Source organism: Bos grunniens, chromosome X, assembly GCF_055505025.1.
Source record: "Bos grunniens cultivar Pamir isolate PY7600 chromosome X, Bosgru_T2T1.0, whole genome shotgun sequence".
In the NCBI taxonomy this organism is placed as follows: Eukaryota; Metazoa; Chordata; class Mammalia; order Artiodactyla; family Bovidae; genus Bos; species Bos grunniens.
This window is the reverse complement of record NC_141194.1, coordinates 93,351,687-93,423,073: the sequence shown is the minus strand read 5'-3', so window position 1 is coordinate 93,423,073 and position 71,387 is coordinate 93,351,687. Positions and strand designations below refer to the sequence as shown.

Sequence of the window (71,387 nt, the reverse complement as noted above, 5' to 3'; positions counted from 1 at the left end):
CTTAATATCATCAGTCAGATGCTTAATCTGACTGATACTTAAGTATAAGTATTAAGTATACTGATACTTAAGTATCATCATCAGATACTTAATATCATCATTGCTGCTGCTGCTAAGTCGCTTCAGTCGTGTCTGACTCTGTGCTACCCCATAGATGGCAGCCCATCAGTCTCCACCGCCCCTGGGATTCTCCAGGCAAGAACACTGGAGTGGGTTGCCATTTCATTCTCTAATGCATGAAAGTGAAAAGTGAAAGTGAAGTCACTCAGTAGTGTCCAACTCTTCTCGACCCCATAGACTGCAGCCTACCAGGCTCCTCCGTCCATGGGATTTTCCAGGCAAGAGCACTGGAGTGGGTTGCCATTGCCTTCTCCGATCATCAGTCATTAGGAAAATACAAATTAAAACCACAGTGAAATGCCACTTTGTGCTCACTAGAATGAGTGTAAGACAGACAATGCCACATGTTGGTGAAAATATGGAGAAACAGGAACAGTCACTGGATGTTGATGGGGATATAAAATGGAACAGCCACTTTGGAAACAGTTTGCAGTTCATCAAAATGTTAGACATAAAATCACCATACAACCCAGTAATTCCACTTCCAGGTAGAATTCAAGAGAAATAGAAACATATGTCCACACAGAGACTTCCATGGAAATGTTCCCAGCAGCATTAGTCATAATTGCCAAAAAGTAGAAGCAATCTAAATGTCCAGCAACTGGCAAATGGATAGACAAATATGGTATATCCATACAATGGAATCTGCATGCATGCTAAGTTGCTTCAGTGGTGTCTGAATATTTGTGACCTTATGGACTGTAGCCCACCAGGCTCCTCAGTTTATGGGATTCTCCAGGCAAGAGTACTGAAGCGTGTTGTCGTGTCCTCCCCCAGGGGATCTTCCCGACCCAGGGATCGAACCCACGTCTCTTGAGTCTCCTGCATTGGCTGGCAGATTCTTTACCTCTGCACCACCTGGGAAGTGTTTAGTGCTTCAGTTCAGTATCTCAGTCGTGTCCGACTCTGTGCAACCCCATGAATCGCAGCACACCAGGCCTCCCTGTCCATCACCAACTCCTGGAGTTCACTCAGACTCACGTCCATCGAGTCAGTGATGCCATCCAGCCATCTCATCCTCTGTTGTCCCCTTCTTCTCCTGCCCCCAATCCCTCCCAGCATCAAAGCCTTTTCCAATGAGTCAACTCTTCGCACGAGGTGGCCAAAATAGTGGAGTTTCAGCTTTAGCATCATTCCTTCCAAAGAAATCCCAGGGCTGATCTCCTTCAGAATGGACTGGTTGGATCTCCTTGCAGTCCAAGGGACTCTCGAGAGTCTTCTCCAACACCACAGTGCAAAAGCATCAATTCTTCGGTGCTCAGCCTTCTTCACAGTCCAACTCTCACATCCATACATGACCACAGGGAAAACCATAGCCTTGACTAGACGGACCTTTGTTGGCAAAGTAATGTCTCTGCTTTTGAATATGCTATCTAGGTTGGACATAACTTTCCTTCCTAGGAGTAAGCATCTTTTAATTTCATGGGTGCAGTCACCATCTGCAGTGATTTTGGAGCCCCAAAAAATAAAGTCTGGCACTGTTTCCACTGTTTCCCATCTATTTCCCATGAAGTGATGGGACCGGATGCCATGATCTTTGTTTTCTGAATGTCAAGCTTTAAGCCAACTTTTTCACTCTCCACTTTCACTTTCATCAAGAGGCTTTTTAGTTCCTCTTCACTTTCTGCCATAAGGGTGGTTTCATCTGCATATCTGAGGTTATTGATATTTCTCCCAGCAATCTTGATTCCAGCTTGTGCTTCTTCCAGCCCAGAGTTTCTCATGATGTACTCTGCACATAAGTTAAATAAGCAGGGTGACAATATACAGCCTTGACGTACTCCTTTTCCTATTTGGAACCAGTCTGTTGTTCCATGTCCAGTCTTAACTGTTGCTTCCTGACCAGATTTCTCAAGAGGCAGGTCAGGTGCTTAGCATGTAGCAATTCATTTAATTCTCATAACAGCCCTATGCAGTAAGTAATATTATTTATCCCTTTTTTATAAGTTAGGAAACTGAGGCACAGAGAGATTAAGTGACTTGCCAAAGAACATGCAGCCAGTTATTAGTATAGTTGGGGATCCAAGCCATAAGTCTGGCTCCACAATCTGTGGTCTTAACCATGGCTTCCATTTGTTGGGGAGAAATGAAATAATATAAGATATACTTGTACACGGCAGGCAATATATGGAAGGAATCAGAAGGAACTTTTACCAGTAATTGCCTCTGGGAAGTGGAAATGAGGGTGGGCAGAAAAGGGAGACAAATTTATTACTTTATACCACTTTAAACTCTGACTTTTTATACATTTTATAATTCATGTACAGTATTCAGTTTGTGGATAAGAAACATCTATTTTTAAATCAAAACATTGGTTATCTTTGTCAGATTTTTACATTTTTCTTTTTCCCTAAACTTTTTGATATTTTCTGAATTCTTCTGGGTACGTCTCCAAGCCAAGTTCTTGAATAATTACCGTGACATGCTTTTTGATAGGTTTCCTTCTGCCAGTATCAGAGACCAGGATGGGGTGAAGGCCAAGAAGGGTCGGGGTGGGGGCTGAGAAAGACCATGAAGAAGGGCCTGTGTTGCTCCCCTGCTTGGGTCAGACTGTGATTGGGCTAGATTCAAGGCTGCAGAGAGCTGTGGTGTGAGTTCTGAACTCCCTAGATGCCCTGAGGCACACCATGGGGGCTGTGACTCTTGGAAGTTGCTGTAGTCCAACAGGGGGATAGATATCTGTGTGTATGTGCAAACCAGCCCATCAGTCCATTTAGAGAAAGCACAGTTTGGATTTCTGCCTACAGAATGAGACTGATTCTGGCTCCAGCATGTATGTGACTGTGTATCAGAGGTTTGGGTTTTGGAGGGGGGTGGGGGGTGCAGGGGGGGTCCATTTAATGTTTAAAGATAGTCAAAAAAGAATATGTTATGAAAGCAGCTGAGTGTTGTGAAGTATCTTTACCAACATAGGAAATATTAGCTTATGAACTTTAGGAAGCCTTTGCCCGAGTAACGAGAAGCTTAAAAGAAAATGGGATGGGTTAATGTTTAGATTGTGGTTAACTCTTCATAGTCATTTCTTTGGTTCAATAACATGGAGGCAGGGAGTAAAAATAGATGTATTTGCTTTTAATATGTACTTATTGCATGGTAACGCTCTACAAGAGCATATTGTGAGAAAATAGGATACTTATTTTCATGAAATCTTTTTAAAGATTACGTATTCAGTAAAAACTGATTAAAAGATATTTGAGTGAGTGAAGTGAGTGAGTGAAGTCGCTCAGTCGTGTCCGACTCTTTTCAACCCCGTGGACTGTAGCCCACCAGGCTCCTCCGTCCATGGGATTCTCCAGGCAAGAACACTGGAGTGGGGTGCCATTTCCTTCTCCAGGGGATCTTCCCAACCCAGGGGTCGAACCCAGGTCTCTCGCATTGCAGGCAGACACTTTAACCTCTGAGTCACCAGGGAAGCCTTTTTAGAGGAGAATTGTGCTTTTTTTTTTTTACTCCTGTTCTCTGGCCATGGACCAGCACCACATAAGCCCCAGAGCCTTTTTGTTATTACCATGCAGTAAAAATCACTGAAAGAAACATGGGCTTCAGGGTCTGATAGATTTAAGTTCAAATCCTAGACCTGCCACTCACAAGCTGTGTGACCTTGCACAAGTTATTTAACCTAATTTTCAGCTTTTTTGTGTTTTTTTATGGAAAAATGGGGATAGTTCTGACTCCCTGCACAAGGTAGTTGATTGAAGCACCTTACACATGTTGGGCAACTAGTAAGTACGCAGTAAACATTAATTCTCTTACCTTTGCCAGGAAGGGAGAAAGAAGAAACTGAGTAGGAAAAAAAATTCTTTGCAAAGTATCTAACCTTTGTTTAGTCAAACTGAATTGTGTCTGACTCTTCTGTGATCCCATGGATTGTAGCCCCCCAGGCTCCTCTGTCCATGGGATTTCCCAGGCAAGAATACTGGAGTGGGTTCCCATTTCCTTCTCCAGGGGAATCTTCCTAACCCAAGGATAGAACCCATGTCTCCTGAATTGGCAGGTGGATTCCTTACCACTGAGCCACCAAGACCCTGATGCTGGGAAAGATTGAAGGCAAAAGAAGAAGGTGGCAGAGAATGAGATGGTTAGAGAGCATCACCTACTCCAAGGACATGAATTTGAGGAAACTCCAAGAGACAGTGGAGGACAGAGGAGCCTGGTGTGCTGCAGTCCATGGGGTTGCAAAGAGTCCAACTGAACAACAGTTAGGGACTGAACAACAACATCTTCTCTTTGATGCCATTTTCCTGCTAAGGAAGGTCATGACATGCATTTGGAGTGAAAATGTATGGATGCCATCCCTCATCTCTCAAAATCTACTGTACCCCAGGTGTGTTACCCTGTGTCCAAACCTTTCCAGTATGATTCTGAGTAGTTGTATTACCTACTTAGACACTGTGTACACTTATTCGTGGATTGTCTATATTCAGGGATGTACCATGCCAGTTTGATCTGCTTTGAGGATATTCATATTGGGATTGTCTTTCCCCAGCAATGGTAGTGAAAAACTTGTTGGAAGAGAGAAATCTTTACAAATCACTAATTTTTTAATAAAAGCTTTGAGGTCATGGTAATGAGAGCACCACCAGATCAAGTATGACAGTCTTACCCAAAGAACTCATGTTCATCTGATGAATGCATGTAGCAGAGCCAATGATGCACTTTCAGAGCAATTGGACCGTCTTCCCTGCTTCCCAAAAACTGTTATTCCTGGTGAAGGAACCAGTTCAGTCAACATCAAATGTGCCTACTACGCATGGACTACATGTTACAGGAGGGGTTTTTGAATCTTTAAGTGTTCAGAGTGATACAGTTTGGGGTGCTGGGGACAGAGAGGGAAACAAGCAAGTCACAATTACCAACACACAACTGAAGCGTAATCTACATTCAGTTCCTCCAAGGTTGGCATAACCTAAGAGCAGAAAGCCAAATGCAAGCCTCAGGGGGAAAGCCACACTTGAAAAGTAGGAGGAAATTAAAACAGTAAAGTAAACTAGAAAGAGCAGTAAAAGGGAAGAAAAGCAGGATATTACAAGGTCAAAACAAAAACCAAGAATCTTCAGTGGCATCGCATGTAGCAAGGACTTCAAAAGAGAAGCAGCAAAAAGTGATTTGACAGGGAGGAAGTTAGCAGAGAGGTTTCCGAGGTTAAGTGGTTTCTGACTGGGCAGGGGGTTTCTATTAGATAAACAGTGGCTTATATGGAATGAGATATTTAGATCAAAGACTTATGTAACAGAACATTAAGAAACCATTATAATTAGATTGGCTCCTTTATTTATTTCATTAGCATTTGCAGTGCTCTTACAAGTGCCCAAGTCTACTAAGCTCCATAGGATAGGGATACATAATAGAAAAGTCGTAATTAAACCATAATGGTTTTCTTTCACAAGAAATCTGAAGTTTTAGACCCATGACTTAAAAAGTCTCATTTCCCCAAAACTGTTTCAGTTTATGTATTCTTTTCTGATATATTAGACTTCTGTTTTCCTTTCTGAATTAAAAAAGTTTGGTTGCCCACATCACAGGCAAAGGTGTCAACCTTGAAGGGCAACAAATTTTAAAAATAACAAATCTCAATGTATCTTACGTATGCTGTGAGGAATAGTAGTTACAGCTTGTGTTAGACTTTTTCCTACAAATATAAACAAAAGCCCATACAGAACAGTCCAAAGAAATCAAAGCTTTCTCAACTTCACACACACAAAAATGTGTACATTGCTTAGCTCCTAATAATTTAATCAGTTTGGCTGGCCAGCATCACTGTTAAAGTACCAACTTGGATTCTGACAGGAGATTAAAAGCACAGTCTCAAAGAATCCTGTGTGAGCTGAGGAAAAACAGAAATGGCATTTATACCTTATATTAGGGACTTATTTTCTGTAAAATTTTGATGCCTACAACGTAAACCCAACCCCTCATAGGAATAGGCCAAAGCTGCCAAGCTTTCCACACTTTCAGAAAAGTGTGCTTCTCAAAGTGGAGTTCAGAGCTGCCTTGCAGTGGGCAACCTGGTGCCTGGAAGTGAGACAACCCACAGGATACCTTTGGCACATTACAAAGGTGGGGGTGGACTTTATAGTCCACGTACAGACGCACACCTCAGCTAGAAGGGGCTTTTACCTAGCCATCCAAAATAAATCCATCTTGAAAACAAACACACCAACCCACCTTAAGGGCAAGGCAGCGTGTTTTTTCTACTTTTCACATGTGCTGGGGTTTTTTTTTTTTTTTTTTAATAACAAGGAAAAATGTCTATAAAATACTAAAGAAAACTTCAAAAGGTTATCCTAGGCCACCCTAGTGAAAAAATAGCTATTTGAAAATTGCTACAATTATCCTTTAAAGAAGTTTGATTATCCTTTAAATCCTTATTTAGCATCAGATTTCAATAACTGATTCACTACATTTGGAAAGCCACTAATTTTTTTCAATTGTTTTATCCCTATACCTTATGTCGTCACCCATCGAATGTTTTAATGGAGAATACCCTTTCTCTGCAGTAACTTCAAGTACTTTCAAATAGGTACTGCCAAACTCATCATTAACTTTAGTAGTTTTCATCCACTTTCTGTACTGTGGTTGACTCCCCCTTACCATTAAATTTGGGCTTCCCTTGTAGCTCAGTCAGTAAAGATCTGCCTGCAGTGTAGGAGACCAGAGTTTGATCCCTGGGTTGGGAAGATCCCCTGGAGAAGGAAATGGCAACCCAACTCCAGTATCCTTGCCTGGAAAATCTCATGGACAGATGAGCCTGGTGGGCTGCAGTCCCGGGGGGTTGCAAAGAGTTGGGCACGACTGAGCAACTAACACTTACTTACTTACCATTAAATTCAAGGACTGTGAATATGTGGCAGTCAGAGATGAGCTTGGTTCTTCTAATGGATAAAGAGGGTTTTCCTGGTAGCTCAGATGGTAAAGAATCTGCTTGCAATACAAGAGACCTGAGTTCGATCCCTGGGTCAGGAAGATCCACTGGAGAAAGCAATGGCAACCCACTCCAGTATTCTTGCCTGGAGAATGCCATGGACAGAGGAGCCTCAAGGGCTAGTCAGGAGAATCAGACTCGAACACAACTGAGTAACTAACACACACAGTGAATAAAGAAACTCAAAACCAAAGAAAGAATTCCCCTATTCCAACTCCAACTTTAATGATTAATTTCCTTATTACCCTGAAGGTACAGGTTATCTCTCTCCCCATCCAACTTCTTAAACTATACAATAAAAATGTCTAATCTCTAGGAGAATGATAAGCATTATGCTCTTTCATAGCAAGGAATGTGTTTCTTTCACAGGGAATAGTTTTTGTAAACAGGAACTTTTAAAAAATGTGTCCAGATCTCAGGTTTACATTTCATATCCAGAACTATATTCACATTTCATATCCAGAACTATATTCACCAAGTAGAAATGTGGGGCTTAGCTTTCTCAGCGGAAAACCACCATCCCAGAAGATTTTCCAAAAGTTAAACACAATGATTTTAGAGAAAAACACTATTTATTGTGTAAAAGATTTATATTTATTAACCAAAGGCACAAAACTATTAAAAGTTAACCTTAGTATTGACAATTAAGTCATATGAACCTGGCAAGGAAATTCCAGCTAAAGCTAATGAAGATCTTTTGCTTTAAATTCCCAAAGAGAATACAATAACTCTGGCACCAGTAATAATCAGAACCTTTCAAACAATAATGGAAACAAACATGTTAGTGTAAATATCTTAATTCAGAGGCAGAGAAACATAAAGTGTTAAGGTGTTGCAACCTGATGTATCACAGAGCATGTGTAGTGCCTTTTACAGTCTTGAGTGCCTTAGAAGTCAGACCATTACCACCAATTGGCAACTCTGATGATGGGTGTTATCCAACTACTGGCTGGAATTAAATTACAGTGTGACTAATGAAAACATTTTAATTTCTTGAAGCAAAGTATACAATCACACCAGATAACTCTGGCTGGGAAAAGGGCAAGTTTGGAAGGGTCAGTTTTCGATCTTACTACATGAACAGCAAACTCATTGTCTATCAAAAGCCCCATACCAAGACAAAAAAGTCAAGAGGAACAGTTTTGCTTCATTTACAATTTATTAAGCTCTTCCAGTGTTTCAGAGTGATACGGAGATTTCAATGATGTAACATGAATGGGACAAAAGGTGGACTTCGAACGTATCAAACAACTGTCTTGATCGAATCAGACTATTGATGTAGTTTTTCAATCTATCTGTAACAAATGTAGGTCTTCCATCCAGGTGATCTTGTAATTCACAAGGTTGGGGATAGGGATGTTAATATCCTAAATTAAAGGAAAAATAGTTAATTTCCTTGTAACCCAAACTTCAATATCTGTATTCATTTGCACGCATTTTAATCTAGTCTGCTAATGAAGATCTCCACGTGTTCCCAGTGAGTGACTCAAATCAAATGTGAAGGGAACCCTAGGGATTAATTCAGCCAGCTATAGTTCTCACATTTTATCATTCAAATTCTGAAGTTATTGAAACACATGTTTCTCCAAAATCTAGTTAAGCTAGATGAGTTCATGGCTCTAGTAATACCAGAAGACTGCAGTAAATGAGAATTGGGTAAAAGACCAGGGGAAAATGCTGGTATTGATCAAGAGCCAGAGTGTACTTGCCAGGGACACTTACAAGTAAGGTCACTATTAGGATTCTTCATTTCTCTTCATTAGGTTCAAATCTGTTAGAAATGGGACCACGAAGGATCTTTAGGCTGACATGTAGGTAAACCCAGAGAGGCCCATCTGTCCTTTTACTGCCATGATATTTTTGCGAGACTAGTGCTTATACATGGCTGTGCTGTGCCAAGTCACTTCAGTTGTGTCCCGCTGCTAACACAATGCTGATAATATTTGAATGCACTGCTGGACATGATCTTCTTTGCAAACTCAGTCCCATCCATCACATGTATAGGCAGAAGTAAACACTGACAGTGCTGAGGATCAAAATGAACATACCTTAAAGTTGGAGAGTAATAGGCCCGTGTTATGTTGGTTACACTATCTCATACTGGTTATTTGTAATGGCACGAGAGAGGCAGTAAGCTAGAAAGATTCCAATCAGCTGGAAATAAAATATAAGCAAAACTAAACATACACATACACATAAAGCTTAAATACCTGAAGATACAGGTCCTTTCACTTCCAATTCACTACTTATTTCCTTAAGTTTTTTCTATAATAAGCTTATACATGATGTCTTAACTACAACTGTGATCTGGAATTTCACAACCATCCCTGACATAAATCAGTCTGGGAAAATCCTGAAGTTTGGGGAAACTTTTCTTATTCTTCCTCTCAGTTATCAGAGCAAAAAGGATATGGCTTAGAATTAGCATCTCATCAAGTAAAATCTCCATCTATGAGGCAGTACTGTGATAATGAAAATGCTGTCCAGCATGGCAGCAATTAGCCACATATGGTTTTCAAGCACTTCAAATGGAAGCCTAAGGAGCTAAAATTTTAATTTCATAGTTATAACTTTTGAAAGGTGGCTATTTTATTAGAGAGTACAGATTCAGAGAGACCTAAGAGGGCAGGTCTCACAGAACTCTGGCTTTGTGGAAAACAGCATGGTAAAACAGGATCCAAGACAACTGAAAACTGGAATGGAAAGGGCAAAACTACTATGTTTCTACTGAGATGATCGACTGAGTTTTGTGAAAATGTGACTTCTCTAAAAAATGTCCTTGCTATACAGGGCCCAGAAGCAAAAACTCAAAGCCTTCAAAGTGGAAATCTTGTAGCCTACACCTACAAAAGTGATGAAACATTTCCTAACTACAAGGACTTACTTGGAAGCAAGCAACTCCAAAAGAAATTCCAGCAACAACTCCCATTTCTGACTCTATAATGGTCATCACCATTATAAAACAACCCTAATGGAAGAGAAATTAAAAAAAAAAAAAAACAGTAAGTACAGTCCAAGCAATAATACTTTGATCACACATCTCTGCAAAAGATGATCTTTGTTCTTTTATTCAAATTATTCTTTCATAACAAATCCTATCTCCTTTGAGGGACATAAGATTCATTTTTTGGATTATGCATTTAAGTGTCACTTAATCACAAGTCACAAATTTTCTGAGCTTCAGTTTTCTGTGCTATTGCAGATTATGTGTATTGTGAGTGAAAATTAAATTCTTTTTTTACTCCTTACTTCATTGTTTACTTTATCTGCATCTCTCTGAGGAGAACAATCTTCAAGTTTACAGCAGCTTTCAGGAAATCCTTTTTCCGAGTAATAATTAGTATCCTTCCAATCTCTATAGTTGGTGACACCACAACAATGCAACTGAAAAAAATCCAACAAAAGCATTTAGAGTTCATATTACAACTATGTAGTCAAACAATTACACCAGCATCTAAGATTATACTCAGTGATCTCTATCCTATGACATTGGCATTAAAATTCATGAGATAAACATTTTGGAACTGGTCTGACTTTCACTGCTATACTGCAAGTGGACAACATATGATAGGCAGGGGCCTATCATCTTCTCTGAGGGAATAGCGAATGTGTTTCCTTCTTGAGAAACCACCAGCTATGACCACTTACCATGCTTTGGATCTTGTCTACTGCATCACTTCTATAATCTCCCGTAGCGTTATACTGCTTTAAAGCTTTCTCATAATTATTCTTAAGGCTGTTCTTAATCTACAGCAAAGAAACACAAGGCTGGTAAACAAAGATTCTAGAATGTTCTTTTGATCTCCAGGTCAAATAGGAAATTGCAGCAACATATAATTAATATCTATGGTCCAATTCTATCTTCTAAGTGATATGGTTTTGCTAAGGGGACTCCTAAGCAAAACATTCCAGGAAAAGATGATAACTATGAGAAGTTCACAGTACAATGGGAACCTAAATTTATTCAAGTGGCAGCTTTGTACTGCTGTATCGCCCACCCTCACTACCACTTTGTTAAACACTCTCCTGGATGAGGCCTCAGTACTCACTGAATGATTTCCTAACCCCAGATTTAACAAAGTGGAATTCCAATTTCTAATTTGTTTTTAAAGTTTTGACAAGTGGAGAAGGTATCAATTCTGTGTTACCAGTTTTGTGCTAGTGAAAGCACTAGTGAAAGCTGTCTTTTAACTCTATTACTTAAATTTATCCAGTTTTATCTCTTAGAGGATAAATTTTCACATATTCAGGTTCCCAAAGGCAAGCTTACCTCATGTCTGAAAACAAATCCTATGATAGCAGCGACCAGTTCAACCAAAAAAATGAGAGTCAGAAACATTGCATACTGTGGGATAAAAAGAAAGTCCAAGTCAGCATAAATAAGATACATGACAGCTGCAAAGCGAGTCAATGTTCAGCACATTGTTACTGAAAAGGGCAGGGAAAACACAACAGAAGTGGGAATTGGCAGCTATACTGTTACTTGCTAAGTTTTCATAAGGAAGAGGAAAAATCAGAAAGGGGCCATGCCTAGTTCCAAGAAACAAAGCCTACAACATATTAGCCTTTTCAAAAACCAACAACCAATTTTAAGAAAACAAGGACTCACCAGTTTCAGCATCCATGCAGAAGCTCGGCAGGTAGCAAAACAGCCAAAGGTGCCCAAAAGAATAATGACAGTGCCAGTGCCAATGAGCACAAAGGGGACATTGGTGGCCTTCTCATTTAAAAGGGAAAAATAATTCTCTAGGCTCACCTTGCCCCAAATGCCAACGGCAAGAAGGATAACACCAGTGATCTATGTGGGAAATCAGAGAATAGAGAGTTATACACTGTATACAGTAACATCTTCAAACCACACACCACTAGATGTTTAAGAAACAATAGGTGTGAGAATTGACGTAGCACTCTGTGGCCACAGAACTGTGGCTGGGATATGGCAGACAAGGGGGGACTGTACAGAGGGTTAGGAAGGGGAGCTGCACACAAGAACAGGTCTTGATAAACCCACACGCTGGATAGCTGTAGCCAGGACAAAACCAGGGGGCAGCTAGGCATCTTGACAAAATTCTTAAACTTGATGTTTTTTTTTTACCCTAGGGTTCAAAACTTCCTTAACCCATTTACTCCCGCTTTAGGAAGAAAACCTTCCCGCAGGTAGGGGGAGAGGGAGTGTTTGTAAGTGTTCCAGAAACAAATGTGCACAGCGTACAAAAGAATGGTTCACAAAGCAAGCCTAAGGATAGACTGGCGGGAGCGGAGCCATTATCATACTTACCTGCGAAATACTCCGCTCTTATGAAGCAGTGAAAAGAAAGAGACTATTATGCAAGCGAGCCCTCACCGGGCCCGGGCAAGCCTTGCTTCTCAGGGGACACTCTCTGCTTGCTTTGGGGGCGGGGGGGGGGGGCGGTCACTCCATTCCAGGCGCCCCGCATCGAATTCGAACGCTAGGCACTTCTGGTCCTGGTTCAGCCTCTCGGCTGCCCAAGACCCCGACCCGAGCGGGCGAGATGCCCGAACCCGAGGTGGAGTCCCAGCGCCGAGGTCCCAGCAGCGACCGCCGCCCCAACCCCACTCGCGCCTCCCTTCCCACTTCGGATCCGAGCTCCCTCGGCTCGGGGTCACACACCCCCTCCCCGACTCCAGCCTGGGATCCCCTCCAGTCCCCGGAGTCTCCGTCTCTCACCCAGAAGATGAATGTGTAGATCAACAGGACGCTCTTGAAACAAGTGATGACCGGTTTGGTCTGCAGCCTCCGAGAAGGGGACGCCATGACTCGCCAGAGACCCTGCCCGCTGCGCCAGGCGATCGGAACAGCTAGCGAGGCGCGGAGCCCCCGAGTCTTCCCGGAAACTGCCGAAAAGTTACGAGCGCCCGCAACTGAGAAGAGCCGGAAACACTGTACAGTTTTCTAGAGGGTAAAGTCTGGGAGGCTGTCCGGAAAGTGACGACAATTTCCGAGCGCCCTCTGCCGAAGGTTGCCGAAAACGCTACACAAAAGGTTCTAGTGTCGGAAATTTCTTAGATCTTCAGAGTGCAGGTTGCTTCATTTTTTCGCTTATGGAATATTTCCTGCCCCCCACCCCTCTCCATGCCCTTATAAGTGCATCATATTGTTTCTAACACCAGCAACGCCAGCAGCACTCTTGAGATACGGCCTCGCCGGCCCCTAATGCCCTAAAAGTGGGGGGGGGGGGCGGGGAGGATGAAAAGAGGTTAAAAGTAACCTAAGAAAAAGTAACCTAAGAGTATCTTATTACGTAGCAAAATACTCTCAAGACATGGACCTATATTTCCAAAGAGAAGCAAAAGCAGTTCTCAGAGCGATCCATCCAGTCACATGTTTTTAGACAAAAACCTAAAGGAAAAGTGCAATTTACGTGAGTGGTGGAATTAGGATGATTTTTTTTTTTTTGTCTCTTGTGTTTTTTCGATTTTTGAACACTGTTTTAGGAGGTGGGGAAGGGGCACAAGAATAATAAATAACCACTTATTGAAAGAATTCCAAAGGTAGATAGGAAAGTAATGAATTTTAGAATTTCTCTACAAGAATTTGCCAAAAATTCTTGCCTTTATCCCTCTCCCTCCTTATCATCTAAATTACTGGAGATTAAGGAAAAGTGCTTTAAAGTAATTACTCCTGAAATGTAAGTTCAGCTATTAGCTACAAACTTTCAAAAGGGAAGGCGCTACAGAGAATACCCGGTAAATGTGACTCTCTTTTAAATGTTAAGACTGAAAGGCACTGTATATTCCAGCCCTCTGTATTTTCAGATCAAGAACAGCTGATCATAAAGAGGCTGAAATCTTGGGTCACACAACTAACAGCAAAGGCAAAACTAGAGATAACTGTGCTTTTTCAATCCTCTCCTCTATTATATAAGCTGTATATGGTATTTGGTGCCTACTCATCCCAAAGAAATTCTACCAGTTGCTTAGATCTTCCTAGAACTTGAGACTATGTGTTCCTAAGGACTTAATCTGCTTCCAGGATGGGAATGAATCACCAGAAAGTTTCCTGTCCCTTATGTCCACAGGCAGACCTGAGTCAAACTCTAGGGTAAAGTGGAATTTTAAAACACACACACACACACACACACACGCACAACAGCCCTCTTCACAATCTCCTAAATACTAGAGACCTCAGGATAGATAGGGATTTTTTTTTTTCATCTGTTAAGGTCCGGTTTAACAAAAGTATAAGCTCTTTAAGGGAAGAAACTGTCAAATGTGTGTGTCAGGGGGAGATGTTTCTAGGGGGATGGGATTAAAAGACAGTATTCCGTTTCCTAACCAACCAATTACATCATCAGTGACACAAGCTTAACATCACAAATGGGTATTCATTGTATTGCCACAGCAATAAGCCCTGCATTGGTGAAGAAGAGGTGACTGCCTAAACTTTTTTGCTCTAAATCTTGCTTTAAACACATACCACAGAACCAGAAAACAGGAAAGTTCCATTAACTTGGTCACACAGAGCTTCCTTGTGCTTCAAATATTGACCTAGGACCAGCTCCTATAGCATCATGCCAGATGTCTGAGGTCCAAGAGAGCAACTGCTGGAGAATTATTGCACTGCCATGCTTTATACTAAAGCATGAAAAGCCTAGCACATAAATACATGGAGAGAACAGGTAAATGATACATGTATACACTTCGTAAACACTAAGGTCATCAGGAAATAAGGCAGACATCAAATTTTAAAACACCATATATGCCACAGCCACAGGAAATGAAGTTGAGGGGGCTCTCAGTATATGCAAAGTGGTCTCCCTAAACTAAAGAGCACACATCTGAGGGGTTCTCATATTAAAACAAAAAAGTATCAAGGGAAATCTTGCTAAATTCTTGTCATCTTAAATGAAGTTTCCTCTAAAGCTTAGGTTTGTACCATGTCCTGAAAGGGATTTTCATTGTGAGCCTGAGAGCAAATAAATATTTCTGTGGCTGAAGAAAAAACAAAATAGCCAAGCAAAAGCTGCATCTTATTTCCAAGAATGTGTTGATTTTCCTCCCCTCCCTTCCTCTGCTACTCACAACACTGCTTTGTTTGAATAACAGTCAGTGCCAAATTAAACCAAAACCTGACATGGAATTTAATATTCCTATGGCCACAACACCTTGAACAGTGCCTCCCACCCTGCTAACCCCACTCCCACCATTGCCATGCCACCAAGCCTAGAAGTTCAGTTTAGTTCAAATTTAGGTCTGGGTCTGGGTTGAAACCCAGACAAAGAGGCATCTAATCCCATCTAGGCAATGTAAGAAGTAAGTCTCTAGGCTATAAAATAAATTTATTCCTTAAATTATTAATAAATGCTGTACTGAGCATTGACTATGTACCAACCACCATTGCTAAGCAACCAACAAGTGTTACCTCATCCTTACATCACAAAAGTCCTTATTGTGAGGCCGCGACTACCATTGCTCATGTTTTACAGATGAGGAGACAGGTTCAAAGAAGCTAAGTAACTTGCCTAGGACTAAACCCTGGCAACTTCCATTTCTCTCATCAGAAACAGAGCCCACTCTGTGATGAGATATGGCTGCAATTGTACATTTAACCATAAACAAGGGCTTTTTGGAGCCCCTGAAGCACAAGAACCTCAATGGTTTCCCCAATTCTGCCTTGTACTTGTGGGTTTTGTTGAATTTTACTTTTGCCTTCACTCAATTAGCCCAACCACCTAGGAGGTAACCCTGCCCATCCCAGAGTGGTAAAGGGAGTTCAATAGCTTTTTTGGTTCAACCTCTTAATTTCTCCCTCTTTTCTGATCACAAAAAAACATTTGATGTTGAAAATGTAGGGGGAAAAAGGAAGATACTTTCCTTAAATATTGTTACTGCTTGTTTTACAGTCAACATTTAGTGTAGATTTGGTCCCTTCTCTATTAACTTCCTGTAACCTTTAAGATTAAAGTGTTTTTCTTTGACATTTAAATGATGCCTCCTCCAGCACATCAGCTTATTTCCTATAGCTTTTCCAAAGTGAATTTTCTGTTCCATAATAAGCCAGTACGATTATCTCCCCAATAAATAAGATCTGTTCCCTACTTCCCAATCTCTAAACTCAAAATACCTGCCCCACAACTTAAGGTTCAGCTCAAACCCAACCCAATGAGAACAACCTCCCCCAACTCTCCAGCCTGGCCAACACATATACTTCTTTCTTTAACATCAGTCCTTATACTCTGATCATTCACATTAACTCATACCCTTAATCAATTACTATAGTACCTGCTTTCAGTATCTGCTTCTTCTCTACTTACCTGTCTTACGTCTGGTTGTCTACATGTTCAGAAACTACTTGAAGAGCCAGTTTGGCTGGGCTCCTGCACCCGCTTTTATACTCTCCAGGACCCTAGGACACAATGCTCAATTGATGAGGTCATTTGGTGCTTGGCCAATCCCTGTTCAGCTCATTGGTCATAGCTGGCCTCTGAGGCTAACCACTTAGTAGTCACTCAAGGCTTGATTAATTAAATGAAATTAATAACTAAATGTCTAAGCCATCCCAGTATCACACTGACATAAAACGGAAAAATTAAGTTGAGCTGTTAGATAACGTCTTGGGACATTACTTCGCTCAGTCATGTCTGACTCTTTGTGACCCCATGGACTGTATAGTCCATGGAATTCTCTAGGCCAAAATACTGGAGTGGGTAGCCTTTCCCTTTGCCAGGGGATCTTCCCAACCCGGGATCAAACCCAGGTTTCCCGCACTGTGGGCGGATTCTTTACCAGCTGAGCTACAAGGGAAGCCCGCTGCTTGTCTTATTTTCATTTTCTAATACCTTTTCTAGAATCCCTCCAATTACCTTCGGCTAAGTACCTATTGTAAAATTTAAAAGCACCTTCTACTTATTAAAGTCTCATATTTTACATTATAGTCATCAGATAACCATCATTTAAACAGATAATTTAAACATCATAATTTTGACAGATAACTCATAGGTATAGTTTTACAAGCTACCTTCCTAAATAAGAATATCTTTTTATCCCTCTTGTCTCTTGTGCGTTCTCACTGTTCCTTCTCTGCAATTGTCTTTTTCATTCACCCTTTCCCATCTACTCCTTTCACATTCTCTGTGAACCCTTTCTTCCTTTTCCAGTCCTTATCTTGCCTTTTCCAAAAAGACTCATAATATACAATTTGGGACACATGGAAATGAGAAATACTCCTAAATGGTATTAAAATTTACATTTACATTATCAATTTGTCCTAGTCCGCTTTCTAAGAATGATTTCAAATGTAGGCTTGCTGAGCTTTGCTGATATTTCAACTAGTCAGTTTCCATATCTAGTATTTCTTAAAACAATATCTTGTTGACTCTGAGGTGCTTCTTATTAAAAGTTTTGATACTGAACTTTAACAACCTTAAAAAATTCATATTTGTATGTATGAATGTTGCCAGTCTCTGTCTTTTCTTGTCTTCCCAACCAAGTCATAGGAAAATGTGTTTTATTTAACTTTATATCCCCACAGTGTCTAATATAGTGTTACCCCCACGTAGTAGTGCTGAAGAAATGTTGGTTTTTTAAATTAACCCTACCTGTTTGTTGTAAGGTCTTCATATTACCCATCCAAGTGCTTCATAGGAATGCTGCCCCTCTTGTCTCACTTATCCCCTTACCTTGATCTCCCTATGATTTCTATAATCTTCTCCTTCATTTTCTTCTTTAATCTCTCACTGCCACCCCTCTGCCCTGCTCCTTCCAGCCCTGAGTGGGACACAAGGCCTATGCAGCATCTTCATCTTAGCATGTTCTGGGCTCTGTGTTTGGTGCTGGGGGAATGAAGAAGACTAAGCCATGGTCCCACTCACAGTCTAGTAAGGGACAGAGATGAGTCTGAGTTGAAAAGACTAGTTAGAGTAGGGAACAGAGACTATCATAGATCAATAGTGGCAATAAATGTGATAAATCCTATAATTGAGACATGAGACATGTACAAAGTGATATGATAGAAAAGGAAGGTGAAGTAAACCAGCTCTGGCTGGGATGGGCTGAGAGAAGCTTCTCAACAGGCCAGGAAAGAAGGGAAAGGGTTACAGAGTGGAGTAAACATATCTGTCCCAAGCCACAACAGTGAGAAAGGAAGAGCAAGTTTAGTGTTTCCAGAATGAGGAGTCATGGAGTGAATGTTTAAACCAGGCTGAGGACATAGGGGGATTTGCTTGTGTAGGGTACAGTGTGTCCTGCTAAGAGCTGGGACTATATTCTTTGCCACAAGGGAGTCAGTGAAGGGATTTTTAGAAAGAAAACAACCCTGGTAGAATTTATCCCTCTGCTCACTCACTCGCTGTCAATCTCTCTCTTTTGCTCTTTCTCTCACGCTCTCTGTCACACACACATTTATTTAATAAATTCACTATTTTCTAACACATAAGTTTAATGTAAACGCCTATATCTGATTTCAACGGCCCATAATTTCAAGAGCCCTACAGTATTTATTCAACTTTATCTCCTACTGCTCCTCTGAACCCTCATACCAGTTAACCCATCCCCTGCTTTGACTTAACAATGAGCTCTTGTTTATGTCATTTCCCTTGCCTGAGAGCAGACCACGGCCTATGTTTTCCCACAGAGTCTTCACAGTGTATTCCATACCTTTTGGAAATTTATAGGGTCTTGTACAATTTTCTAATTGTGTCTTCCTTCTCTCCCCTAATAAACACAAACCCTGTGGGAGCTGCAGAGTAAGCTTCATAAGATCAAGGATCACACAATTTTTAATCATCACTGTCCCTTGGTTCTTAGCTTAGTTGAAGCCCAATGAAGATTGATCAGCTCAATACACAAAATTGTAATTAACATCTTTGTTAAATGTCTGTTTCCTCCAATCCATAAGGGCAAGGGTGTCTCTCAAGCACCTCGAACAGTGTGTGGTACATAATAGATGCTCAATAAATATTTGTTGAGTTAATTATGTATTAGGATGTGAGGAATTTTGTCCTCCATCTTTAACACAGTAAATGCTTGATAAATTTATTGAATGAATGAGGCCAAGACCATGCTTTTAGCTACTTTATAAAATGATCACACTGTAAACACTCCGTACATAGTCATGATCAGTGGATGAAAAATGAAACAGGCTTGCTACTGAACTTTGTATTATTTTAAGTACAATTCTTCTCTTCATAACTGAGAAGGGGTTACCAATTTGCTTACATACACAAGGAATAAATTCTTTCTACAGCATCTAAAACAATTTCTTCCAGGACCACTGCATTTCGAAGTTGGAAATGCAACTCTGAGGGGAGGGAAAGTACCAGGAGCAGATATGTCCCATGGTAGAACAGTCTCATTATCAGACACTAAAATGAAGAAAGCTTGCTTGATGAGGAGAAACATGGCCCTCCATCAGAGATCTGTGAGAAACAGCTTAGCAATGGCTTTAACCTTGCCATGCACAGAGAGATCATTTCAATTCATGTAAACAACCTCCCCCTAAAGCATCTGTGAGTATGCTTTCTCTCTGCTCTTATTACAGGAAGTCAGTTTGATCCTGAAGGCTGGAAGCACATGGTATATTTTGTCAACAACACAATCTTATCAGAAACTGAAGTCCATTGGAATTAGGTCATCAGAGATAATTTCAAAGTGGGTCTGACCCTGTGCATATGGATGGCAGGGCAACTTGGGGATGGTGAGTACTAAGGAATTACAGGCGAAATCTCCAGGGAATTTCAAAATCAGCTCCACTCCTCCCCTCTCCTGAGAGTTTGTGGAATTCGTTTTCATTCAATCCTGATGTCATAAAAAAAAAAAAAAATGTTCTTCACTGCGCCACATCTCTGGAGGCCCTTTAGCCAGCCTGTTAGTCATTACTATACTCATGGGCTTGAGGCCAGCGCCACTCACACTCTCCTCTGCTCAGCAGCAGACGGGCTGAGCTCCTCTTATCCTTGCATTCCTTCTCCTCCATTTCTCTAAAATCTTTCTCTGAGGGAGGAACAGCTATAGCTTTGGGGCTACTATAGCTTTAAGGAAACTTTTGGCAGATGCCAATGTCCTAACATCTGGGCAGTGTTAACAGAATCCTGGAGGCCCGGACAGACCAGGAGCCACTCATTCTAGGAATGTTAAAAAGTAGTTTTTCCGACTGATGAGAGGAGCAGAGAGGAAGGAGAAAGAGAAGAGAGAGTACAAAAAACCCGTACATCAGGTAAGATCTGCTGCTTCACCCCTCCACTCCATACCATACCACCCCATCTCTCAACCCGAGGGAGTAACGAGACCCAGGACTTAGGCAACATGGCTCGGGGATTGGGGGGTGCGGGAAGAAGTTCTTTTATGAAATTGGACCATATGCTGCTTTCCATTTGAGCTGTGACCTGGCTGCAGACACAGGTTCCCACTACTTTCCCTGCCCACAGCAGAGGGATGGCCGACCCCATGACTGAGTCAAGTTTTCAGTTTGAGATTGGCGAGAAAGGTGGGTAGGGAAGGGGTCACAGACTCAGAGCACTGGGTCTGCAAAGGAAAGCTCCTGCTCCCAAACCAAGGAACTGGATGGAGGCTGCATGTGGGAGAGGGGGTTGATGATTAGTGCATCTCTCTTTAATCTCCTCTCTCTCGTCTGTTCATTCCCTCTTTCTGCTTTCATCTCTTGTCTTCAGCTCTGGCAGATTATCTTTTCTTGCTGAGATTCCTTCCCACATGTTTCCACTTTCCTTGCCTCCCCTGCTTGCTCTCACTTGTTCTGTATTCTGCTTCCTTGCCACTCTCAAGACAGAATCTGAAGCTAGGTAGCAATGAATTGGAAAATGAATTTCTGCCATTCTTGGACTTCTTGTATCCCTTAGGGATGCTGGTCAGAATCTGCCATCTTTTTGTTCCTCCATTTCTGGGACTGACCCTCCCCTGAGCATGGTGTTTCATTGAAAGCCTGTGGGTGAATGGGTTCTTGCTGAGAAATCCAGCGGCCAGTTTACAGCAATGGGCAGCAAGTTTTAATACTGTCGTTTATGAAGTATTTGCCTACTGGAAGCCACAAAACTCTCATCCCATTAGAGTCCCATTAGAGAGTCCCTCACTCATTAGAGTGAGGACAGGATGGGAAGTGAGAGGGCAGTGGGAGGTTGCTTACCCTCTCCTCACGTACCTTAGTATGTTCTTTCCACCCTTACTGACTTCCTGCTGGCTCAGCAGGATAAAACTAGAAAGTTAGGCTGGACTTGAAAGCCGGAAGCCACTACCAAACCGCTAAGCCTCGAAATCCAAAGCTAAGAACTGAGCCAGGGTATAGTCACTGCCTGAGAGACTAGAGAAAGAAGACATCCAGTCCTGTTCAAGATGGAATTGGTAATATAGTATCTAATATATATGGATTGCTTCCCTATGTGTCAGGCAATAATCCACACTATAATGTAAATTCTATTTTTGTGCCCATTTTATAGATAAGGAAACTGAGGCTAAGAGAAGGTAAGGAATTTGTCCAAAGCTCCATAACTAATAGGGACAGAAATGGATACATATCCAGATCTATGTAACTCCAGAGTTCAAGTTCTTAGTCTGTATATGCTAACACTTTCTCAGATTCGTGGTTAGGAAGCACTAGTTCAGTGAATGAAACCATCACCTGGGACATTTAGATTGCAGGTTTCTCTCTTGGTTCTATATGATTTAATGTTGGCCCTTTCCTCGTCTTGAGATCTCAATGTCCCTCTCTGTAATTTAGGCCATGGAACACTGGCATCAGATATCACCAGGATCAATTGAGAATTGGTTGTTTTCTGTCCTCTTCCTCCTGAGAGGAAAAGACCAGAATTCACAAATAGAGTCTTATTATCCTAAAAGTGGGAGATCCTTCCAAAGGGGACAATATAACAGGTATTTGTTAATTTAAAAATCTCTCTTCTTCCTCGTAGATCCTGCATTTCTGCTTCCTCTCACTTTTGGAAGTTCATTGATGCCTGATTTCTGAAAGTCATCCTCCTTTGCCTTGGTGCTTCTGGCCACATACCTCTATTCTTGTCTCCCTAACCTCCCTTCCCATCCCTCCCCACCACCTTTTCAAGGATGGCCATTCAACTAACTCGAAGAGGAGCTCTCTCTCTGCTGCTCTTCCTCACTCCAGCAGTGATGCCAACATGGTATGCAGGTATGTCATAGGAACTGTAGCCCATTATTTCCAGGAAGGGCAGGGCTTAGACCAAGTCTTAGAGAAGGGAAGGTTAGACTGAAATAGGAGGCACTTAGATACAGAGAAGAACTATCCTCAATAAAGAAGATGATTAAACATTGAGGCAGGCTACGGAGGGAGGCTTTTGAGGCAAACTAATAGATTTTTGAAAACAGGCTGCACCAGCATAAAAGTGAGTTTGGTCAATATATTCTTGTAGTTTATTTGCACAACACAGGGAATATAGCAAATATTTTATAATCACTAAAAATGGAGTATAATCTTTAAAAATTGTGAACCACTATATCGTGCACTAGTAATTTATGTAATACTATATACATGAACTATACTATACATGCTGCAGTCCAGGGGGTCGCAAAGAGTTGGACACGACTGAGTGAACAACAACAGCCACATACTTGAACTATACTTCATAAATATAAATAAATATTAAAAATGTGGCTTGTTAACATGGCTTTTGAGGCCATTATCTTACCTGCTTTTCCATTTTCTCTCTCTTTCTCTCTCCCCTCCCAGACATTATTTATAGGATGAGATTTTTATAACTCCTTTCTGATAAAGATTGCTAATGATAATTCAGACCACATTCTCTTGAACAGGAATCCCTCAGTTTCTTCTGGCTTGTTTCTTACTTTGGAAAGGATGGGGATTTCTAGATCCCTGAATGTGTTTCATCCTTTGCCTCTGGGGAGATATAGGGCGCTCAAGAGAACTCATTCAGCGAGGAGGGAAAGGAAGGGGAGGAATGAAGGAAGGATAATGAGGTGCCAGACAGGAGTTTTTGATGGGGCCCAGCTGGCATTCCAAGTGCTAATAATATTCTGTGGTCAGCACTGTCTGCCTTCATGGGGGCTGGGGGGAGCAGGGGAAGGAGACAGGCCCAACTAATGGAGTTAGAAAAACATCCAGAGATGAGTAAATAACAAACTGCTTCCATCACAGCTGCAGTCATCGTAGCTAAAATTTTCCACATGCCCTTAGCTCCTGGTGGAAGCCTCTGGCAGAAGCTCTGTTTGGAACAGCTGCATCAAGTTTTCAAACAAATATGCGAACTTCTTCCCCTGTTTGGCTTAACTTGGCTTTGTAGGGGGTGAAGCATGAGGGCTGACACTGAGGCAAAGATGTTCAAATCAAGCCCTTGGCAGAGCACACACTGTTTGGGGTTAAAGGAGCCCAAGTCTCCAGAATATATGTGCAGCTATCGTCCCCAAACTCTCCCTAGCTTCAGTTCAAGTACATGAGACCAAAATCCAGCCAAAGACCATGAGTGTAGGCTAGATGAGTGAAGCCTGATTCTGAATCACTATAAGAAACCCCAGAGCGCACTGAGGCCTTTACCTTCCCCAGGGTGGAAGCCTGAGCTTTTGGAGTCTTGAGGACAATGCAGTTTTTTAAGACTTGGATTCATTTGAAAGTCTCAAAAGGCCATTTGCAAAGGTGACCATTCCCCACTTTCTATAAGAGTCACCATGCTCATCACTCCTTCTTGGGAGCCCTGGCTAGTGAAGTCTTTGACAGTCCTGCCAACCCGTTCATTCTGTCCTGTTCTTTTCTTAGAAGGCTATGTGATGAGAGATACTTGGGAATTTCCCAATAATCTTTCCCTACATCACTAGCTCAACTGTCTGAGTTTGCTCTGTTCATGTGTTCATTTCTTCACTCAGTAGATATTTAGTGACCACTGTATGCATTCAGGACTGTTTTGTTCATGGCTGTAACCTTGTCCTCCAGTGGGAGTAGTACAAGGAAAGCAGCCATGTATGGATTCTGGGCTAATCAGAAATAGGATCCAGGAATAATCAGCAGGGTGTAGGAAGGGTTAAAAATATAAATCAAGCCAGCAGTGGGTTACAAGTGTGTATTGGCATATCTGTGCAGTTCAGGAAGTCAGACAGCATTTCTTATCATAATCCAAGCATTAGTGTGGATCTTAAAATAGTCATCAACTATCAGTTACATTTCCAACCACACCTTTGTAAAGTGTAGTGCTTTAGAGGGTCTGTTCTATGGATATTGGAGGAACCCAGTAACAGACCACATGGTAACCACCAATCAGCCTATGGGACCAAGGAATGATGCCAAAGCTTCTCCCCACCAGGGCTGAAGAGGGACAGACAGATAGAACAAGGTGGGGAGAGGGGTCCTCTAGTTTCATGTATCACATCTCAGTATCTTAATATTTTCCAAAAATTATCCAAAGACAGGCAAAGATGAGAAATGGAAAGGCTTAAAGCGGTAAGGTGGCCCTGAATTATTCCTGTCACAAAGCAGACTTGGCACTGGGCCAGCCAGCTTTGTACCCTGGTGAAGACTGTAATTATCTGACTGAGTCTTCACCTCAGCTTTTCCACATCCCTTGTAATTCTGGAATGATATGAAATGTTTGGTGGCCTTCGATCCCACACACACAGAGTTTAAAAAGCTGAATTGCAATAAAGATTTTGGATTTTTATTTCTGTTGGATGCTGTCCAAAACTTTCCCCTACAACCATCTTTAGTGGAGTGTCTGAGTTTGGCATCAAGGGGATCAAACTACCCTGGGCTGGAATGCCCACTCTGCCCCTTACTTGCCGGGAAACCTCGAGCTAGTTCCTGAACTCCTCTGAGCCTGTTACCTCATCTGTATTTGAAAGCAATAAGGGTGTCTACCTCACTGAGATGTCAGGGTGATCTAATGAGATGACACATGTAATGGGCTAAACCCAGAGTAGGTGCTGAGTGATGTTAAGAGTCATTGTTGTTATTGTGGTGGTCGTTATCCAGTCATAGGCCTTGGACACTCCTGTCTGCTCTTTTGGTAAACAGAGGCTTGCTCCCATGCTGGGAATTTGTTCACAGGCAAGCTCTGAAACAGGAGTATGGGGACCAAATCCTTTAGAAAATCACACATATCTGGCCTCCTGTTTATAGGCATTGTAAGGCTTTGATACTAAACTGAAACAGCTGACAAGAATTCTGTCCACCCTGCCACCTCCCTCCACCACAAAGAAACCACCCAGGTGGGAAGAGGGAGCAAGGGAGAGGAGGCCTAAGGAGAAATAAAGGAAAGCCAGGAGAGAACTGAAAAGGGAAACCAGAAAAAAATAAAGGGAAGGAGAAAATATGAACTCTTTCCTCTGGAATGAGGGCAAACCAATTAGGCCATGATTTCATAAGACAAACTTTCAATTTGATTCATTCCCTTGTTCATCAAGTTGGACTAGTTTCCCAACACCCACCCCTCACCCCCAGTCTAGGCCCGTGGGGAACGGAGGAGCCTCATCATCTACCCTCTGCTCCACCCATTAGTGCAGGGGGCCCCGTGTCTCTGCCCAGAGAGGAGACAGGGTAAGCTTGTGGTCAGAGTGTTTACACAGGCCAAAGGGCTCCGGTGCTAAAACCCAGCCTTGTCCCAGAAGCACACTCTCTCCTGGAAATGAAGAATTGTCTCTGACTCCAGCATGGCTGGCTGCTCTATTAATGTGTGTGCTTTAGGCACACAGTGAGGCTGGAAAGAGAGTTTCCGGAAACTTCCCTCCAGAAAGGACCAAGTTGTATTCCAATTAGTATGCATGACCCATTTCCTGCTGTCTGGTGGAACACACTGTTTAGTCTCCCAGACAGCCGCAGACTGGCCTCCACAGGGACTGGACCACTTAACAGAACGGGGGTGGACCCAGAATGTTCTCTAGTTCAGCACCTCCCTACTAAGGCTCCTGCTGATCACAGTGACTGAATATTTCTGCAAACCAGGGCAAACTGTTCAGGCAGTGAAACTCCCCTTGCCTCTTAAGCCCTCCCTCTTTGCCCTGGCATGCCACCCCTGGCCCTGGCAATCAATTTAAATTGAAATTGTAAGATTTCCTATCACCATATGGCTCTATGTGTGTTTTTTTTTTTTAAAGCTTCCTGCATAGAATTATCCTTAATACACAGTTGATCCAAAAAAAAAAAAAAAACAAGTGAAATTCGCTCAGTCATGTCCAACTCTTTGCAACCCCATGGACTATATAGCAAAAGGCTGGTGCCCTGTGGGCTGGTGGGAGCTTGAGGAATTGTTTCCCTCTGATGACTGTAAGAAGGCCCATCATTAATGGAAAGACCCTTGCTAAGGTTCTGTATTTTTGCCTCCTATCTGGGACAACAGTCCATCCTCAGAACTCAGTCATCAGTGTCTCACCAAGACTCCTGTGTTGCATCAGGGAAATGGATCATTTCTAGTCCAAATGGGCAGGATGGGTGGATGGTCAAGAAGGTTGATTTTTTTTTTTTAATGGAGTCTTCTAATGCTACCAGTAGCCACCTGACCCCCTGGACTATAGCCCACCAGGCTCCTCCATCCATGGGATTGTCCAGACAAAAATACTGGAGTGGGTTGCCATTCCCTTCTCCAGTGGATCTTCCTAATCCAGGGATCAAACCCGGGTCTTCTGCACTGCAAGCAAATTCTTTACCGCTTGAGCCACCAAGGAAGCCCAGTAAGCTGCCCACCCCTCCCCCACCATTAGCTCACCATCTATGCACCTGAGGTGTGGAGGTTTGCCCACATTAGTTGTGCTGCTTCACAGCATAGGATTTTTCCCACTAAATAGCCACCTCATTCTCCACCCATGGAGTGTCACGCCCTCATAAAGGGACCAAGCTGGAAAGCAGAAAAGGTTGGAAAGGACTTGCATCAGAGACCAATATGTTATCTTGATATTTTCTTCATTCTAGGCTCAGGCTACTACCCAGATGAAAGCTACAATGAAGTCTATGCTGAAGAGGTCCCACAGACTCCCATCCTAGACTACAAAGGTAATCCTCACTGCTTCTCAGGCTTAGGAAAGGCCTTTTCTGTCCTAATTCCTAGGCCCTGTCTGATGCATCCTCACCCAGCTTGGCTCATTTGTATCAAAGCTGCAGTTCAGGGAATCAAGGGCTGTGGTTTCCATCCATGAATCTTGTTACTGACTTGCTGCATGATCCAACCTCTCTAGCATTAAGATTGCCCTTCTATCACTAAGTATGGACTGAGTACCTACAGTATGCCTAATTCTGTGTAAGGAAAGCCTTGGGTGCTACAAAGGTAAAGTTTTGTCCCCCTCAAGAAGCTTACATTCTCCTAAGGGATATGAGTGAGGGGGCAATAAAATTAGCAGGTGTAGGGCAAGGAAGCATGAAACTCTGTGCTACCAGTAAACACAATAGGAATTAAGAAAAAGAAGTCATGGGAAGGGTCATGAAGGATGATGTTTAGACTAGACCTTGAATGATGGGTAGATTTCGAGAAGTAGAACAGAGACAGGAGGGCATTCAGCAAAGCATATGGCCACAGGTAGAGAGAGAAGAACAAACGTGTAAGAGGAAGGCACTGGGAAGAATCCAGTCTGACTGGAGGATATGGGATATGGAGGGAGTTGTAGGAAGTAAAGTTGAATATAAACAGTGAGACCAAATTAGGAAAGGCTCCACAATCTAGGTGATGGTAGTTTAGTCACTAAGTCATGTCAGACTCTTTTGTGACCCCCATGGACTGTAGCCCTCCAGGTTCCTCTTGCCACGTAATTCTTCAGGCAAGAACACTGAAGTGTGTTGCCATTTCCTTCTCCAGGGGATCTTCCTGACCCAGGGATTGAACCCATGTCTCCTGCATTGGCAGGCAGATTTTCTTTACCACTGAGTCACCTGGGAAGCCCGCCATGATCTAGAGACCCTTCTAAAGAGAGGCTGAATAGTGGTTCCTGCTTTAGAAGGAGAGTTAGACCACATGATTTCTACTATCCTTTCCATTTCTAAGATTCTTAGTTTCTGTGCTTTGCAAGCCATGTTGAGGAGTTTGGCTGTTGTGATAAGAGTTATAGGGAGTCGTTATATGTTTTTGCATAGGGGAGCGGCATGGTAAATAGTAATTTCAGAATATCAACCTCATTATTGTGGGCAGAAAGTAGGAGTTCAGGAGGTGTAGACCCTGGGTCAGGGAGATTCTCCAGGAACCAGTAACAGTGATGTTGGTTAGAGATGATTGATGCTAGTTGAAAAGAAATGAAGAGCAAGGATGAATCCCAGAGATGTTTTAAAGAAAGAGATGATAAGACCTAGTACAGATTTGATGTACCAAGAGGTTAAGAAACAAAGGACTCTCTGAAAGCATCCAGTCTGGCACCTGGGAGAACTGTAAGACCCTTCTCAGAGAGACAAGATTAGAAAAGAAAAGTGGTTTGTACCCTATAGGCAGTGGGGAGAAGAACGATGGAGCTTCGTGGGTCAGAGTCATTAACTTAGATGGATGAGCTATCTGAGAGAGCAGGGGGCCAACATCAGAGCCTTAGAGGTCATCTGCATATGTGCGCAGGAAAAGGGGAACCAACAAGGGAAAAAGAGCTCATTAGTGGTCAGCCATGTAGGAGGAGATTGGGGTAGCATCTAATATATTACAAAAGCCACAGGAGAAGAGAATTTTAAGGGAGAGGAAGGAATAAGATATCTGTGTCAAATATTGGAAAGAAACAAATTGAGGGTATTACAAACAATATATTTGGCAAGAAGAAGGTAAATGGTAACGTTTGAGAAAACAGTTTCAATAGAGAAATGATGAGAGGTTGGAGTTCCTCTCTGCTCCTTTCTAGCTACCTTCTTTCTACCTATCTTCTTACTCTGCCAAATGGTCTAGACCTACTGCCTCTCTGTCTTAGCACCTGCCAACCCCCAAACTCCCTACAGTCTCTTGCCTTCTCATCCACAGATCTCCATGCTGAGACAACAGCCCTTAAAGGTCAATGACAATCCTCTCCCAAAGCCCAAATCATATGGCCCCTTTTTGAGCTCAGCCTCCACATCTCTCAGCAACAGTGAACACATCTATCTCTTCTCACCCCACCCCCATCCTTGGACTCCATGACATTTCACTATTATGATCATGGCTGAGGCCAATAAAGGAGATGGGCTCTCTAGCAGTGACAGGAGGGAGAGTGAGGCATTGATCTGAACTTCAATTGATCATGATCTGTCTCCTGAGCTCCCAGACTACACCTCTAATTGCTGCTAGACACTTCCATTTGGAGATATTTAAAACTAAATTCTTTCATCTTCCCTGAAAAAGGTTTGACATCTGGCCTTCACACTTTTGATAATGGTACCATCATCCTCTTCAAAATACCTTAATGTGACCTTTAACAGCCCCCATCACCTTTAATAGCCCCCCTTTCTTCATCACCTCTCACCAATCATTCACCAAGAATTGTCATTTCTTTATTAATCCCAGTGATTAAACTTTTATTACCTTACACATGGATAATGACAACTGCCTCCTAATTGGATTATCTGACTCATGTTTCTCCCTTCCCCAAACCTACTGACCCACTGTGATTATTTCTAATAGAATTTGGTCTCAGTCTAGATAGTCTGACAACACATTATCCCTTCTCCACACATGAAATCTATGACTAGCCAGATTAATAGAGCTCTGTTTCCTGACAGTTTGGGTCCACACTGAGCTTTCCCTCATTTATTCATTCTTTCATTCATTAATTCAGCGACTATTTATTGAGTACCTACCATATACGTCTTCTGATATAAATTTTTATTATCTGGATCACTCATTTGGCATTCGTTATATACTGCCTCTTTGGTTTACTTTTCATTACTCTCAACCAAATAGTTCTCTATTTAACAGAAGGTGCCACGTATGACACTCCCATAGAGCTATGTCAAAAGTAGATGCTCAAGAAATGTGTACTGGCTGGTTGGAATTCTGGGAGCAAAAGCCAGATTGTAGTAGATCATAAATGGGAGACATAGACAGGAAAAAGCAACAGATGCAGAAGGTACTTTCAAGGGGTCCAACAGCCCTGTGATTAATATTAATCTGCCTCATTGGTTATTTTTAAATGTGTATAAAGCCATTTAGAAAAATATAAGCCACATGGTGGCCTTTGGTCTTGGGGATAAAGTGTCTCATGGCTATCTTTGGGACTTAGTCTCGGGACATAAAACTAATTTGGTAAGGTTATGGATTGCAGCCTTCCAGGCTCCTCCATCCATGGGATTTTCCAGGCAAGAGTACTGGAGTGGGGTGCCATTGCCTTCTCCGTATCTATGTTGAGGCGGGAGGGGCTGCCAGGAAGGTACAACCTGAAGTTCCAGCATTCCTTGTAAGGTCTTGTGATCTCATAATCAACAGCTCTGCCACTGTGGTGCTTAAAAGACTTTCTGTAACTTGAGGCAGGCACCTCCACATGGCAGCCCTGTGTTGTTCCATGAAATGGGATGAACCAGTGGTTCAAACACAGACACTGACACAGGGAATGTCATTCCCATTCCCAGGGCTAGATATGTTTTACACATGCATCTTCATTTGACTCTCAAAACAATCCTATGAAACTGGTTTATTAGTCCTACTTTACAGATCAGGAAACAGCTCTGCTGCTGCTGCTGCTAAGTCGCTCCAGTCGTGTCCGACTCTGTGCGACCCCATAGACGGCAGCCCACCAGGCTCCCCCGTCTCTGGGATTCTCCAGGCAAGACCACTGGAGTGGGGTGCCATTGGGAAGTTCAATTTAGAGCATCACGGAGCTCAGGAGTGGCAGGGCAGGAATTCAAGTGCAGGAATGTCTGACTTCAAAGCCATGCCCATTCTATCTCTTCCATCGGAAATGTAGCCCATTGTGGGTTTTTTGTTTTGTTTTTTAAAAGGATGTTTAAAAAAAAAATAAAAGTTAACCAATAAAAAGCACATCATTATTTTAGAGCAAACTGCCCACATACTTTGGTACCATTTTCACTAATCTTGAACTTCCTTTCCTTCTCTTAAACTGACTCCTAGCTTGGAGTCAAAAACGCTTCTCTGAGGTATGTCCCAATCCTCTGGGCTACCACTTGCTCCCAGATTGCTACATCACTGGGCAAGCTGGTAACTGCCTGTGTTATCTGATGATAATCATGAAGAAGGTGCTTTCAATCATGTTGTCAGCACACCATTTTCTTTATAATCTCTAGAAAGAGATAGGTGAATTGCAGAGGCCACAGGCCTGAATTCAGATCCCAGCTCTTCTACCTTCCAGCAATTTTGACCCTGGACAGACACATATTATGCGCCAGTCACTGTGCTATGTATTTTATAAATATTATTTAATTTAAATACTTTTCATGCTTGCTCTCCAGTTGTTGACAAGACCTCTGAAACACATTATTAAGTTTATTTTAAAAAGCGCTGGTGGGAACAGTGGACGTACTCTATGTGATAAAGAGGAAGAGAAAATAAGACTCACTTTATATGTGTAAAGAAACTATTAACAGTAGTTCCCGATAGGGGGACTAAGTAGGGATAGGTTGGGGAGCAGGCATGGAAGGGAGAATTTAACTGTATAACTTTTTATACTTTGGGGATTTTGAACCAGGTGGTTATATTACGTATTCAAAAATGTAAATCTATACTTCAAAAGAGCAGAGCTTTACATGCTGCAATGACAGATACTGTGGTTAGAAAAAATGGGTTTTAGAGCCAGACAAATCTTGGATTCACATCCAGCTCTGCCCCTTACTTGCTTCTGGTTTGGGGCAAGTTACTCCCTCATCTGTAAAAGTGATAAACACCCACGCACCTTTTCAGGGCTGTTGGGAGAACTATGTGAGATGATGGATGGAAAATGAAATTATAAAGCATCATGCCTAGCACACTGTAGCTACTCCATAATGACTAACACTTTTCCTACCACATTCTTAGTTTCAGTTTCCCATCAACATTCTTTGGGTACATTTGTTCAGCCAGTTTGAATCTCCATGACTGTACTGTCACCTCTCCTGTGTTCAGCCCATCCACGTTAATGGTATGAAGGGCATTGTCTCATGCCTCACTTACTTCCACATAATGTTCCCACCATTTCCCCTGTTCTACCAGTCTGGTGACCACACCCAAAAAGAAAATGAGGTTAGCCTTGAATTACTTATTCTCGAGGTCACTTGGAGATCACGTTTCTCTTCCTAACTGCTCATAAGCCTGTGTTTAATTCTAAAACATTTTGCTATCAGTGCTATCAGTCTTGCCAAGCAGCATAGTTGAAATTTACTAACAGAGTACATCTTAAGTGTTCTCACTACCAAAAAATAATGGTAACTATGTAGGTGATGGATGTGTTTATGAACAGATTTGAAATAATCATTGAAGTAATCATTTAACATTGAAGTTAATCGTTGAAGTAATCATTTAACAATGTATACATATATTAAAACATCATATTCTTCACCTTGCTGCATGCATGCTCATTTGTGTCCAACTCTTTGCAACCCCACGGACTGTAACCCACCAGGCCCCTCTGTTCATGGGTTTCTGCAGGCAAGAATACTGGAGTGGGTTGCCATTTCCTACTCCAGGGGATCTTCCTGACCCAGGAATCAAACCTCAGTCTCCTGTGTTTGCAGACAGATTCTTTACCACTGAGCCACCTGGGAAGCCCATTGTTCACCTTAACTATTTACAATTTATGTGTCAATTATACCTCAATAAATCTGGGGAAAATGAAAAATGGGATAGTAAATTTGCTCTTTCCAGCCTTCCAACATGGTCATTTTTTCCTTTTGGTAAACTGTCATGCTTTATAGTTCTTTATTTTATTTTATAGTTCTTCATATATGTCAAATATAATTGACATACAACACTGTATAAGTTTAAGGCATACAGCACAAGTTTAGTGAGCATCTATCATCTCATATAAATATATCATTAAAGAAATAGGAAAAAATATTTTCCTTTTAATGAAAAGTCTTAGGATTTACTCTCTTAACAACTTTCATGTATGACACACAGCAGTGTCGATTATATTCATCATGTCGTACATTACATCCCTAGTACTTATTTATCTTATAACTAAGAGTTTGTACTTTTGACCACCTTCATACAACCCCTTTCCCCTCTTCCCCTGCCTCTGGTAAACCATAAATCTAACAGGTTCTCTTTATGCCAGTATTCCTTCAGGCCAGCAAATCTGAGTTTATTTATAACAGCTGCTGCCGCTGCTGCTGCTAAGTTGCTTCAGTCGTGTCTGACTCTGTGCGACCCCATAGACGGCAGACCACCAGGCTCCCCCATCCCTGGAATTCTCCAGGCAAGAATACTGGAGTGGGTCGCCATTTCCTTCTCCAATGCATGAAAGTGAAAATTGAAAGTGAAGTCGCTCAGTCCTGTCCGACTCCTAGCGACCCCATGGACTGCAGCCTACCAGGCTCCTCCGTCCATGGCATTTTCCAGGCAAGAGTACTGGAGTGGGTTGCCATTGCCTTCTCCATTTATAAAAGCTAGACCCTCTACTACTGTCTCAGCATTTACCCTGAGGTTTATATTTCCCTTTACTATGCTTGCTTATTCTACCCATTCCAATTTTATGTGTATTTTTCTTGACCAAATATGGGTGAAAAATAGAACAGGAGTGATTGTTGAGGTCCCAGCCTCGAATGTAAAGTCTTAATCATATGTGTTGTGACCATATAATCAACAGCCCTGGAACTGTAGTGCTTAAGAGACTTTCTGTCATTTGGAGATGGTTTCTCCAGGTGGCAACTGTGTGTCACAGCCACAGGCTCAAAAATAGCACTGGAAGCTACAAGCCTGTTGTGGCTTAAAGGCTAGTTTTCTCACTGTCATCTGTTATCATTCTCCAGCTGCCCTCAGACAGAGGCTCTAACTTTCTTTGTTCCTTTGGTTCCTCGTGAGCTTTTTTCAAAGCCCCCCACTTTTTGTCTCTTAGGATTTTGGGACCAAATGAGCTCATATGGGGCTTTAGCTTTCCCAACCCCAGGCTAAGAAAGCTCTCTCATCCCACGTACCCATCCTTGGGCAGGTGGCCCTCTGCTTGTTTATATGTTCCCCTTTCAAGTCTTAACCCACTGAAGAGTCATTATTTGTGTAGCCAGTGAGGTGTTTTTATGATGCTTTTATGATCTAATGACCCTATTACCTTTTGTGTTCAGTACTGCACTGGGATTAGACTTTCCTTCCTAAACAGCCTACTTTGATATGCAGTCCCTGCCTCTCTCTAGCTTACATCTTTGTGTTATTTTTAAACAATTATTAAAAGTGTACATCCTATAAAATTCAATTTTTGGTGTACAGTTCTATGAATTTTGACAAATGCGTAGAGTCAGGTCACCAATGCCACAGTACCAAAAATTTGCCAAGGGCTGCCCCTTGAGGGTATCCCCACCCCTATCCCTGATCTCTGGCAACCCCTGATCTTTGCCAATATTTCTGCCTTATCCAGAATGTCACATGCATGGAATCATAGTCTGCAGTCTTCTGATTCTGACTTCTTTCATTTCACAAACTGCACTGGAGATTTGTCCAATTTGTTGGATGTATCAGCACTGCCTTCTTATGTATGGATAAACCATGCCTAGTTTAAACGTTCACCTTTGGAAGGATATTTGAGCTGTTTCCAAGATTTGACAATTATGAATATAGATATTTTAAACATTTGTGTACAGGATTCTGTATGAACATGGATTTTTATTTCACTTTCAGTTCAGTCACTCAGTCATGTCTGACTCTTTGCAACCCCATGGAGTGCGGCACGCCAGGACTCCCTGTCCATCACCAACTCCCGGAGTTTACACAAACTCATGTCCATTGAGTCGGTGATGCCATCCAACCATCTCATCCTCTGTAGTCCCCTTCTCCTCCCACCTCCAATCTTTCCCAGCATCAGGGTCTTTTCCAATGAGTCAGTTCTTAACATCAGGTTGCCAAAGTATTGGAGTTTCAGCTTCAACATCAGTCCTTTCAATGAATATTCAGGACTGATTTCCTTGAGAATGGACTGACTAGATCTCCTTGCAGTCCAAGGGACTCTCAAGAGTCTTCTCCAACATCACAGTTCAAAAGCATCAATTCTTCAGTGCTCAGCTTTCTTTATAGTCCAACTCTCACATCCATACATGACCACTGGAAAAACCATAGCCTTGACTAGACGGACCTTTGTTGACAAAGTAATGTCTCTGCTTTTTAATATGCTGTCTAGGTTGCTCATAACTTTCCTTCCAAGGAGTAAGCATCTTTTAATTTCATGGCTGCAGTCACCATCTGCAGTGTTTTTGGATCCCCCCAAAATAAAGTCAGCCACTGTTTCCACTGTTTCCCCATCTATTTGCCATGAGGTGATGGGACTGGATGCCATGATCTTAGTTTTCTGAATGTTGAGCTTTAAGCCAACTTTTCACTCTCCTCTTTCACTTTCATTAAGAGGCTCTTTAGTTCTTGTTCACTTTCTGCCATGAGGGTGGTGTTATCTGACGTTAGTGATATTTCTCCCCACAATCTTGATTCCAGCTTGTGCTTCATCCAGCCCAGCATTCCTCATGATGTACTCTGCATGTAACTTAAATAAGCAGGGTGACAATATATAGCCTTCATGTAATACTTTCCTGATTTGGAACCAGTCTGTTGTTCCGTGTCCAGTTCTAACTGTTGCTTCCTGACCTGCATACAGATTTCTCAAGAGGCAGGTCAGGTGGTCTGGTATTCCCATCTCTTGAAGAATTTTCCACAGTTTATTGTGATCCACATAGTCAAAGGCTTTGGCATGGTCAATAAAGCAGAAACAGATGTTTTTCTGGAACTCTTTTGCTTTTTCACTTGGGTATATACTAAAGTGGGATTGTAGAGTCACATGGCAATTTTATATTTAATATTTTTAAGAAATTACCAAATAATTTCCTGAAGTTGCTTCATCTCAGGAATGTGTGAAACTTCTAGTTTTCCCCCATCTTCATCAACACTTAGTATTACCAGAGTTTTTTAGGTTTAGTCATCCTAATGGGTATATAATGATATCTTTTTGTAGTCTTAATTTGCATTTCTCTAATGACTAGTGATGCTAAACATATTTTCATGTACTTATTTGCCATCACTATATCCTCTTCAGTGGCATGTCCTTTCATATCTTTTGCTCATGCTCTGACTGGATTGTTTGCTATTTTTATTGTTGAGTTTTCCAAGTTCTTTAAATATTCTAGATACTAGTCCTTTGTCTTATATATGGTTTGCAAATTTTTAGCCCCAGTTTGTGGTTTGTCTTTCATTTATCACCAGTGCTTCCCACAGAACAAAAGTTTTTAATTTTGACAAGGTTCAATTTCTTGATTTTTTTTATTTTATGCATTGTGCTTTTGGTATCATGTCTAAGACCACTTTGTGTGTGCATGCTAAGTCGCTTCAATCATGTCTGACTCTTTGTGGTCCTATGGATTGTAGCCTGCCAGGCTCCTCTGTCTGTGGGATTCTCCAGGCAAGAATATTGGAATGGGTTGCTATGCCCTTCTCCAGGGGATCTTCCTGACCCAGTGATCAAAGCTGTGTCTCTTATGTCTCCTGTATTGTGAAAGGTTGTTGCTGAGCTGTGAAATACGTCAGGATTCTTGGCCTCTGGAGAAGAGAAATTCAATCTGGGGCCAGTGATGAGGCTTGATTGCTCAGAGCTTTTGTGTAACAAAGTTTTATTAAAGTATAAAGGAGATAGACAAAGCTTCTGACATAGACATCAGAAGGGGGCAGAAAGAGTGCCCTCTTGCTAGTCTTTAGCTTCTGACATAGACATCAGAAGGGGGCAGAAAGAGTGCCCTCTTGCTAGTCTTTAGCCAGATGTTTTGTGTCTGTTAGAAAGCTATTAATCAGATAGAGACACTTCAAGGCTAAGGGAGTTTCACCAGTACTCTCTCCCACAGTATGCATTTTTGAGATGGGATGGCACAAGGTGTGTCATATCCCAGCCATAAAACGATTTATATGAACACTGGTTTGTTGACCTATTATCAGTCCAAGGTTTGAGAAAAGAAAAAAGTTAGTCTTTGGTGGAACCATTTTGAAGAAAGGCAAATTCCAAAACAAATACATCGTTTCATTAACATAGCTTAAGAAAAACATCTCCATAAGAAAAATGCATTGGTTAGCTCAAGGCTTGAGAAAAGTTAAGTTCAGGTGGAACCAGGTGTCTTTTAAACTTGCAGCCTATTTCCTCTGTTTGGAGACCCCTGGCCTTCCTGCCTGTTACCCTCTCAATTGGCAGGTGGGTTCTTTACTAGTAGTGCCACCTGCCCTTTGCTGCTGCTGCTAAGTCGCTTCAGTAGTATCCGACTCTGTGCAACCCCATAGATGGCACCAGGCTCCCCCGTCCCTGGAATTCTCCAGGCAAGAACACTGGAGTGGGTTGCCATTTCCTTCTCCAGTGCATGAAAGTGAAAAGTGAAGGTGAAGTCGCTCAGTCGTGTCCAACTCTTAGGGACCCCATGGACTGCAGCCTACCAGGCTCCTCCACCCATGGGATTTTCCAGGCAAGAGTACTGGAGTGGGGTGCCATTGCCTTCTCCACACCTGCCCTTTGCCTAGTCCTAAATCCTAAAGACTTTTCTATTTTTTTCTAAAAGTTCTATAATTTTACCTTTTTCATTAAAGTTCATGATCCATTTTGAGTTAACTTTTGTTTAAGGTATGAGATACGGGCTTCCCAGGTGGCTCAGTGGTAAAGAATCCACCTGCCAATGCAGGAGACACAGGAGATGCAGGTTCAATCCCTGGGTTGGGAAGATCCCCTGCAGGAGGAGATGGCAACCCACTCGAGTATTCTTGCCTGGAAAATCCCATGGACAGAGGAGCCTGGTGGGCTACAGTCCATGGGGTCACACAGAGTAGGACACGACTTAGAGACTGAGCACCCATACATGCACATGAGACATTTAAGTCGAAGTTCTTTGCTTTGCTTTGCCTCTTTATTTTTGCCTATGGAAGTTCAGTTGCTCCAGCATCATTTGTTCAAAAGACTATTTTTCCTCCATTAAATTGTTTTTGTACCTTTGTCAAAAATAATTTTGCCATATTTGTGTGAATGTGTTTCTGGGCTCTCTGTTCCTTTCCATCAATATATGCATCTGTCCTTCCACCAATACCACACTGTCTTGATTACTGTACTTCTAGCTTACTGTACTTCTAGCGTACTTTTCTTCTATTGCTACAGTCCCCCGATGGTGTTATACATTAAATATCCAGGATGGAGAAGCCACATGCTACTCACCTAGAGGAGGAAATTATCACAGCAGCCTGGGTACTCGCTGTGAGCTTTCTTGTGACCGGGGCTTTCGACTGATTGGACGGAGATCCGTGCAATGCCTGCCAAGCCGCCGTTGGTCTGGAACTGCCTACTGCAGGCGTAAGTGGTGTGCATGTATAGGCTGACATCTGCATGTGAGAGAGGCCAGCCAGCCACCCAGGGTATATGCCTGGAGGTATTACTATGCCCTCTGTCAAGTACAAATTGAAAATTTCCACAGGATCCCAACAGGGCCTTTCCCCATCCTAACATTCTAGCTTATGTTCTCTCCCTGTGACTATGGACCAAACAATAGGGGCATTTAAAGTTGCAACCAGGCTTCTCCAGTGGCTCAGTAATAAAGAACCTGCCTGCCAATGCCAGATACATGGGTTCAATCCCTCAGTTTGGAAGAATCCCTGGAGAAGGAATGGCAACCCACTCCAGTACTCTTGCCTGAAGAATCCCATGGACAGAGGAGCCTGGCGTGCTACAGTCCATGGAGTTGCAAAGAATCTGGCATGACTTAGCGACTGAGCACAGATGCATGCAAGTAGCAACCAGCCCTCAGTCTCAAAGGGCCTAGGAGCGCATGGATTACACCTGGGGCCTGATGTGGACTTGGGCCTTCCTCTGGAACTCTCAAGCATGTGCAGTCTCAGACTCTTTCCCACTTAGGTAAACTAATGTACTTCTTGGCCTAAGGTCTTAGGCCTTGGCGGTGAAGCTAAAAGACATCTTCTAGTCTTCATTTTCTTCTGAAAGTCAAGAAGAACCTCCAAGGCTGGAATGCAGGGATGCTAATACATACATTTCACATCATGTTCACCTCAGCTCCCAAATCCCTACCTCTTATTGAAACCCTACAGCCTACCCTTATTTTGGCAGCTAAGCTTTGCCTGTCCCTACATCCATTGCTGAATGTCATTTGTAGAACACCCATGTGTGCAGGGCCACTTCAAGAGCCATTAATTACCAGACTGATTCTAGACTAACAAATGTGTGCGTGTAAATGGAATGTCAGGGGATGTAGAATGCTGAGCATTCAGAGAGAAATGGGGTTGTTTGGAGAAGATGCTGTGGAATAGAGGAGAAGTTTGGTAGCCAGAAAAAAGGAAGCCACCATTCCCCTCTAGGTGACTATAAGCCATTTGCTATAGGACTAGACCCCATCATTTCCAAAATGAATTTGAATTGACCTTACAAAATTAAAATACATTGACAAATTAACATGAAACCAGTTAAAAGTTTGTGTTGTATGCGTGCTCAGTTGCTCAGTTGTGTCCGACTCTGCGACCCCATGAACTATAGTCTGCCAGGCTCCTCTGTCCATGCAATTTCCCACCAAGAATACTGGAGTGGGATTCCATTTCCTTCTCCAGGTGATCTTTCCAACCCAGGGATCAAACCTATGCCTCTTGAGTCTCTTGCATTGCCAGGCATATTCTTTACCACTGTGCCTGTTTAAACACTGAATCTCACTTTGTACTTCCTCATAAGAGACACATGCAAAACACTTTGAATCTATCATTTTCACTGTTATATAATACTAAGAAAATAAAATCAACAGAATGACAGACCTTTTTTCTTGGCCCTGATTTCAAGAAGGTCGTTGTTGCTTAGGTCTTTATATAAAGGAGGCTGGAAAACATAAAAGGCAATCACCTTCAAGTCTGGTTTGACCAGGAAGCAAAAACAAACATAGTCGATAGAATCTTTAGTCAAAGATCCAATAATGGAAGTTAAGGAGGGTTAGAACTTAGACAACTTAAAGGGACATATGGCCGGCCTACTTCCTTCAGGTGCTGGGTATTTCATACTGGACTTTGCAAGTACAAGCTTACAATCAATTCATGGGAGCTGTTGCCACTTCTGGCACACATAATGCCTAAAGCACATGGACTCGCCTTTAAGCAAATGCCTCCAAAGCTGTCTGCCCCTCCCTACTGGGATTGGCCTGACTTGTACTCTCACCAGCACAGAGGGAGGACCAGTGGGCATGTAAGTGAGCCTCAACTGAGGAGTGCTTGTGGCAGAACCAATATTATATTCAAAAAGGAGTCTTAAATTTGTTCAAGGGCATCTAACATTTGTGGAACAAGAGAGGAAAACTATGAGCTGCTGAGGCCCTAAATAAGCCCAGAGATTTATATGCATTGTCTCTATATTTGGCACAACAATCCTACTTCATGGTGTACATGTTTTAGTGATGGAGACACTGAGGTGTGGAGAGATGATGTAAGTTGCTCAAGTCACAGAGCTAGTTAAGTGGTGGAGCTGGGATCCAAACTGAGGTGCGTTCCTCAAATCCATGAACTTGGATGAGTAACTTCTTTGAGACCATCTCCCCACCTCCGCCCCTCAAGAGTACTGTTGTACTTCATAATATCAAAATAAGAAAGAAATTAGGAAAAAGAGGCAATCAGGCACAAAAATTTCAGAGCAGTTGGGTATAGGTTTCCCTGTATTTTCTGCTGTCTCTGACATGGTCTTCCCTGGGCTAGATGCCTAGGCATTACTTCCACATAGCCCCAGAGGCCACTCAGCTTGCCTCCTGATTCTCTCTTAGAGATGAGATGCCATGCATTGCCATTCATCACGAGTGGCACCTACACGTGCACAAATGGGGTGCTTCTTGACTCTCGCTGTGACTACAGCTGTTCCAGTGGCTACCACTTGGAAGGTGACCGCAGCCGAATCTGCATGGAAGATGGGCGATGGAGCGGAGGAGAGCCTGTATGTGTAGGTAAATGCTGGTCGCTCCCAGTTGTCCTGCTGCAAAGAGCCAGCCTGGCATTATGTCCACTGCAGAAGGCATTCTCACTAGCTGCAAAAGGTGGCACCCTGGGCACAGGCTTAACAAAGCAATCGCTTCCCTTGGAGTCAGGCCTCACAAGTTTCATTGAGCATCTTGAACTGCATCTTTTACCTACCCAGTGCTGTGGTATTGTTTCATGGGTTCCCTCCAGGGAAGGTAGGGGACCCACAAGTCAGCACTTAATTTCTGACCTTGGCAGACATAGATCCCCCCAAGATCCGTTGTCCTCACTCCCGTGAGAAGATGGCAGAGCCGGAGAAACTGACCGCTCGAGTATACTGGGACCCACCCGTGGTGAAAGATTCTGCTGATGGTACCATCACCAGGTGAGTCACAGATGCCGCCTATGCCTCCTGCCAGCTTCTCCCAGGCACTCAGGTAGCCCACACTGAACCACACAGACTGATGGTACAGTGATGATGTGCCCCAAACCCCAGTTCTAAGAGTTACTTTCCTCAGTGGCTCTCTCACCCTGTCCCATGTAGGTTGACACTTCGGGGCCCTGAGCCTGGCTCTCACTTTCCAGAAGGAGAACACGTGATTCGTTACACTGCTTATGACCGAGCCTACAACCGGGCCAGCTGCAAGTTCATTGTAAAAGTACAAGGTCAGAAAGAAGTTTTCCATTTTGCATTGCTTATTATTTCTGCTCTTCCCTTATCCTCTAGATGCCCATCACAACCCTCTCTTCACTATACCTGAAACAGACACCTCATGCAGATTGGGAGAGGGGAAACTCAAGTTCATGAAATAGGTCATTCAGGAAACCTGTATACACGTATACACACATTTCAGAAACTCTGCCCCCCAACAAGACTTTCTCATTCTCCTAAATCTACATGAAACCCACCAATATACTCTATATCCATTTCTTTTCTTAGCCTTCAAATTAATGATTAAAGTCAATCAGCCTTCATTCTCAGTCTTTTTCCTCTGCTGAAATTGGTGGTACTGGCTGCTGATTCTTGCTTTTTATTTTGTTTTCATCATAAAATTAATTCATGCTCATTGTTGAATGTATGGGAAATAAAGTAACACACAAAGGGGGAAAAAAACTATTACTCTGTCACCCAGAGGCAATTGTTGCTAATCTTTTGGTATTTTTCTTCCAGTCTTTTATTCACACATACTTAAAAAATACGTAATTGAGATCGCAGTGCATATCCAATCTTAGGTCACCCCTTTTCACTTTTCATTATAACACAAGTAAATTTCTCATGTTCTTTAAAGTTTTTTCAGAAGTCTTTTAATCGCAGTATAATAATCTACTTCTAAGAATATATCATACTTTGCTCAACACTTCTCCTCCCACTGACGAATATTTTAAAGTGTTAATTGCTCAGTTATGTCCAACTCTTTGCTATCCCATGGACTGTAGCCCACCAGGCTCCTCTGCATGGAATTCTCCAGGCAAGAAAAATGAAGTAAGTTTCCATTTCCTTCTGCAGAGAAACTTTCTGACTCAGGGATTGAACCTGGGCCTCCTGCATTGCAGGTGGATTCTTTATCTTCTGCACCACCAGGGGAGCCCAATGATATTTCACATTAAAAGTAATTTATAAGGTGGTCATCTGTATGCAGAGTGTCCCCAAAGTCTGAAAACGAAAATGGCAAATTTTTTTACAGATTGCTAGTCTTTTGATGACTATATATATATACTTATCCATGCTTCCACATTTTATGAACACTTTTGTCTACATTTAAGATTTAACTCCATAAGAAAGCAAAAATTTTGCCTCTAGCCCTGGCCATTGGCAACACAGAGAAGTCAATCATTCTAATTATCCTGGGTCTGCTGATCTAGAAAACCCAGCATGGGCACCCTCTTAGCCTATTCTCTACGAGAGTTACCATAGCCCCTAACTTGAACTTCTCCCTGACAGTGAGACGCTGCCCAACTCTGAAACCACCACTGCATGGCTACCTCACCTGCACCTCAGCGGGGGACAACTATGGTGCCACCTGTGAATACCACTGTGATGGAGGGTATGAGCGCCAAGGGACCTCCTCCCGGGTCTGCCAGTCCAGCCGCCAGTGGTCAGGATCACCACCCGTCTGTGTTCGTGAGTGAAACTAGGGGATGGGGAGAGTGGACATAATGATCAGGGCTTCTTTGAGGGGTCTCCCAATGCCTATGGCTCAGGGACCAAAGGCAGTGCGTATGATGTGGGAATGGGGGCTTCTGTGATGTTTCAGAGCCAATGTTCCCCTCTAGCATACTCCACCTCCAAGAAAAAGGATTTAAAATCTCCAAGTGTTCTTTTAGGATTTCCCCCCAAGGAAAGGGAGAAACAACCAAAAAAAAGTTTAACCTGAAAACCTCAGGATGTTGTTGTCCATTCTGCGATGAAGGGACAGGCCATACTCTGACTGGCCATGTGCTTCTGCCCTAGCTATGAAGATTAATGTCAATGTCAACTCAGCTGCTGGCCTTCTGGATCAGTTCTATGAGAAACGGCGACTCCTCATCATCTCAGCCCCTGATCCCTCCAACCGATATTATAAAATGCAAATCTCTATGCTACAGGTAAGAGCCACTCCCCTAATCAGGGCTTAGCTCCTTTGTATTCCCCTATCCCACTCCGCTGGGTTTCCCTGGTGGTGCAGTGGTAAAGAATCCAACTGCCAGTGCAGGAACTGTGGGTTCGATCCCTAGGTTGGAAAGATCCCCTGGAGGAGGAAATGGCAACCCAGTTTAGTATTCCTGCCTGGAGAATCCCATGGGCAGAGGAGCCTGGTGGGCCACAGTTCATGGGTTCACAAAGAGTCAGACACAACTTAGCAACCAAACAACAACAACAACCCCACTCTGTCACTCAAAGACTTGCTCTTTCTACAGCACATACTTGTATACCTGGTCCTTCCTTAGATTGCAGACAACATTTGATTAGTTTTACTGTAGACAAATTTAGCACAGTTTTAAGACAACTGTGTTTTTACTGAAAAGGCAGTGAAGTCATTGGCATGGTGGGTTGCAGGAAGCTTGATGAAGGATGAGAAGGCAGTGTGGCAAAGCACTCCTGAAAGACTTGTAAAACCTGTGATCAAATGTAAATTTGGGGAATTAGTTATGTTTAAGTTTTCAAGGAATAATAACACTAACAAACATTTAGACAATTAGGGCTGTATAAGGACCAGGTATACAAGTATGTGCTTTATACATATTCATTTAATTCTCCCAATAATGCTTATAAAGTAGGTACCCTTACTATCTCCATTTTGCAGGTAAAGAAACTGAGGCACAGAGAGGTTAATGATTTGCCCAAAATCACTAGCTAATAAATGGCTGAGCCACGATTAAACCCAGGCAATCTGACTCAAGGATCTGTGCTCTTAACCACTACCAATAGCAGACAAGAAGGAAACGTGTCATGATATTGCAAAGTAAAATGAAGGAATTGCATAAGGATTTTTAACATTCTACCAGATATCTAGTTAAAGCCACTGTTGGGGAATGAGAAGCAGAAAAGACAGGGTAGTTCTGACTACTGGGACTTTCAAAAAGAATAGGCTAGATTCTATCACTATTCTATCACTATGTTGTACACCTGAAACTTATATAATATTGTAAATCAACTGTTTTTGTTGTTTTCATTGACTAAGTTGAGTCTAACTCTTTGCAACCCCATGGACTGCAGCACACCAGGCATACCTGTTCTTCACTATCTCCCTGAGTTGTCTCAAACTCATGTCCATTGAGTCAGTGATGCCATCCAATCATCTCATCCTCTGTCACCTCCTTCTCATCAATTGAAAAGGAGAAAAATAATGTAATAATAAAAATAAAGAATAGACTAGGTTCTTGAAGAGAATTCAAAGTATGCTGACAAGACTCTGAGAAGCTGAAAGGGTCTGGATACCCAGGTAAAAGAAGAAGCTATTTAGGGGGTTTCTAAAGGTTGAGTTCTTACGAGTTGCCAAGTCAATATTCAGAAGGCCATGACGAAAGCATCCATATCAAAAGAATGACCCTGGTCTAAACTGAAAAGGACCCCGTTCCTCCAGGGATCCAAAAACGGCAGACAAAAGCAACACCTCAGCTTGAACAGAAAGCAGGAGCAAAAAAAGAAAGCAGCCAGGGAGGACTGTGACTTTGAGGCCAGGTCTAGAGGACTAGCCCAAAGACTCAACAAGGGGTGGATCACCAGGCAGTGCTCACTGCTGCTTTCAACCTTGCCCCAGGTAACTGGCTAAGAGGCACCCCTGCTGGGCGAAGCAGGACAAAAAACCGCGGTACGGTTACAGGCTGCACTGCCTAGTGCGAGGAAGGCAAGAACGGGTCACAGAAAGAGCACTGACACTATTTGGGGGGAAATTCTGGAGACCAAGAGAAGGCTGTGGCCGTGTAGCCTAATGGTAAGGAGCACACAGGCTTCTCAGGTGGCACAATGGTAAAGAATCTGCCCACCAATGCAGGAGATGCAAGAAACATGAGTTTGATCTCTGGGTCCAGAAGATCCTCTGGAGAAGGAAATGGCAACCCAATCCAGTATTCTTTCCTGGGAAATCCCATGGACAGAGGAGCCTGGTGGGCTACAGTCCATGGGGTCACAAAGAGTTGGACACGACTGAGAGACTAACACACAAAGAACTTATGTAGCTTCCAGTTATAAAATAAGTAAGTCCTGGGGCTGTGATGTACAGCATGGGGACTATAGCTATATAATATATTTGAAAATTGCTAAGAAAATAGATCTTAAAAGTTCTCACTGTAAGAAAAAAAGTTATGACTTTGTGGTGATGAATGTTAACTGGACTTATTGCGATGATCATTTAGAAAAATATCAAATCATTATATTGTACACCTGAAACTAATATGTCAACTAGTATCTCAATTTTAAAAAGAACATGAAAAGATGCTCAACATCACTCATTATCAGAGAAATGCAAATCAAAACCACAATGAGGTACCATCTCACGCTGGTCAGAATGGCTGCCATCAAAAAGTCTGGTGCTAAGTCGCTTCAGTCGTGTCTGACTCTGTGCGACCCCACAGACAGCAGCCCACCAGGCTCCCCCGTCCCTGGGATTCTCCAGGCAAGAACACTGGAGAGGGTTGCCATTTCCTTCTCCAGTGCATGAAAGTGAAAAGGGAAAGTGAAGTCGCTCAGTCGTGTCCAACTCTTAGCGACCCCATGGACTGCAGCCCACCAGGCTCCTCCATCCATGGGATTCTCCAGGCAAGAATACTTGAGTGGGGTGCCATCGCCTTCTCCGATCAAAAAATCTACTAACAATAAATGCTGGAGAGGGTGTGGAGAAAAGGGAACCCTCTTACATTGTTGGAGGGAATGCAAACTAGTACAACCACTGTGGAGAACAATGTGGAGATTCCTTAAAAAAACTGGAAATAGAACTGCCATACAACCCAGCAGTCCCACTGCTGGGCATACACACTGAGGAAACCAGAATTGAAAGAGACACATGTACCCCAGTGTTCATTGCAGCACTGTTTACAATAGCTAGGGCATGGAAGCAACCTAGATGACCATCAGCAGATGAATGGATAAGGAAGTTTTGGTACATATACACAATGGAATATTGATCAGCTATAAAAAGAATGCATTTGAATCAGTTCTAACAAGGTGGATGAAACTGGAGCCTATTATACAGAGTGAAGTAAGTCAGAAAGAGAAACACCAATATGGTATATTAATGTATATATATGGAATTTAGAAAGACGGTAATGATGACCCTTTATGCAAGACAGCAAAAGAGACACAGATGTAAAGAAGAGACTTTTAGACGATATGGGAGAAAGTGAGGGTGGGACGATACGATAGAATAGCTTTGAAACATGTATATTACCCTATGTAAAACAGATGACCAGTGCAAGTTCGATGCATGAAGCAGGGCACTCAAAGCCAGTGCTCTGGGACAACCCAGAGGAATGGGGTGGGGAGGGAGGTGGGAGGATGGTTCAGGATATGCGGACATATGTGTACCTGTGGCTAATCCATGTCAATGTATGGCAAAAACCACCGCAATATTGTAATTAGCCTCCAATTAAAATAAATTAATTAAATTTAAAAAATGAACAGGGGGTGTAGGCTGAGGGAAGAGGCAGCACTAGAGCAAAAGCAAGACAAGGATTTAAAACATATCAGTAAATGAACAATTGGTAACCCCCCAAAAAATAACTTATGTATTTAAAAATCTATGCAAAACTAAGCAAGGAGAGATGATGTTACTGCAATTTGTTAATTACATTTCTCTTTTCTATCCCACATAATACAACCAATTTCTACACTTCATTAGAATAAAGGAAACACTGTTAGGGTAAGTGGGCTTCCCAGGAGGCATTGGTAGTAAAGAACCCACTTGCCAATGCAGGAGACATAAGAGACACGGGTTCTATCCCTGGGTCAGGAAGATCCCCTGGAGGAGGGCGTGGCAACCCACTCCAGTATTCTTGCCTGGAGAATCCAATGGACAGAGGAGCCTGGCAGGTTGTGGTCCATAGGGTGACAAAGAGTCGGACAAGTTTGAATCGACTTAGCACGCACATTGGGGCAAGTGCTTCAGGAATGATAGAGGAAAGAGGTGGTAGACCCCCTCATGTGATGGTTTGTGAAGGAGCCCCTCCTTTCCCACACTGCCTCGACATGGTCCCAAGAAGAATCAGTTAAGTAGCCTTAGGTTTGGGTTTGACAGCCTATTCAGGAAAACCTTCTTCTCTCCCCTCCCAGCAATCCACTTGTGGACTGGACCTGAGGCATGTGACCATCATCGAGCTGGTGGGGCAGCCACCTCAGGAAGTGGGGCGCATCCGGGAGCATCAGCTGTCAGCCAATATCATTGAGGAACTCAGGTCCAGACTGGAGGGCAACAGGAAAGGAGTGGGTAGAAGCCTTAGGCAGGACATTGGCCAAAAGAGAGTTGTGGGAAAATCAGCAAACACTATTCTCTTGGGGAATTGCTTGTTTGAACTCTTTGGATGCATTAGGTAAGATCAGAGAGTGGCAGGGCATCAGAATCAAATGGCAGGGTGTTGTTGAAAATACAGATTACCACCTCAAACCACCTCAGGACTTTATTTTTATGAGGCACCTCAGGTGACCCTGAAGCACAGCCAGGGCTGAGACACAGACTCAAACATGACTTAGATAAGCCTTTGATCCTGTCACCTGGTGGTCATATCCTTTTGCCTTCAGTCTGCAAATAAGCAAAAATTAGGCAGTGAAATCTGAATCTTTAGGCAGTGAAATCTTTAGGCAGTGAAATCTGAATCATACTCATCTGCCCCTTGGGGAGGAGAAGACCATAGGGAACAGGTGGTAGAAGTTGACTTTTCTCATTTTCTGTCTGTTATCACCCTCCCAACCCCTCCACGTATACTCAGAACCAATATAGCCATCACTCCCCTCTGTTCCATAAACAATACCTGCCCCTAGGGCTTAATCTCAGGGACAGAAAGATTCAGTCCCAGGTAAAGACTGGGGCTTCTCTGGTGGTTCAGTAGCAAAGTCAGTGGTAAAGAATCCACCTGCCTATGCAGGAGATGCAAGAGACTGTGGATTCAATCCCTGGGTTGGGAAGATCCCCTGGAGAAGGGAATGGCTACCCACTCCAGTATTCTTGTCTGGAGAGCCTGGTGGGCTACAGTTCATGGGGTCACAGAAGAGTCAGACACAACTTAGTGACTAAACAACAGCAACAAGAGGAAAGACAGGAAAACACTCAGAGGAAGGAGACTGCAGACTTGGTGATATTGATCGACCTGAAGGTTGACCAGGTGATATTGATCAGCCTCAGGGCTGTCATGTTTGGTTGTTCAGGCTATGCTTGTCCAGCTCTGGGAAACACTGGTCACGGCATAGTGCCCGTGACTGGTGCTCCTTGGAGTTCTTACATGCAGCTCACATCGCTATATGTGATAGCCCTGTGTAAGGGGGCCTGTGAGGCAAGCACAGCTTGGTAGTAACAAAGCTGTTCCATCTGGGGTGAGGAAGGGACAGCTTAACACAGCTAGAGATGTTGGGGCAGCAAGACTAAGGTGTAAGCAGAGAAAAGTAAAGGGGCTTGAGATAGTTACTGGAGGGGATGGGGCAAGGGATTCGGTGAAGAAAGAATTAGTCCATCAGTGGAGCTGTGAAAGATCAGAGAGGACTAGAGTCTGGCGGAATGATGTCCAGACAAGGTCTCACACATCCCTGGGCTCATCTCTCTAGGCAATTTCAGCACCTCACTCGCTCCTACTTCAACATGGTGTTGATTGACAAGCAGGGAATTGACCGGGAACGCTACATGGAACCTGTCACCCCCGAGGAAATCTTCACGTTCATTGATGACTATCTACTGAGCAATGAGGAGCTGATCCAACGCCGGGAACAAAGAGACATATGTGACTGAACTTGAGTCGGAGCATGGTTGAGGTCAAGGGAAAAGGTTCCCTGGTCAGCCAAAACTGGGGCCTAATCAAAGAAGAAAATGCTTTCCCACAGCTCTGAGGAAAGGACTCTAAGGTGGGTGAGGTTCCCTGATCCTGGGACATTTCCAGACACCTTTCCTCAAGCAAGTCTCTGCTTTAGGTAGCACTGGAACAGCATAAGAAGCTAGGGAGGGACTGAGGACAGGCCCTGGGCAGCAGCTTATAGATAGAAAGTCTTACTTCTGCCCAGCTGTCCAAAATCTTTCAGAGAAGTAAATTCTAAATTCACTCACTAACCGGCTGTGTTTTAAATGGCTCCTCTACCCTGAGGTGACAGCAGAGGGCAGCACCATCACAACAGACAACCAGGGCACCATCAAGTGTCGCTGGATCTTCCTTACAGGTTAACTGTGGGCTTGGAAGTGAGGCAGGGCTCACTCTTGTTTGTTCTTCTCCCTTGTAGGATGTTGGGCTACAAATGTTAACCATCTGTTAACCATTCTGTTAACCATCATCTCACCGAAGAGTTAGCAGGCCACTGCAGTTGGAAGGGAGCTTGGGGAGAAAAGTCAGACTAGAGCAGAATGCTTTCTCCTGCCCCTCCAACTAGCTCATAGGCCACAGTCTCTCCTTACTGAGCCTCCAGTGCTGCTCCTTCCTCAAAGAAACCCCCAGCTCATGATCCAGGAAACCTCAGAACCACCAAGTGGAAACTACATCATGGAGAAGGAAAAAAGACAGCATCAGCCACATGTATAACTTATTAACACTTTGAAGAGATGAATACAGAGCAGGCAAGAGTTACAACAGCACAAACACAAGCACTAAGGGCCATGAGTACATTTCCGTTAGGAAATGTGAGTCATCTGGGATCTTGTGAAGCAGAGCAACACTCATGCACACTAACCCTGCTCTGGCTTCGGCCACACTCAAGCATGCATAGTGTTTGAAGAAAGGCAGTCTTCCCTAGGCTGCTGGGAACCTTCTTTTCTACACACGTGTAAACAGTGTCAGGTTAAGACTCAGCAGCCATTCACCTTCCACGTTACCCAGAGGGTAATTACTAGGAAATTAGAGGGGAAGAGGAAGCGGGCTAGATTGAGAAACAGGACTAAAAGGCTCGAGCACTGACTATGTGCCAGGTGCTATCCTGAAAACTCACAATTGACTGAAATCCTCATAAGAACCCTCTAAGCTAGGTCTTGTTGTAAGCCCATTTACACGTGCAGGGATGGAAGCACAGAGAGGTCCCAAACTTGCCTAAGATCAAACAGCTCAGAAGTGGAGGCACAGAGAGGTCAGGCAACTTGGCTAAGATCACACAGCTGAGATGTGGAAGCACGGAGAGATCAGGAAAATTGCCTAAGATCACACAGGTCAGAAGCAGAAGTACAGAGAGGTTACGCAACTTGCCAAAGATCACAAAGCTCATAAGTAGAAGAACAGAGAGGTTAGGCAACTTACCTAAGATCACACAGGTCAGAAATGGAAGCACAGAGAGTTTCACAACTTGCCTAAGATCACACAATTCAGAAGCAGAAAAGTGGAGGGACAGAGAGGTCAGGCCACTTGCCTAAGATCACACAGCACAGAATTGAAAGCACAGAGAGGTCAGTCAACTTGCCAAAGATTACACAGCTCAGAAGTGGAAGCCTAGAGAGGTTAGGAAACTTCCTAAGATCACACATCTAAGATATGGAAGCCCAGAGAGGTTAAGCAACTTGACTAAGATCACACAGCTCATATGTGGAATCAGAGAGGTCAGGCATCTTGCCTAATATCACAAAGCTCAGAAGTAGAAGCACAGAGAGGTCACGCAACTTGCCTCAGATCACAAGTTCAGAAGTGGAAGCACTGAGAGATCAGGCAACTTGCCTAAGATCACACAGCTAAGATATGAAAAACAGAGAGGTTAGGCAACTTGCCTAAGTTCACAGAGTTCAAGAGGAATCGAAGAGAGGTCAGGCAACTTGCCTAAGATCACATAGCTAATAAGTGGAAGCCTACAGAAAAGAGGCAACTTGTCTAAGATTGCACATCTCAGATATGAAAGCTCAGAGAGGTTAGGCAACATTTCTAAGATCACACAGCTCAGATATGGAAGCACAGAGAGGTTAGGCAACTTACCTAAGTTCAGCAGTTCAAGTGGAAACAGAAAGAGGTCAGGCAACTTGCCTTAGATCACACAGAAGTGGAAGCACAGAGAGGTCAGGCAACTTGCCTATGATAACACATCTGAAAAGTAGAAGTATAGAGAGGTCAGGCAACTTGCCTAAGATCACACAATTCACATATGGATGAACACAGAGGTTCGGCAACTTACCTAAGATTACAGAGCTCAAAATGGAATCACAGAGATGTTAGGCAACTTGACTAAGATGAAACCACACAGATGTGGAAGAAGATAGTGGTCAGGCATCTTGTCTAAGATCACACAGCTCAGAAATGAAAGCACAGAGAGGTCAGGCACCTTGTCTATGATAACACAACTTTGAGGTGGAAGCACAGAGAGGTCAGGCAACTTGCCAAAGATCACACAGCCCAGATATTGAAGAATAGAGAGGTTAAGCAACTTCCATAAGTTTAACAGCTCAATTGGATGCACAGAGAGGTCAGGCATCTTGCCTAAGATCACACAGGTCAGGGATAGAAGCACTGAGAGGTCAGGCCACTTGCCTAAGATGCCACAACTCAGAAATGGCAGCACAGAGAGTTTTGGCAACTTGCCTAAGATGACACAGCTCAGAAGTGGAAGCACAGAGAGTTTTGGCAACTTGCCTAAGATCACACAGCTCATATATGCAAGCACAAAGAGGTCAGGCAACTTACCTAGAATCACACAGCCCAGATGTGGAGCAGAGAGATGTTAAGCAACCTGCCTAACATCACACAGGTCAGATACAGAAGCACAGAGAAGCTAGGCAACTTGGCTAATATCACACAACTCAGAAGTGGGACAACAGTGAAGTCAGAAAACTTGCCTAAGATCACACAACTGAGAAGTGGAAGCACAGGTAGGCAATTTGCCTAAGATCACCCAGCCCAGAAGCAGAAGCACAGAAATGTCAGGAAACTGACCTAGGATCAAACATTTCAGAAGTGGAAGCACAGAGAGGTAAGGCAGCTTGCCTTAGATCACACAGCTCAGATATTGAAGAATAGAGAGTTTAGGCAACTTGCCTAATATCACATAGCACAGATGTAGAAGCACAGAGAGGCTGAACAACTTTCCTAAGATCACACAGCTCTTAAGTGGAAGCACAGACATACAGGAAACTTGCCTAAAATCACCCACCTCAGAAGTGGGAGCACAGAAAGGTCCGGAAACCTGCCTAAGATCACAACAACAGGAGTGGAAGAAAAGAATGATGAGGAAACTGGCCTAGAATCAAACAGATCTGAAGTGGAAGCACAGATAGGTCAGGCAACTTGTCTAAGATGACACAGCTCAGAAGTTGAAGCACAGAGATTTCAGGCAACTTCCCTATGATCACACATTCAGAAGTGGAAGCCTAGAGAGCTTAGACAACTTGCCTAAGATCACACAGATCAGATATGGAAGCACAGAGAGGTCTTACATCTTGCCTAAGATTACAAAGCTCAGAAGTGGAAGCACAGAGAGGTCAAGAAACTTGCCTAAGAAAACACAGCTCAGAAGTGGAAGCACAGAATGGTTAGGCAACATGCCTAAGTTCACACAGCTCATATATGGAAGCACAGGGAGCTTAGGAAACTTGACTAATCCACACAGATGAAATGGAAGCACAGATCAGTCAGGCATCTTGCATAACATCACACAGGTCAGAAGTGGAAGCACAGAGAGGTCAGGCAATTTGCCTAAGATCACAGAGCTTAAGTGGAAGCACAGACATTAGGCCACTTGCCTAAGATCACACAGCTTAGAAGACGAAGCACAGAGATGTCAGGCAACTTCCCTATGATCACACCTCTCAGACACCTCTTAAGTGGAAGCACAGAAAGGTCAGGGTATGTGCCTCATATCACAGAGCTTAAGTGGAAACACAGAGAGGTTTGGCAACTTGCTTAAGGACAGACAGCTCAGAAGTGGAAAGACAGAGTTACACAGCATCCCTAAGATCACACAGCTCATAAGATGAAGCACAGAGTGATTAGGCAAGTTGTCTAAAATCACACAGCTCAGGAGTGGAAGCAAAAGTGGTAAGGCAACATGCCTAGGATCACACATCTAAGAAGTGGAAGCACAGAGAGGCTAGGGAATTTGCCTAAGATCACACAGCTCAAAAGTTGAAGCACAGAGACTGCAGGCAGCTTGCCTAATACCACACAGCCTAAGTGGAATCATTGAGAGGTTAGGCAACTTGCCTTAGATCACACAGCTCAGAAGTGGAAGCATAGAAAGTTTAGGCAAATTGCCTAAGATCATACATGCCAGATAGGGAAGCTCAGAGATGTTAGGTAACTTGCCTAAGATCACACAGCCCAAAATTTGAATCACAGAGAGTTTAGGCATCTTTTGTAAGATCACAAAGCTCTGAAGTAGAAACACAGAGAGTTCAGGCAACTTGTCTAAGATAATACAGCTCAGAAGTGGAAGAACAGAGAGGATAGGCAACTTGCCTAATATCATGCAGCTTAGAAGTGGAAGCACAGAGAGTTCATGCAAGTTGCCTAAGATCATATAGCTCAACAGTGGAAGCTAGAGAGGTGAGAAACTTGACTAATATCACACAGCTTAAATGGAAGCACAGAGGTTAGGCAACTTGCCTAAGATCACACAGCTCAAGGGGAAGCATAGAGAGGTCAGGCAACTTGTCAAAAATTATGTAGCCAGAGAGGGAAGCACAGAGAGTTCCGGGAATTTGCCTAAGATCACACAGCCTAGAATTGGAAGCACAGAGAGGTCAGGCAACTTGCCTGAGATAACACAACTCAGAAGTGAAAACACAGAGAGGTTAGGCAACTTGCCTACAATCACACAGCTCAGATATGGAAGCACAGAGAGGTCAGGAAACTTCCCTATGAACACACAGCTCAGAAGTGGAAGCAAAGAGAAGATGGTCAACTTGCCTAATATCACAGAGCTTAACTGGAAACACAGAGATCTTAGGCTACTGGCCTAAGATTGGAGAGCTCAAGTGGAAGCAGTGAGAGGTCAGGAAACTTTCCTATGATCACACAGCTCAGAAGTAGAAGCACAGAGAGGTTATGCAGCTTGACTAAGATGAAACAACTCAGAAGTGGATGCAGACCATGATTAGGGAACTTGCCAAAATCACACAGCTCAAATGTGGAAGCACAGAGAAGCTAAAAAATTTGCCTAATATCCCACAGCTCTTGTGGAAGGACAGGTGGGTCAGGCAACTTGCCTAAGTTCACAGAGCTCAGAAGTGCAAGCACAATGGGGTCAGGCAACTTGCCTATGATCACACAGTTCATAATAGGAAGGAAGCACAGAGAGATCAGAAAACTTGCCTACCTCACACAGCTCATCAGTTCAGTTCAGTTCAGTCACTCAGTTGTGTCTGATTCTGCGACCCTATGGACTGCAGCACACCAAGCTTCCTTGTCCATCACCAATTCCCAGAGCTTACTCAAACTCATGTCCATCGAGTCAGTGATGCCATCCAGCCATCTCATCCTCTGTTATCACCTTCTCCTCCTGCCTTCAATCTTTCCCAGCATCAGGGTCTTTAACAAGGAGTCAGTTTTTCGCATCAAGTGGCCAAAGTATTAGAGTTTCAGCATCAGTCCTTCCAATGAATAGTCAGGACTGATTTCCTTGAGGATGGACTGGTTGGATCTCCTTGCAGTCCAAGGAACTCTCAAGTGTCTTCTCCAACACCACAGTTCAAAAGCATCAGTTCTTTGGTGCTCAGCTTTCTTTATAGTCCAACTCTGACATCCATACATGACTACTAGAAAAACCATGGCTTTGACTAGATGCACCTTTGTTGGCAAAGTGATGTCTCTGCTTTTTAGTATGCTGTCTTGGTTGGTCATAACTTATCTTCGAAGGAACAAGGGTCTTTTAATTTCATGGCTGCAGTCACCACCTACAGTGATTTTGGAGCCCCCAAAAATAAAGTCTCTCACTGTTTCCATTGCTTCTCCATCTATCTGCCATGAAGTTATGGGACTGGATGCTATGATCTTAGTTTTCTGAATGTTGAGTTTTAAGCCAGCTTATTCACTCTACTCTTTCACTTTCACCAAGAGGCTGTTTAGTTCCTCTTTGCTTTCTGCAATAAGGGTGGTGTCATCTGCATATCAGGTAATTGATATTTCTCCCGGCAATCTTGATTCCAGTTTGTGATTCCTCCAGCCCAGGGTTTCTCGTGATGTACTCTGCATATAAGTTAAATAAGCAGGGTGACAATATACAGCCTTGATGTAATCCTTTCCTGATTTGGAACCAGTCTGTTGTTCCATGTCCAATTCTAATTGTTGCTTCTTGATCTGCACACAGATTTCTCAGGAGGCAGTTAAGGTGGTCTGGTATTCCCATCTCTTGAAGAATTTTCCACAGTTTTTTTGTGAATACAGCTCTGCCATCTTGTTCACACAGCTCATATGTTGAAGCAAAGAAAGTTCAGGCATCTTGCCTAAGATCAAAGAGCTCTTAAATGGAAGCAGAGAGAGGCTGGGCAACCTGACAGAGATATCACAGCTCAGATATGGAAGCATAGAATGTCTAGGCAACCTGTTCAAGATCACACAGCTCAGAAGTGGCAGCACAGAGAGGTCAGGGAACTTGCTAAGATCACGCAGCTCAGAAGAGGAAGCACAGAGAGGTTAGGCAACTTTCCTAAGATCACACAGCTTTTATATGGAAGGACAGAGAGGTCAGGCAACTTGCTTAAGATCACACAGGTCAGAAGTGGAAGGACAGAGAGGTCCAGAAAAATATCTGAAAATCACACAGTTCTGAAATGGAATCACAGAGAGGTCAGGCAACTTGCTGAGGATCACACAGCTCAGAAGTTGAAGCACAGAGTTGTCAGGCAACTTCGCTATGACAAAAATGCTCAGAAGCAGAAGCACTGAGAAGTCAGGCAACTTGCAAAAAATCACACTACTCTAATATGGAAGGCAGAGAAGTAACACAACTTGCCTAAAACCACACAGCTCAAATATGGAGGCAAAGAGAGGTCAGGCAACTTGCCTGAGATCACCCAGCTCAGAAGTGGAAGCACAGAGAGGTCAGGCAACTTACCAAATATAACAACTACAGTAGTGGAAGCACAGACCATCAGGAAAATGGCCTAGGAAAAAACAGCTCAGCAATGGAAGCACAGAGAGGTCAGGTAACTTATGTAAGATCACACTACTCAAATGGGAAGGACAGAGAAGTAATATAACTTGTCTAAGATCACACAGGTAAAAAGTGGAAGCACAGAGAGGTCAGGCAACTTGCCTAATATGACACAGCTCAGAAATGGAAACACAGAGTGTTTAGGCAACCAGCCTAAGATGATACAACTCATACGTAGATGCACAGAGAGGTCAGGCAACTTGCCGAAGTTCACACAGCCCAGAAGTGGAAGGAGAGAGTGATTAGGCAACTTGCCTACAATCACACAACTCAGAACTGGAAACAAGAGAGGACAGGCAACTTAACTATGATCACACAGCTCAGAAGTGAAAGCACAGAGAACTTAGGGAATTTGCCTAAGATCACACAGATCAAAAGAGGAAGCACAGAGATTTCATGCAACTTGCCTAATATCACACAGCTTCTAGACCATTCAGGTATGATCTAAGTCAAATCCCTTACAGTGGAAGTGACAAATAAATTCAAGGGATTAGATATGATGGACAGAGTACCTGAAGAACTATGGATACAAGTTTGTGACACTGTACAGGAGGCTATGACCAAGACCATCTTCAAGAAAATGAAATGCAAAAAGGTGAAATTGTTGTCCTAGTAGGTCTTACAAATAGCTGAGAAAAGAAGAGAAGCTAAAGACAAAGGAGAAAAGGAAGGCTATACCCATCTGAATACAGAGTTCCAAAGACTAGCAAGGAGAGATAAGAAAGCCTTCCTAATTGACCAATGCAGAGAAATAGAGGAAAACAATAGAATTGGAAAGGCTAAAGATCTCTTCAAGAAAATTAGAGATACCAAGGGAATATTTCATACAGAGATGGGCAAAATTAAGGACAGAGATGTAATGGACCTAACAGAAGCAGTAGATATTAAGAACAGGAGATAAGAATACACAGAAGAATGTTAGAAAAAAGATATTAATGACCCAGATAACCACAATGGTGTGATCGCTCACCTCAAGCCAAACATCCTGGAGTCTGGAGTCAAGTGGGCCTTAGGAAGCATCACTACGAACAAGGCTTGTGAAGGTGATGGAATTCCACTTGAGCTATTTCAAATCCTAAAAAATGATGCTGTCAAAGTGCTGCACTCAATACACCAACAAATTTGGAAAACTCAGCAGTGGCCACAAGACTGGAAAAGGCCAGTGTTCATTCCAATCCCAAAGAAAGGCAATGCCAAAGAATGTTCAAACTACTGCACAATTGCACTCATCTCACATGCTAGCAAAGTAATGCTAAAAAATCTCTAAGTGAGGCTTCAACAGTATGTGAACAAAGAACTTCCAGATGTTCAAGCTGGATTTAGAAAAGGCAGAGAAACCAGAGATCAAATTGCCAAATGATCCATTGGATTATTGAACAAACAAGAGAGTTCCAGAAAAACATCTATTTCTGCTTTATTGACTGTGCCAAAGCCTTTGACTATGTGGATCACAACAAACTATGGAAAGTTCTTAAAGTGATGGGAATACCAGACCACCTGACCTGCCTCCTGAGAAATGTATGCAGGTCAAGATGCAACAGTTAGAATTGGACATGGAAAAATGGACTGTTTGCAAATTGGTAAAGGAGTACGTCAAGGCTATATATGGTCATCCTGTTTATTTAACATATGCAGGGTACATCATGTGAAATGCTGGGCTGGATGAAGCACAAGCTGGAATCAAGACTGCCAGGAGAAATATCAGTAACCTCAGATATACAGATGACAGTACCCTTCTGGCAGAAAGTGAAGAGGAACTAAAAGGCCTCTTGATGAAAGTGCAAGAGGAGAGTGAAAAAGCTGGCTTAAAACTCAACATTCAAACAACTAAGATCATGGCATCTGGTCCCATCATTTCATGGCAAATAGATGGGGAAACAATGGAAACGGTGAGAGACTTTATTTTCTTGGGCTCCAAAATTACCACAGATGGTGACTGCAACCATTAAATTAAAAGACCCTTGCTCCTTGGAGGAAAAGCTATGACCAACTTAGACAGCATATTAAAGAGCAGAGTCATTACTTTGCCAACAAGGTCCGTCTAGTCAAAGCTATGGTTTTTCCAGTAGTCATGTATGGATGTGAGAGTTAGACGATAAAGAGCTAAACACAAAGAACTGATGATTTTGAAGTGTAGTGTTTGAGAAGACTCTTGAGAGTCCCTTGGACTCCAAGACCAAACCAGTCAATCCTAAAGGAATCAGTCCTGAATATTTATTGGAAGGTCTGATGGTGAAGCTGAAATTCCAATACTTTGGCCACCTGATGTGAAGAACTGACTCACTGGATAAAACACTGAAGCTGGGAAAGTTTGAAGGTGGAAGGAGAAGGGGATGACAGAGGATGAGATGGTTGGATGGCATCATCAACTTGATAGACATGAGTTTGAGCAAGCTCCAGGAGTTGGTGATGGACAGGGATGCCTGGCATGCTGCCATCCATGGGGTTGCAAAGAGTTGGACACAACTGAGTGACTGAACTGAACTGACTCATTGGAATCACAGAGTGTTTAGACAACTTGTCACACAGCTGAAGTGGAAGCAGAGAGAGGTTAGGCAACTTGCGTATGATCACACAATTCAGAAGTGGAAGTGCAGAGAGATCATGAAACTTGCCTAAGCTCACTCAGCTCGGATATGGAAGCACAGAGAGGTAAGACAACTTTTTTCATTTCAACAGCTCAACTGCAAGCACAGAGAGGTTAGGCAACTTGCCAAACATCACACAGCTCAAGTGGAAGCACAGAGAGGTCAGGCAACTTACCTAAAATCACACACCTCATGAGTGGAAGCACAGAGAGTTTAGGCAACTTGCCTATGATACACAGTTCAGAAGTGGAAGCATAGAGAGGACAGGAAACTTGCCTAAGATGACACAACTCAAGTGGAAGCACAGATAGTTCGGGCAACTTGCCAATGATCACACAGTTCTGAAGTGGAAGCACAGATACATAGACAACATGCATAAGATGACACATCTTTTAAGTGGAAGCACAGAGAGGTTATGCAACTTGCCTAAGATCACACAGCTTTTAAGTGCAAGCACAGAGAGATCAGACAACTTGCCTAAGATCACACAGCTCACAAGTGGAAGCACAGAGAGGACAGGCAACTTGCCTAAGTTGACACAGCTCAGAAATGGAATAACAGATAGGTTAGGCAACTTATCTAAGACAACACAGCTCAGAAGTGGAAGCACAGAATGGTTAGGCACCTTGCATAATATCATACAGCTCAGATATGGAAGCAGAGAGAGAATGTAGTTAGCCTGCCTGAGATCACACAGCTCAAGTGGAAAACAGATAGGTCAGGCAACTTGTCTAAGGTCACAAAGCTCAAAAGTGGAAGCACAGAGAGATCACACAACTTGCCTAATGTCACACAGCTTAAGTGGAATCACAGAGAGTTTAGGCAACTTGCCCAAGTTCACACAGCTCAAGTGGAAGCACAGAGCATTCAGGCAACTTGTGTAAATTCACACAGCTCAGAAGTGTGAGTGTAAGATTAGAGAGGTTAGGCACCTTGCCTAAGATCACACATGTCAGGTATGGAAGCTCAGAGATGTTAGGTAACTTGCCTAAGATCACACAGCTGAGATGTGGAACCACAGAGAGGAAAGGCATCTTGCATAAGATCACAAAGCTCAGAAGTGAAAGCACAAAGATCAGGCAACTTGCCTGAAATAATATGGCTCAGAAATGGAAGTAGGGAAGGGTTAGGCAACTTGTCTAAGATCACACACCATGAATATAGAAGCACAGAGAGATTCAGAAACTTGCCCAAGATCACACAGCTCATGTGGAAGCACAAACAGGTTAGGCAACTTGCCTAATTTCAATGGCTCATTGGAACCACAGAGATGTCAGGCAACTTACCTGCAATCACACAGGTCAGAAATGGAAGCAAAGAGAGGTCAGGCTACTTGCCTAAGAACACACAGCTCAAAAGTGCAAGCACAGAGAGGTCAGTCATCTTGCCTAAGATCACACAGCACAGACAGGGAAGCACAGAGAACAGGCAACTTGCCTAAAATAATACAGCTCAGAAATGGAAGCAGAGAATGGTTAGGCAACTTGTCAAGACCACACAGCACAAATATAAATACACAGAGAGATTAGGAAACTTTCCTAAGTTGACACAGCTCGGAAGTGGAAACACAGAGAGGTCAGGCAGCTTGCCTAAGATCACACAGCTTGGAAGATAAAGCGCAGAGATGTTGGCAACTTCCCTATGATCATATCACTCAGAAGCTGAAGCACTGAGAGGTCAGGCAAGTTGCATAAGATCACACAACTCAGATATGCAAGCACCAAGAAGTTGCTCAACTGGCCTATAATCTCATAGCTCAAAAGTGGAAGCACAGAGATGTCAGGCAACTTGCCTAAGATCAGACAGCTCAGAAGTGGAAGAACAGAGAGATCTGGCACCTGGCTAAGACCACAGAGTTCAAGAGTTGAAACACAGAGATGTCAGGCAACTTCCCTATGATTACACGTCTGAAGTGAAGATGTAGAAAGGCTAGGCAACTTGCCTAAAATCACAAGGCTTACATATGGATTCAGAGAGAGATTATGCAACTTACCTAAGATCACACAGCTCAGATGTGGAAGCACAGAGAGGCCAGGCATCTTGCCTAAAATCACAAAGCTCAAAAGTGGAAGCTCAGAGATGTTAAACAACTTGCCTAAGATCACACACCAAAGAAGTGGAAGCACAGAGAGGTTGAGAAACTTGCGTAAGTCACACAGTTCAAATATGGAAGCAGAGACTTTAGGCTACTTGCCTAAGATCAAACCACTCAGAAGTGGAAGCACAGATAGTCAGGCAACTCACTTATGATCACACAGCTCATATGTGGAAGCACTGATAGGTCAGGCAGCTTGTCTAATATCATACAGCTCAAAAGTGGAAGCACAGAGAGGTTACACAATGTGCTTAAGACTACACAGCTCAGATATGGAACAAGAGAGAGGTTAAACAACTTACCTAGCATCACACAACTCAGATGTGGAGGCACAGACAAGTCAGAAAAGTTATGTAAGATCACATAGCTCAGATATGGAAGACAGAATAGTCAGGCAACTTGCATAACATCATACAACCCAGAAGGGGAAGCACAGAGAAGTCAGAAAACTTGCCTAATTTCATACAGCTAAGAAGTGGAAGCTAGAGAGCTCAGGCAACTTGCCTAATACCACAGAGCTTAAGTGGAAGCACAGAGAAGTTAGGCAACTTTATGAAGATCACAAAGCTCACATATGGATGCACAGAGAGGTTATTCAACTTGTTTAAGATCACACAGCTCAGATATGGATGCACAGAGAATTTACACAACTTGTGTGAGTTCACACAAACAGATGTGGAAGCAGAGAGGTTCAGCAACATGCCTTAGATCACACAGATCAGATACGGAAGCACAGAGAGGTTAGGCAACTTGCCTAAGATAACACAGCTCAGAACTCAAAGAACAGAGAGATCAGGCAACTTGTCTGGTCATACAGCTCAGAATAGGAAGCACAGAGAGGTCAGGCAACTTGCCTAAGACAAATAGCTCCTAAGTGAAAGCACAGGGAACAGGAAACTTACCTAAGTTTACAGAATTCAGAAGTGGAAGCACAAAGATGCTCTGAAATTAGCCTAAGATAACACAGCTCAGATGTGGAAGCACAAGGAGATTTGGCAACATGTCTTAGATCAGTAAGTTCAAAAGTGGAAGCATAGAAATGTTAGGCAAGTTGCCTAAGATTGTACAGCTCAAATGTGGAAGCACAGAGAGGTCAGGCAATTTGGCTAAGATCACACAACTCAAAACTGGAAGCACAGAGACGCTGGGAATTTGCCTTAGATGAGAAAGCTCAGATATTGAAGTAGAGAGAAGTTAGGCAACTTGCTTAAGATCACACAGCTCAGAAGCGGAAGCACAGAGAGGTTACACAACTTACCTAAGATCACACAACTCAGAAATGGAAGCACAGATAAGTTTGGCAACTTGCCTAAGATCACAAAGCTCAAATATGGAAGCACAGAGAGGCCATGCATCTTTTCTAAGATCACACAGTTTGTAAGTGGAAGCACAGGGAGGTCAGGCAACTTGTGTAAGATCATACATCTCAGATATGGAAGCTCAGAGAAGTTAGGCAACCTGCCTAAGATCACATATCTCAGATGTTGAAGCACAAAGGGGTCAGGTATCTTGCCAAAGATCACAGAGCTCAGAAATAAACTTTACTACACAAAAAGCTCCAAGTAGTTAAGCCTCATCTCTGATCCTGGATCGAAATCCTCTCCTCTGGAGGTCACGAATCCTGGCATAACACAGCTTGCAGCAGCAGCCTTTCATCTGGAGAGCTCATCTGGGATCTTCAAGACAAGGTAAAGGTGCTTGGAGCTCTAATTATTTGCTCTCCTGGTAAGAAAGTTTCTGCTGTACTTTACTAACTCTGTGGTGTGCCTGTGTGTGTGAAAGCAGCAGGAAAGAGACGTGCCCTGCTCCAAGCCAGTGATGATCCCTGCTCTACAGTTTCGTGGTGCCTCATAATGACTGAAGGCAGCCCCCAGAAGGGGAGCCTTGTCAGGGGTTTATACCGACCTGCCAATGCCAAGAGGCACTCAATGTCTATGCAAGGGGAACAGCCAGAAATGGATGAAGTGTATGGACTGAACATTCCTTTCTCAGTCACCTTTTCCTAGTCTCTTTGACCATTTTGTAACTGCCTGAGGAATTAGAACTACTAACCAAACCCTGTCGGATCACAAACTTTCAAGGGACTTGCAATCCATGCTGTTGGTTGTTTTATCAGACACTAGAGACAAGAGCATGTTCAGTAACTAGGTGGAGCACTAGCTCCAAGAATGTCTCTCAGGCAAGCAGTTGCTCTCCTGGCTGCCTACCTCAGGGGCTAGCAACCTGAAAGTGAATCTTTATCATGGCTGTGCCTCCAATATATGTGGATAGGAGTACTGCTGGTGACCATGAGGTTTCTGAGGACACAGACTGAGAATCCCAGGATCTGGTCAGATTGGAAGTGCAATGGGCTTCTTCCTTTGGTAATGCTAGCTCTTAGCGGACCAGAGGAGGCTCTCCAGTGGCTTTGGAAGAATTGAACCTGATAGCTCGAGGACAAAAATTAATTTTTCCTCACTGGCCAGCCTTTCACCACCTCTTTTGCTATCACATATACTGGTGTGGTGACACTTGGAAGGGACATCTTGGGACGCCAAGAAACAGGTTAACTCCAGCCGGGGAAGGATGCTTAAGTGGAAGACCTGTCTCCACCCCCATCTAGAGCAGGGAGGGACACCTCTGGTAGGAAAAAAGCACTGGTCATTGCTTTTTTTCTCTTACAGATGGGATCTAAAATTCCAGCCTCACTCCTTTGAACTGTATCCTGAAAAACTGGGATAGATTCAACCCCTACATCTTAAAGAAAACACACCTGATCTTCCTATGTGATACTGCATGGCCACGATATCCATTGGAGGATGGCAAACAATGGCTGGTTGGAGGGTCTCTTAATTATAATACTGTCTTACAATTAGACCAGTTCTGTAAAAAACAAGGGAAATGGGTAGAAGTAGCATATGTGTTGCCTTTTTTATCTCTGTGAGACATGCCAGACTTATGTCCTAACGGTATAGATTTGGGTGTGAAAACTTCAGCTCCCTCCTGTCCTCCTATGAGAGGGAGGATAGGAGACAAAGAGATAAGGAAAACAGGTTTCTCCAATCTATCCCTGGGATCGTATGCATGCAAAGGGCAACCTGAGAGGCTGAGGAACAGCCACACGAGCTGTTGCCTCCCCAGGAAGCACCCACCAGGAAAAATAACCAATCCATCAGAGTTAATAACCCCTTTTCTTACAAGAAATACAAAAAATCAAGGAAGATCTGGGAAACTATTTGGAGGACCCAGAAAAATATATTAGAGCCTTTAAGGGTGTTACTCAGCTTTATGATCTTACTTGGAAGGATGTGATGTATATCCTGGGGCAAACACTAACTTCTGACTCAAAATCTCAAGCTTTGAAGAAAGATATTGCCTATGGAGATGAATGGCTTGGTAGTGAATCAGCAGGAAAGAGGGAGGACAACATAGCCATCCCCCCTACTGGGAATCAGGTAGTCCCAACTACAGAACCAGACTGTGACTATAACATGGCTAAAGTAAGATGGAATCAGGGTCATTTTGTCAGATGTATTCTTGAAGGACACAGGCGAGCATGTGCTAAGACTTTAAACTATGCCAAACTGGCAAACATAGAACAGGAAGAGAAGGAAGCACCTGGTAAATTCCTAGATAGACTGCAAAAAGCCCTTCACAGGTTCACCAAAATGATCCTGAAAGTGAAGAGGGAAGAGTGATCTTAAAGGATAGATTTTTCACTCAGTCGGCTCCAGATATCTAAAACAGGCATATGGACCAAATCAGTCTTTAGATAATCTGTTGCAACTGGTTCATAGTTTATTATGGCAGGAAATATGAGGAGAAGAAGGAAAGGCAGAGAAGACCAAGGAACAGGCTGAAGCCCTAATAATGGCAGTCAGAACCATTCTGAGATAGCCTGAGAAAAGTGCCCAGAAGGACCCAGGTGGAAAGGCATGGATTTGCTATTACTGTGGAAAGGAGGGGCACCTCAAGTGGGATTGCCCTCAAGCTTCTAAGCTGCCCCTGGATCCATGTCCAGCCTGCAAAGCCCACACTGGAGGAGAGACTGCCTCCAGAGGTATAGGCCCCAGAGGTCAGACTCTCAGGACAATCAGGACTGAAGCTGCCTGGGGCTCCCCACACAAGCTCCTGTCCTAATTACACCTGAGGAACCCTGGGTATTAATAACTGTGGGGAGCCAATCAGTTGATTTCCTTTTTCACAATGGGGCAACTTACTCTGTGCTTACTGAAGCTCCTGGCCCACTTTCTCCCCAGTCCAGTACTGTCATGGAAATGTCTGGATGAGCCAAACATTATTATTTCAGTTGTCCTCTAAGTTGCAACTGGGGCTCTGTGCTATTTTCACAAAAATTTCTGATCATGTCAGAGTCTCCCTCACCACTTTTTGGGGAGGGACATACTGAGCAAGGTCCATGCCTCTGTTTTCATGAATATGGAACCCTCTTTTTCTCTCCCATTAATTGAACAAAATGCAAATCCTAGAATGTGGGCTGATGGGAAAACTGTGGGTCAATCACAAAATGCTGTTTCTGTCGTTATCAAGCTCAAAGATCCACACATATTTCCACATCAAAAGCAGTATGCTCTAAAACCCGAGGTTAAGAAAGGGCTAAAACCTACCATTGAAAATTGAAAAGAGCAGGGGCTACTAATTCTATATAACAGTCCACACAACACTTCTGTTTTGGGTGTGAAAAAGTCAAATGATAAATATAGAGACTAGTTCAGTTCAGTTCAGTTCAGTTGCTCAGTCATGTCCGACTCTTTGTGACCCCATGAGCCGCAGCACTCCAGGCCTCCCTGTCCATCACCAACTGCCAGAGTCTACTCAAACCCTTGTCCATTGACTCGGTGATGCCATCCAACCATCTCATCCTCTGTCGTCCCCTTCTCCTCCTGCCCTCAATCTTTCCCAGCATCAGGGTCTTTTCCAGTGAGTCAGTTCTTCGCATCAGGTGGCCAAAATATTGGAGTTTCAGCTTCAACATCAGTCCTTCCAATGAACACCTAGGACTGATCTCCTTTAGGATGGACTGGTTGGATCTCCTTGCAGTCCAAGGGACTCTCAAGAGTATTCTCCAACACCACAGTTCAAAAGCATCAATTATTTGGCGCTCAGCTTTCTTTATAGTACAACTCTCACATCTGTACATGACTACTGGAAAAACCATAGCATTGACTAGACGGACCTTTATTGACAAAATAATGTCTCTTCTTTTTAATATGCTGTCTCAGTTGGTAATAACTTTCCTTCCAAAGAGTAAGCGTCTTTTAATTTCATAGCTGCAATCACCATCCGCAGTGATTTTGGAGCCCCAAAAATAAAGTCAGCTCAAAAAATAAAGTCAGCTACTGTTTCCCCATCTATTTGCCATGAAGTGATGGGACAAGACGCCATGATCTTAGTTTTCCGAATGTTGAGCTTTAAGCCAACTTTTTCACTCTCCTCTTTCACTTTCCTCAAGAGGCTCTTTAGTTCTTCTTCACTTTCTGCCATAAGGGTGATGTCATCTGCATATCTGAGGTTATTGATACTTCTCCCAGCAATCTTGATTCCAACTTGTGCTTCCTCCAGCCTAGGGTTTCTCATGATGTACTCTGCATATAAGTTAAATAAGCAGGGTGACAGTATACAGCCTTGACATACTCCTTTTCCTATTTGGATCCAGTCTGTTGTTCCATGTCCAGTTCTAACTGTTGCTTCCTGACCTGCATACAGGTTTCTCAAGAGACATGTCAGATGACTAGTTCAAGATTCACAAATAATAAATGAGGCTGTGGTTCATTTATACCCCATGGTACCTAATCTTTATACTTTGTCTAAAATTCTGGAATGAGCCAAATATTTTTCAGTAATTGATTTAATATATGCCTTCTAGTCTATATCATTGGTGGAGGAAAGTCAATTTGTATTTGCCTTTGAAGACCCTACCCAGCCAGCTTCTCAGTTAACCTGGACAGTTTTGCACCAGGGGTTTCATGACAGCCTTCACTTATTTGAACAGAGTTTGTCACAGGATATACAAAACTTTAATAGCCCCAAGGCAGTGGCATTACAATATATAGGTGATAATCTGCTCTGTGATGAGACAGGAAGCTTGCTCACAAGCCTCAGAAGACTTCCTAAACTTTTAAGGGAAAAGGCTCAGCTTTGTCAACAATCTGTTAAATATCTGGGCCTAATCATATCCAAAAGGATGAAGGCCATAGGCCCTGAGATAATTAAATCTATACTAAATCATCCCCTGCCTATGACTTTAAGACAATTGAGAGGATTTTTGGACATCACAGGCTACTGCTACATTTGGATTCCAAGTTATGGGCAACTTGCCTAGCCTTTATATAAACTTGTAACTGAAACTCAACAAGCCCAAACTGACACACTGGTTTGGTCTCCAGATATTCAAAAGGCTTTTAAGGCTCTTCAAACTGCTCTGCTGTAAGTTTCCACTTGAGCTTGCCCACAGGATCAGAGTTGAATCTATTTGTCACTGAAAGAAAAGGTATGGCCTTGCGAGTTATGACACAACCCCAAGAACTTCACCAACAACCTGCAGCTTATCTAAATAAAGAATCTAAGAGTAATTTCCGCTATTGCTTTACTACTGCCTGAAGCTCTTAAGTTCACTAGTGGGCTAAATCTTACTGTACTGACTTCTCATGATGTGAGTGGAATCTTAAACTCTGAAGTTAATATTGGATGACAGACAGTTGGCTTCTTAAATATCAGTCATTGTTATATAACTCAAATTTCAGCTTTTCAAAAGACATTATGGGAACTCCGGGAGGTGACTCCTGACCCAGCCTCTGAGTCAAACAAGTCACTGTTTGAGCAGGAACTGAGGTCCTGATAAAGACATTGGAATCTGGGGGGCAATCTCTTGAGCCCCTCTGGGAAGGTCCTTACCAGGTTATTATTTCTTCTCCCACAGCTGTCATGGTGTCAGGAATTGATTCATGAGTGCACCACACTCGAGTTAAAAAGTGGCACCCTGACCCCTCAGACTAAGCAACGTCATATTTATGTCTTTGTTCTCTATACTTTTACTTTTCAGATGGGCCTGATAATCTATGTAGGCCTGCTTTTGCTGACTCCAAAAATCCTGAGTCTGCCATTTTATTCTCAAGTCAATGCCTTCCTGTCCTGGGCTCATTCCTATGCTGCATTCCACAATTGGTCTAACTGCTGGGCCTGTGGAACACTCCCCTCCTCATCAGTGGAAGCCTTCCTGTGGTGGACATCTCCACTTTAGAGAAAGAGCTTTCTCCAAGTCTGCGACTACCTTCACCAACAACAATCATATGTGATACTTCTTCTTAATCTGATGATGTCTAACAATGCTAAGATAGACTGTTGTAACACTTTGTACCTTAACTACAGACATAATGTGACCTTTAACTTTGATTATACTTTGTCTTGGTTTAATGACTCTTTTGCTGCATATAAGAAGACAAATGGGTCTAGGTCTGGTGGTTTTTAACTTGATTTTATTAAATATGGGGTGAGATCATATGGCTAACTCCTGAAAAGGGACATCTAAAGTCTAGTGCCCCCATATGCCGGGAAGAAATAGAGCCATCCCCAGAAGTTGGCCAAAAAGTTAATTATAATGACTGGAAACAATTGGGGTTTTGCCTCAAGAAATATGCAATGTAATCATGTCTATGTTTTATAATCCCAGTACAGGTCCTCCTTTTGCCTGGCCAGGCATTGACTGGGACTGGACCCCTCAGTCATGCTGGCTTGCTCCAAACAGGACCTACTGGATATGTCATTCTTATCTATGGGTGTGGCTTCCCCCTGGCTGGATAGGGGGATGAACCCTAAGTCTAGCTTTTACTCATGGCTTCATATTTTCAGAGCTTCCAGAGAAGCCTGGTAATTTGTTATACCCTACAACTTGTTGGACAATGTCTGTATTTCACTGGCATGATTATTTGGCTGCAATATTCATTCCCTCTCTGGGAACCTCAAATGTTATCCTATGAGTTGATGATCTGACTAATTTTACTCATCAAGCCTTACAAGATTCTCAAAAAGCTATTTCAGCCCTCAATGCTGAACAAATACAAATTAGAAAGGTGGTTTTAAAAAACAGATTGGGCTTAGATATTCTAACAGCCACACAAGGAGGAACTTGTGCCATTATTCATACCCAATGTTGTACATATATACCAGATATGAACACTAATGCTACTCACTTTACTAAACACACGAACGCAATGATTCAGGCTATGAATACTCCTGAAGCCTCAGTTGCTTCAATTTGGGAGACGTTAACTAGTTCCCCATGGTGGAAAACTATCTTAATTGTAATAATTCTGATTGTTCTGTTTTTGCTGTTTGCCCCTTGCACTTGTAAGTGTGTAGCTGGATTTGTTTCTAGCCACATGAAGGCTTTTAAGTTACAAGTGGTTGTCCAAGCTCCTATGAGTGCCACAGCTTTTTCCAACTACTACTTGGGGCCTCTGGGTCAGAGACCCTCAATATGAGGGTTAGGAGAATATGTTGCCTCACCAATTTAGGGATGATACCCCTTATCAGCTCAGAAGCAGTTATGGAATGAGAATGCCGCCCCTTTTCCCTAGACAACATAATTCCCCTAAAAGAAAAGAGGGGAATGAGAGGGTAACAGGTAGGAAGGCCAGAGGCCCCCAAGTGGCAGGAGGAAATAAACTGCAAGTGGCAGACGTTTTTTTTTTTTTTTTTTCCCTTCTCTGTTGCCAAAACTAGTTCTGCCTAAGACTAACTTTTTTTTTTTCTTTTCTCAAACCTTGGGCTGATAATGGCTCAACAAACCAGTATTCATGTCAATTGTTTTAGTGCCAGAGGATGACACACCTCATGTCATCCAATCTCAAAAATACATATTGTGGGAGACAGGCCTGGTGAAACTCCTTCAGCCTTGAGGTTTGTCTCATCTGACTAGCAGCTTGCCAACAGACATAAAATACCTTGCTAAAAACAAGCAAGAGGGCACTCTTTCTGTCCCCTATGATGTCTATGTCCGAAGTTTTCACTATCTCTGTTAAACTTTAATAAAACTTTGCTACACAAAAAGCTTCAAGTAGTCAAGCCTCGTCTCTGACCCTGGATCGAAATCCTCTTCTCTGGGGGTCATGAATCCTGGCATAACACACGGTTTGCAGCAGCAACCTTTCAATATGAAGAGAAAGAGAGGCTTATGGCTGAATGGGAAAGAGAAGTCCAAGGAGTGATTACTTAATCTTCAATGTCTGTAAACTTGAGCAAGATTAAAAGTTAATGTGAAGGAGCCATCCCATTTAATTTTTTACCTTTAAAATTTCCCATACACTCATTTTCCTTCTCAACCTCTTATTTCTACTGCAGAGTTAAGAGACATCTCAAATGGAATAGTGTAAATTGTGAGCCTAATATATATTGTGTTATTAGTAAATGAAAGAATGAGCCATTGTATTTCAATAAAATGGTAGTACTTTTTAATTTTTTGTCTCACATAGAGACAGCAGATATTAGAAATTTTGGTGTGACATATCTGGATGTTGCATGATCTGAGGACCCATGCAGTGTTAAATGGAAGACAGGTCTAGAATTGTCCTATCGATGCACTAACATAGGGAGCAGTCCAGGAGCAGCAATTAAGCAATACCACAGCTTGCTGCCCTGGTGCCATCTCTCACTGAGCTCACCAGGTGAGCCAAAGACAAGCCTGTATTCCCAGGATGGGAACTGGATTAGGGTCTGTTCAGAGGCATGATGTTGGGCTCCTCTTAGGAGCTTCTGAGTCTCCCAAGAGCCTAGAGATCCTTCTCTCTTTAGAAGTTTGAACTCAAGCCATATAAGAAAGACATTTGCTTCCTTTCTAATGATGTCTACCTTCTCTTCTCCTGGAGAACCAGGAGAAATGACTTTACACAATGCCTGCCATAGCCCCAGGTTTTCTTATTCACCCCTCAGGACAGCTCTGTGTTAGAGATGAGTCCCATTTCACAGATGACAGAGCTCCTCCTCTTATAGCTTCTATTGTCTG

The 71,387-nt window shown here is 43.0% G+C and overlaps 2 protein-coding genes and 1 long non-coding RNA gene across 7 annotated transcripts; 2 read left to right on the top strand and 1 right to left on the bottom strand.

Moving 5' to 3' along the window:
- Nucleotides 1-8,182: 8,182 nt before the first annotated feature.
- On the bottom strand, nucleotides 8,183-16,365 carry TSPAN6 (tetraspanin 6). Of its 4 annotated transcripts, none has more exons than XR_015158503.1 (10): nucleotides 16,318-16,365; nucleotides 12,732-13,222; nucleotides 11,652-11,840; nucleotides 11,313-11,387; nucleotides 10,691-10,789; nucleotides 10,292-10,426; nucleotides 9,927-10,010; nucleotides 9,091-9,196; nucleotides 8,765-8,813; nucleotides 8,183-8,409 (listed from the first exon to the last, which is right to left on the bottom strand). XR_015158503.1 is itself a non-coding variant. In XM_086386828.1 (9 exons), the coding sequence occupies exons 2-8, from the start codon at nucleotides 12,816-12,818 to the stop codon at nucleotides 9,128-9,130; spliced, it is 738 nt and encodes a 245-aa protein (XP_086242954.1). In that variant the 5' UTR covers nucleotides 12,819-13,222; nucleotides 16,318-16,365; the 3' UTR covers nucleotides 8,183-8,409; nucleotides 9,091-9,127. The 4 variants fall into 4 exon arrangements, 2 of the variants coding, with proteins under 2 accessions (XP_086242954.1, XP_086242955.1); XR_015158504.1 differs by having other exon boundaries at nucleotides 12,732-13,035; XM_086386828.1 differs by lacking the exon at nucleotides 8,765-8,813.
- A 3,459-nt stretch (nucleotides 16,366-19,824) lies between these two features.
- On the top strand, nucleotides 19,825-49,709 carry SRPX2 (sushi repeat containing protein X-linked 2). Of its 2 annotated transcripts, XM_086386826.1 has the most exons (11): nucleotides 19,825-20,216; nucleotides 21,922-22,154; nucleotides 26,892-26,972; nucleotides 38,153-38,344; nucleotides 40,794-40,970; nucleotides 41,242-41,368; nucleotides 41,528-41,649; nucleotides 42,926-43,105; nucleotides 43,436-43,569; nucleotides 47,732-47,853; nucleotides 49,214-49,709. In XM_086386826.1, the coding sequence occupies exons 2-11, from the start codon at nucleotides 22,073-22,075 to the stop codon at nucleotides 49,392-49,394; spliced, it is 1,398 nt and encodes a 465-aa protein (XP_086242952.1). In that variant the 5' UTR covers nucleotides 19,825-20,216; nucleotides 21,922-22,072; the 3' UTR covers nucleotides 49,395-49,709. The 2 variants fall into 2 exon arrangements, with proteins under 2 accessions (XP_086242952.1, XP_086242953.1); XM_086386827.1 differs by lacking the exon at nucleotides 47,732-47,853 and having other exon boundaries at nucleotides 19,832-20,216.
- A 12,108-nt stretch (nucleotides 49,710-61,817) lies between these two features.
- Nucleotides 61,818-64,283, top strand: LOC147340933 (uncharacterized). Its single transcript, XR_015158502.1, has 2 exons — nucleotides 61,818-63,078; nucleotides 64,054-64,283. It is a non-coding gene; the product is annotated as an uncharacterized LOC147340933 (long non-coding RNA).
- Nucleotides 64,284-71,387: the final 7,104 nt, after the last annotated feature.

Excerpts from the sequence above, each read along its gene's own strand:
- SRPX2 (XM_086386826.1), top strand. The coding sequence starts at position 22,073 with ATGGCCATTCAACTAACTCGAAGAGGAGCTCTCTCTCTGCTGCTCTTC. Across the intron at positions 40,971-41,241 it reads AGGAGAGCCTGTATGTGTAG|ACATAGATCCCCCCAAGATC; the intron begins GTAAATGCTGGT and ends TGACCTTGGCAG. Across the intron at positions 43,106-43,435 it reads ATCACCACCCGTCTGTGTTC|CTATGAAGATTAATGTCAAT; the intron begins GTGAGTGAAACT and ends CTTCTGCCCTAG.
- TSPAN6 (XM_086386828.1), bottom strand. The coding sequence starts at position 12,818 with ATGGCGTCCCCTTCTCGGAGGCTGCAGACCAAACCGGTCATCACTTGT. Across the intron at positions 10,790-11,312 it reads GATTTGTTTTCAGACATGAG|ATTAAGAACAGCCTTAAGAA; the intron begins GTAAGCTTGCCT and ends TCTTTGCTGTAG. Across the intron at positions 10,427-10,690 it reads TAGACAAGATCCAAAGCATG|TTGCATTGTTGTGGTGTCAC; the intron begins GTAAGTGGTCAT and ends GATTTTTTTCAG.